Below are 72,089 nucleotides of genomic sequence, written 5' to 3'. Positions count from 1 at the left end.
ATATACACACATACACAAATATCCCACACATACCACACTGAAAGTTCTGTGTACATCGCTGGGTGATGTATTCAACTATGGGTGAATTCAGGAACAAGACATTAGCATGGATGTGTTAACCATTATAATCAGGTAACTGTTTTTGGAGAACTTGTTACGATGCTGCCTCTAGCATTCCGTTAGACAGTCCACTGATATAGGGACCCAGCCTTTATCATTCCGTTAGGCAGTCCACAGGGATATGGGCCAAAATCTGTTTCCTCATTCCGTGCTGTTGTGGTGTAGTGGAACATTCATGTGTTCCAATATTCTTAATTGTGTCATTTTGAGCCACTTACGTTCGTTTTCCATTGTATTTGTACGATTTCCGGCGCTTCTTTTAAGTTTATCAGCCTCGTACATTGTATCAGCGAAAGACGTCAAATGGTTTGACAGAAAACTACGGAACAACCTGTTAGGTATCGCTGACAGAAGATGAATCCCCAAGCAACTTACAGAAACGCTGAAAACCATATAGACCAAGATACACGCATGTATTGAGAAGAGGCGAGGAGAATACGTTTCCAAGAAACGAGTACATCTCACAAAAAAACTCACGAAGAAGATATGGTCGGATGCCATTAGCTTAGTACACGTACATACCATCGGCAGGTATATAAATGATTAGAGTTTCAGTTCTCTGTGACAGAATTGTCATCAAGGTATGTTAGTAATGTTTAACGTTAGTGTAGTTACAGTCAATAATGATTTAAAGACTAAAATACGTTCGTTGTATGAGGTCATTCGTTTTGATGCAGCACTATCAGCAGGGTAAACATGATTAAAGTTAGTAGCAAAAGTGTTTGAAATTTTTCCATTTGCAGCTTTATGTTTATTTTCGTGTTTCTGTCGTGAGAATTTAAATAGTCTTTCGCCGCTCTTAGTCTTATAATGACCTTTTTCTGACAGTAATAGCAAACAGTATTCCCCTGTTCGCAGAACATTTGAATAAATTACTTTGTGAATACTGACTTTTTACCATTTCCGGCAGCGAATTCTCTTGCCGTTTCTTCAGTCTACGACAAGCGATGCCCTTCCTCCAGTCACCATGCCGTTAAACTCTCCACGTTGATCTGCTTTCGACATACTAGTCGCAAGCCGTAACAATCGAAATACATTCCGCCGGAATTCCACTGAAAAATTCTGCATTATATGTACCTCCACTAGCTCATCATCGTCTGCAAAACACTGTGCTAATCCTTCAGGTTTGCTGGTATACTCGGCAAGAGTGTCATAGCGCAACATTTTATAAATAAACAACTATTGTTTCAATGTAATTGTACTTACTGCATATCGCCTTTCGTGAAATACCTTATGCTGATTCCATATACCAGTTGCACTAACATGCGACACAACAGTTGTCACCTGGTCAGATTTCATATCGGAAGAAATAAAAAGCATTGCTTATGCCTTAAGGTCATCCCATAAGCTGTGGATTTATGCAGTTAGCTGGCCTTAGTTTACTTTCGTCAATAATGTCCAGAAATTTCTTAGAACGGAAGATATTTGCACTTGATATATCATATCTGAAAGTTACTTCAGTCTAATTTCCCGGATGCAGAAAAAACTTTGTTCGCGCCAGCTTCTCAAATTCCACTCAATTTCACAAGTACGTATGTTTACGAACTAGTGGTACACGGACAGTTAGCTAATGAGACCGGTGTGTACCGCGTTATGGAAGCAGCGCTTTGGAGGACGTGGGGCAACATGCGAAAGAGGATTAAGACAATCTAGTGGAACCTTATTTTTATTAATGTTAAGAAATATATCGGCTCAACCACTTGTTTATAGTGTAAAACAGTAAAATTAATGCGTTTTGAAAGTCAAGCTTCCATCATCAGAATAATAAAAAGTAAAAGAACCTGTTAAAACTCGCTAAAATGGAACATGCACCAGGCACAATAAAATTGATAATAAAATTAAAACATTGTGGCTACTTCCCTTGTTGCAGCCGTTTCTTCCAAGGTGGATCTCCACATAGTCGTCAAAATATAAAAAACTGTAAAATGGTGTCGCCTATGGTCTTCACTTCCGAAACGCGTCAATCTTAGTGTTTTACACTATAAACAAGTTGTTGAACACCATAGGCGACACCATTTTAGAGTTTTTTATATTTTGACGACTATGTGGAGATGCACCTTGGAAGACACGGCTGCAACAAGGGAAATAGCCACGATGTTTTAATTTTATTATCAATTTTATTGTGCCTGGTGCATGTTCCATCTTAGCGAGCTTTAACAGGTTCTTTTACTTTTTATTGTTCTGATGATAGAAGCTTGACTTCCGAAACGCGTCAATCTTAGTGTTTTATACTATAAACAAGTGGCTGAACCGATAAATTTTTTAACATTGACATCGACAACCACGTCCTCTCATCCAGTATGGACAAAATCTAATTTTTAATGTTTTTATATTTTGATCATGAGGGCTTTGTGAAGTGCATTTTAAGTAGGATTAACTTAGAAAGCCGTATGATGGAAACCCGACTCCGAAAACATGTTGCTGATGTCACTGACGAAATCAGAAGAATGCAACAAGAACGACAATCTGGCAACTACGCACGCTGTTGCCAGAGCATCCTCAGCTATACAACTGTTCGAGACTATTTATATACATATTCAACATTTGTCCAGATTTTTGTTTATTTATTTACTTTATTTATCGTGTGACTAGTGCCTCCCGTCGGGTAGACCGTTTGCCGCAAGCAAGTCTTTCGAGCTGAGGCCACGTCGGCGACTAGCGCGTCAATGGGGATGAAATGATGATGATCAGGACAACACAACACCCAGTCCCCGAGCGGAGAAAATCTCCGACCCAGCCGGGAATCGAACCCGGGCCCGTAGAATTGACATTCTGTCGCGTTGACCATTCAGCTACCGGGGGCGGATTTGTCAAGGTAATAAACTTCTATTAACATTGTAGACCAGAGTTATAGGATGATGGATCCACAGTCTTACTGTTCCCGGAAGTAGGTGTTCATCTGGAGTTGGTACCATCTTCGTAATCCGTTTCTGTAACAACCCTATGAGAGAAGCCTACATTCCGTCCACTGTTACTGCCCCATGTTCACGTTTGGTATTCGACTTCACTGCAGTGCCACACTGTCCCCGTGTTTCTTCTAGCAGTATCACTTCGTTGTAATTGTGGGTTGTCTGGTGCAATGAATGATCTTAGGCCCCGTTAAGTTTGTTTCTTGCTGTGTGTTCTTCATGTTTTACATTCTCCTTTCCAGTATTTTCTGTCGCCTGTCAGCCAAACACCTCACACTTTCGCTTTGAAAGTTGATCTGCAAAATTGTTCACATATATCCATATCTTCTCCCCTTGAACCATGGACCTTGCCGTGGGTGGGAGGGCTTGCGTGCCTCAGCGATACAGATAGCAGTATCGTAGGTGCAACCACAACGGAGGGGTATCTGTTGAGAGCCCAGACAAACGTATGGTTCCTGAAGAGGAGCAGCAGCCTTTCAGTAGTTGCAGGGGCAACAGCCAGGATGATTGACTGATCCCGCCTTGTACCATAAACTAAAACGGCCTTGCTGTGCTGGTACTGCGAATGGCTGAAAGCAAGGGGAAACTACAACCATAATATTTCCCGAGACCGTGCAATTTCACTGAATGGTTAAATGATGATGGCGTTCTCTTGGGAACATTGTTCCAGAGGTAAAATAATCCCCCACTTGGATCTCCAGGCGGGGACCACTCAGTAGGGCTTCGTGATCAGGAGAAAGAAAACTAGCCTTCTACGGATCGGATCGTGGAATTTCAGATCCCTTAATTGGGCAGGTAGGTTAGAGAATTTAAAAAGGGAAATGGATAGGTTAAAGTTAGATATAGTGGGAATTAGGTGGCAGGAGGAACAAGACTTCCGGTCAGGTGAATACAGAGTTATAAATACGAAATCAAATAGGGGTAATGGAGGAGTAGGTTTAATAATGAACAAAAAATAGGAGCCCAGGTAACCTACTAAGAAAAGCACAGTGAACGCTTCAGTGTAGCCCAGACAGACACGAAGCCCACACCTACCACAGTAGTAAAAGTTTATATGCCAAATAGCTCGGCAGATGATGAAGATATTGAAGAAATGTATGATGCGATGAAACAAATTATTCAGATAATGAAAGGAGACAAAAATTTAAAAGTCGTCGGGACAGTAATTCGATAGTAGGAAAAGGAAGAGAAGGACAAGTAGTAGGTGAATAAGGAATTGAGGTAAGGAATGAAAGAAGAAGCCGCCTGGTAGAATTTACCCAAAGCATAACTTATTCGTAGCTGACGCTTGGTTTCAGAATCATGAAAGAAGGTTGTATACGTGGAAGAGGCCTGGATACACTGGAAGGTTTCAGATAGATTATATAATGGTAAGAGAGAGATTTAGGAACCAGTTTTTAAGTTGTAAGACATTTCCGGGGGCAGATGTGGACTGTCACCACAATTTATTGGTAATGAACTGTAGATTAAAAGTGAATAAACTGCAAAAAGGTGGGAATTTAAGGATATTGGACCTGAATAAACTGAAAGAACTATAGATTGTAGAGAGTTCAGATGGAGCATTAGGGAACGATTGACAAGAACGGGGGAAGAATGGGTAGCTTTGAGAGATGAAATAGTGAAGGCAGCAGAGGATCAATAGGTAAAAATACGAAGGCTAGGAGAAATGCTTGGGTAACAGAAGAGATACTGAATTTAATTGATGAAAGGAGAAAATATAAAAATGCAGTAAATGAAGCAGTCAAAAAGAAATAGAATCGTTTCAAAAATGAGATCGACAGGAAGTGCAAAATGGCTAAGCAGGGATGGCTTGAGGACAAATGTCGGGATGTAGAAGCATATATCACTAGGGATGAGATAGATACTGCCCACAGAAAAATTAGAGAGACCTTTGGACACAAGAGAACCACCTGTACGAATATCAAGATCTCACATGGAAAACCAATTCTAAGCAAAGAAGGGAAAGCAGAATGGTGGAAGGAGTACGTAGAGGGCGATACAAGGGCGATGTACTTGAGGGCAATATTATGGAAATGAATGAGGTCGTAGATGAAGATGAAATGCGAGATATGATACTGCGTGAAGTATTTGATAGAGCTCTGAAAGACCTAAGTCGAAACAAGGCCCTGGGAGCAGACAACGTTCCATTAGAACTTCTGTTAGCCTGGGGAGAGCCAGCCAGGACAAAACTCTACCATCTGGTGAGCAAGATGTGTGAGACCGAAATACTCTCAGACTTCAAGAAGAATGTAGTAATTCCGATATCCAATTAAGCTGGTGTTAAAAGGTGTCAGAATTACCGAATTATCAGTTTAATAAGTCACGGCTGCAAAATACTAACACGAATTCTTTACAGACGAATGGAAAAATTGGTAGAAGCCGACCTTGGGGAATATCAGTTTATAATTCGTAGAAATGTAACACTTGAGGCAATACTACGTTACGACTCACCCAAGAAGAAAGACTTTTTATTTTTTTTGGTCATCAGTCTACTGACTGGTTTGATGCGGCCCGCCACGAATTCCTTTCCTGTGCTAACCTCTTCATCTCAGAGTAGCACTTGCAACCTACGTCCTCAATTATTTGCTTGACGTATTCCAATCTCTGTCTTCCTCTACAGTTTTTGCCCTCTACAGCTCCCTCTAGTACCATGGAAGTCACTCCCTCATGTCTTAGCAGATGTCTTATCATGCTGTCCCTTCTCATTATCAGTGTTTTCCACATATTCCTTTCCTCTCCGATTCTGCGCAGAACCTCCTCATTCCTTACCTTATCAGTCCACCTAATTTTCAACATTCGTCTATAGCACCACATCTCAAATGCTTCAATTCTCTTCTGTTCCGGTTTTCCCACAGTCCAGGTTTCACTACCATACAATGCTGTACTCCAGACGTACATCCTCAGAAATTTCTTCCTCAAATTAAGGCCGGTATTTGATATTAGTAGACTTCTCTTGGCCAGAAATGCCTGTTTTGCCATAGCGAGTCTGCTTTTGATGTCCTCCTTGCTCTGTCCGTCATTGGTTATTTTACTGCCTAGGTAGCAGAATTCCTTAATTTCATTGACTTCGTGACCATCAATTCCGATGTTAAGTTTCTCGCTGTTCTCATTTCTACTACATCTCGTTACCTTCGTCTTTCTCCGATTTACTCTCAAACCATACTGTGTACTCATTAGACGGTTCATTCCGTTCAGCAGATCATTTAATTCTTCTTCACTTTCACTCAGGATAGCAATGTCATCAGCGAATCGTATCATTGATATCCTTTCACCTTGTATTTTAATTCCACTCCCGAACCTTTCTTTTATTTCCGTCATTGCTTCCTCGATGTACAGATTGAAGAGTAGGGGCGAAAGGCTACAGCCTTGTCTTACACCCTTCTTAATACGAGCACTTCGTTCTTGATCGTCCACTCTTATTATTCCCTCTTGGTTGTTGTACAAATTGTATATGACCCGGCTCTCTCTATAGCTTACCCCTACTTTATTCAGAATCTCGAACAGCTTGCACCATTTTATATTGTCTAACGCTTTTTCCAGGTCGACAAATCCTATGAAAGTGTCTTGATTTTTCTTAAGCCTTGCTTCCATTATTAGCCGTAACGTCAGAATTGCCTCTCTCGTCCCTTTACTTTTCCTAAAGCCAAACTGATCGTCACCTAGCGCATTCTCAATTTTCTTTTCCATTCTTCTGTATATTATTCTTGTAAGCAGCTTCGATGCATGAGCTGTTAAGCTGATTGTGCGATAATTCTCGCACTTGTCAGCTCTTCCCATCTTCGGAATTGTGTGGATGATGCTTTTCCGAAAGTCAGATGGTATTTCGCCAGACTCATATATTCTACACACCAACGTGAATATTCGTTTTGTTGCCACTTCCCTCAATGATTTTAGAAATTCTGATGGAATGTTATCTATCCCTTCTGCCTTATTTGACCGTAAGTCCTCCAAAGATCTTTTAAATTCCGATTCTAATACTGGATCCCCTATCTCTTCTAAATCGACTCCTGTTTCTTCTTCTATCACATCAATCTTCGCCCTCATAGAGGCTTTCAATGTATTCTTTCCACCTATCTGCTCTCTCCTCTGCATTTAACAGTGGAATTCCCGTTGCACTCTTAATCTTACCACCGTTGCTTTTAATGTCACCAAAGGTTGTTTTGACTTTCCTGTATGCTGAGTCTGTCCTTCCGACAATCATATCTTTTTCGATGTCTTCACATTTTTCCTGCAGCTATTTCGTCTTAGCTTCCCTGCACTTCCTATTTATTTCATTCCTCAGCGACTTGTATTTCTGTATTCCTGATTTTCCCGGAACATGTTTGTACTTCCTCCTTTCATCAATCAACTGAAGTAGTTCTTCTGTTACCTATCGTTTCTTCGCAGCTACCTTCTTTGTACCTATGTTTTCCTTCCCAACTTTTGTGATGGCCCTTTTTAGAGATGTCCATTCCTCTTCAACTGTACTGCCTACTGCGCTATTCCTTATTGCTATATCTATAGCGTTAGAGAACTTCAAACGTATCTCGTCATTCCTTAGTACTTCCGCATCCCACTTCTTTGCGTATTGATTCTTCCTGACTAATGTCTTGAACTTCAGCCTACTCTTCATCACTACTATATTGTGATCTGAGTCTATATCTGCTCCTGGGTACACCTTACAATCCAGTATCTGATTTCGGAATCTCTGTCTGACCATGATGTAATCTAATTGAAATCTCCCGGCCTTTTCCAAGTATACCTCCTCCTCTTGTGATTCTTGAACAGGATATTCGCTATTACTAGCTGAAACTTGTTACAGAACTCAATTAGTCTTTCTCCTCTTTCATTCTTTGTCCCAAGCCCATATTCTCTTGTAACCTTTTCTTCTATTCCTTCCCCTACAACTGCAATCCAGTCGCCCATGACTATTAGGTTTTCGTCCCCCTTTACATACTGCATTACCCTTTCAATATCCTCATACACTTTCTCTATCTGTTCATCTTCAGCTTGCGACGTCGGCATGTATACCTGAACTATCGTTGTCGGTGTTGGTCTGCTGTCGATTCTGATTAGAACAACCCGGTCACTGAACTATTCGCAGTAACACACCCTCTGCCCTACCTTCCTATTCATAACGAATCCTACATCTCTTATATCATTTTCTGCTGCTGTTGATATTACCCGATACTCATCTGACCAGAAATCCTTGTCTTCCTTCTACTTCACTTCACTGACCCATACTATATCTAGATTGAGCCTTTGCATTTCCGTTTTCAGATTTTCTAGTTTCCCTATCATGTTCAAGCTTCTGACATTCCACGCCCCGACTCGTAGAACGTTATCCTTTCGTTGATTATTCAATGTTTTTCTCATGGTAACCTTCCCCTTGGCAGTCCCCTCCCGGAGATCCGAATCAGGGACTATTCCGGAATCTTCTGCCAATGGAGAGATCATCATGACACTTCAGTTACAGGCCACATGTCCTGTGGATGCACGTTACGTGTCTTTAATGCAGTGGTTTCCATTGCCTTCTGCATCCTCATGTCGTTGATCATTGCTGATTCTTCCGCCTTTAGGGGCAATTTCCCACCGCTAGGACAAGAGAGTGCCCTGAACCTCTATCCGCTCCTCCGCCCTCTTTGACAAGGCCGTTGGCAGAATGAAGCTGACTTCTGATGCCGCAAGTCTTCGGCCGCCAGTGCTGATTATTTATCAAAATTTAGGCAGTAGCGGAGATCGAACCCGGGACCGAAGACGTTTTGATTATGAAACGAAGACGCTACCCCTAGACCACGGGTACCTGCAATAAAGACTAGCGAAAGGCAAATCTGCGTTTCTAGCATTTGTAAACTTAGAGAAAGCTTTTGACAATGTTGGCTGGAATACTGTCTTTCAAATTCTGAAGGTGACAGGTATCCAATACAGGGAGCGAAAGGCATTTGGCTATTTGTACAGATAACAGACGACAGTTATAAGAACCGAGGGGTATGAAAGGAAAAAAGTGATTCGGAAGAGAGCGAGAAAGGGTTGTAGCCTATCCCCAGCGTTATGCAATCTGTATATTGAGCAAGCAGTAAAGGAAACAAAAGAAAAATTTGGATTACGAATTCTAATCCAGGGAGAAGAAATAAAAACTTTGAGATTTCCCGATATCATTGTAATTCTGGTAGAGACACTAAAGGACTTGGAAGAACAGTTTAATGGGAAGGACAGTGCCTTAAAAGGAGGATATAAGATGAACATCAACAAAAGCAAAAAGAGGATAATGAAATGTATTCGAATTAAATCTGGTGAAGCTGAGGGACTTAGGTTAGAAAATGAGACACTTAAAGTGTTAGATGAGTTTTGTTATTTGAGAAGCAAAATAACTGATGGTGGTCGAAGTAGATAGGATATGAAATGTACACTGACAATGTCAAGGAAAGCGTTTCTGAAGAAGGGAAATCAGTTAACACTGAGTATAGATTTAAGTGTCAGGAAGTTTCTGAAAGTATTTATATGGAGTGTAGCCATGTATGGAAGTGAAACAATGACGATAAATACGAGGGTTGGAACTGTAACAGCGGCAACTACTTGTTTAAAGCTCCTGCAAAACAGATAAGTGTTTCAAAGTTTTATTGACCTTCAAAGTAGTCACCAGCATTGTGTATAACCTGTTGCCAGCTATGTGGAAGTCGTAGAATACTCTTGTGTTTACAGTTCGAACGGCGCGGTCTATTGCCCGGCGAATTTGTAGCAGTTCTGAAGCGAATGCCGTTAAGTGGTTCCTTCAGTTTAGAAATTTAGTTGAACTCACGAGGGCTTAAGTCTCGGGAGTGCGGTAGGTGATATAGCAATTAGCAGCCCAATCAGTCACACAAATCAGTAATAGCTTGCACTGTACGTGCTTGAGAATCGTCCTGCAGAATGATGGTCAGGTAGTGCAGAAAGTTTTATCACTTCTGTCTCTATGATGGTCATTTTTTGTACCCCAAACTACGCCCAGCTTAGAGACAGAAGTGATGATACTTTGTGCAGCACCTCACCATCATTTTGCAGGACAATCCTCAAACACGTACAGTGCAAGCTGTTACTGATTTCTTTGACTGATGGGGCTGCTAAGTGTTATACCACCTACTGCACTCCCCTGACTTAAGCCCTCGTGAGTTCAAGTTGATTTGTAAACTGAAGGAAACACTTCACTGAATTCGCTTCAGAACTGCCCCAAATTCATCGGGCAGTAGACATCGCCGATCGAACTGTCAGCACAATTGACACTGCTAAGAGTATCCTACGACTTCCACATTGCTGGCAACATGTTATACACAATGCTGGTGACTACTTTGGAGGTCACTAGAACTTTGAAACAAGTATCTGTTTTGTACGAGCTGTAAAGAAATTCTTGCCACTACTAAAGTTCCAACCCTCGTAGTTTAGAGAAGAAGAGAGTGGAAGCTTTCGAAATGTGATGCTACAGTATCATACTGAAGATTAGATGGGTAGATCACGTAACTAATGAAGAGGTACTGAATAGAATTGGGAAGAAAAGGAATTTGTCGGACAATTTGACTAGAAGAAGTGACCAGTAGGTAGGACATGTTCTGAGGCATCAAGGGATCACCAATTTAGTATTGGAGGGAGGCGTGGAGGGTAAAAATCGTAGAGGGAGACCAAGAAATGAATACACTAAACAGATTGAGAAGTGTGTACGTTGTAGTAGTTACTCGGAGATGAAGAAGTTTGCACGGGATAGAGTAGCATGGAAAGCTGCATCAAACCAGTCTCTAGACTGAAGACCACAACAACAACAACATCCATTAGCTCCCATCTCTTTGATTCAGTGCTCATTTTTTCTCACTGCTATACTTAAATTTGGATCTAAAATACTTTAGAATCATGTGGTCATATATTCCCTGTTCTCAGAAGCCACATACATTTACGAGAACTGCAAGATAGGAGAGCTAATCCTGGTAAGCTTCTTGACTTCCAGAAAGTTTTCGCTGCAATTACACAAAGCACATACGTAAAAAAAAATCTGTATCTCGTTTGACTAGGCGATCATTGATCAGTTATTGGACTCAGTCATAATCTTCATAGGATAAAAAAAATCTGTATGTCGTTTGACTGTGCGATCGTTGATTAGTTATTGGACTCATTCATAATCTTCAAGTATCTAGTAACAGTTTAAGGTGGAACGTCCACTTAAATGTTTGTCGGTACTGCATCCATTTTTATTGGAAGAATCATAATATAGAATAATTCAAACACGAAATAGATCGCTTTCATGACCATCGTTCAGTCAATTCTTAAATGTTGTTCGACTTTCTGTAACACTTTCCAAATTGTATGCACGGAAGAGACAGAAAATATTCGAAAAGGAGCTGTGAGTTTCTCTCATACTAGTTAGCATATTGTAAGCGGGAAGTGCTACAAGAATGGTCTTATGTATCGCAGAGAAGTTTACAAAATTCAGACAAACCATGTTCGAAAACAGGAAATACGTTACTTCTTCTTGATCATTACCGTTTAAATCAATACCATCCGGATTTATACGTAACTTTTTTCTTTTTTGCCACGCATCATCCACGAATACAACAGGAAAGAGGAGGGGGCTGCGTGGGTCACTCTCACCGTACAGTAGCTTGCTGAAGGCGGATATGGAGTCCATCGCCTAATCTTCCATAACCGAAAAGCAAATTGGCCGTAACGCGTTTAGCAATTCTTTTGTGTGTTAATACTCTTGTTTATTCAAGGCAGTAATTTTGAGAACCGTGTAGTTACCACTGTTTGTAACCGTATATCTGTATACTTTCAACTAAATAATTATGAAACAGAATAGGTAGTGAGGTATAAAATTTGAAGGACCGGGATATAAATAAAATTATTAGAAAGTAGTAATTAATTTTTATTTTACTTATATTGCTGCAAAGTAAGTCGTAAGTTATGTTTGAATTATCATAATGCCATAGCACTGATACAATCAAAAAATGAGTACTAGGCAAGCGACTGTAAACTCCGCGGCAAGTGGTCATTGTGTCCCAGTCAAGTTGTTACACGTGCAGTTTTCATTTTGTTATTCCTTGCCTGGCTACTCTTACCAGTCTCACCACCGTCATGAGGTCATCGTCATTGTGAGCACCACCTTGCTTTCTGTGTCACACGCCAGATGACGGGCCAGTCCCACGTATCCACATTCAGCCTGCTGTTTGGAGACAAGCTGCTGTCCCTGGGCCTGAACACGACCAGTGCTGCCGTCATCTTGAACTCTATGATGGCTGTCATGGAGTTCTCTGGTGAGTGTCTTACAAGCTTCAAGCTCTGCTGCAAGTCTTACCAATTGAAATTATTTTGGAAAGCTCTTTCACTTTGGAAACTGAGTCTGCAGAGTATACATACAACAAGCGATATTTGGTTACAAAATACAAGAAGCTGCAATGAGATATACACTCCTGGAAATTGAAATAAGAACACCGTGAATTCATTGTCCCAGGAAGGGGAAACTTTATTGACACATTCCTGGGGTCAGATACATCACATGATCACACTGACAGAACCACAGGCACATAGACACAGGCAACAAAGCATGCACAATGTCGGCACTAGTACAGTGTATATCCACCTTTCGCAGCAATGCAGGCTGCTATTCTCCCATGGAGACGATCGTAGAGATGCTGGATGTACTCCTGTGGAATGGCTTGCCATGCCATTTCCACCTGGCGCCTCAGTTGGACCAGCGTTCGTGCTGGACGTGAAGACCGCGTCAGACGACGCTTCATCCAGTCCCAAACATGCTCAATGGGGGACAGATCCGGAGATCTTGCTGGCCAGGGTAGTTGACTTACACCTTCTAGAGCACGTTGGGTGGCACGGGATACATGCGGACGTGCATTGTCCTGTTGGAACAGCAAGTTCCCTTGCCGGTCTAGGAATGGTAGAACGATGGGTTCGATGACGGTTTGGATGTACCGTGCACTATTCAGTGTCCCCTCGACGATCACCCAGTGGTGTACGGCCAGTGTAGGAGATCGCTCCCCACACCATGATGCCGGGTGTTGGCCCTGTGTGCCTCGGTCGTATGCAGTCCTGATTGTGGCGCTCACCTGCACGGCGCCAAACACGCATACGACCATCATTGGCACCAAGGCAGAAGCGACTCTCATCGCTGAAGACGACACGTCTCCATTCGTCCCTCCATTCACGCCTGTCGCGACACCACTGGAGGCGCGCTGCACGATGTTGGGGCGTGAGCAGAAGACGGCCTAACGGTGTGCGGGACCATAGCCCAGCTTCAGGGAGACGGTTGCGAATGGTCCTCGCCGATACCCCAGGAGCAACAGTGTCCCTAATTTGCTGGGAAGTGGCGGTGCGGTCCCCTACGACACTGCGTAGGATCCTACGGTCTTGGCGTGCATCCGTGCGTCGCTGCGGTCCGGTCCCAGGTCGACGGGCACGTGCACCTTCCGCCGACCACTGGCGACAACATCGATGTACTGTGGAGACCTCACGCCCCACGTGTTGAGCAATTCGGCGGTACGTCCACCCGGCCTCCCGCATGCCCACTATACGCCCTTGCTCAAAGTCCGTCAACTGCACATACGGTTCACGTCCACGCTGTCGCGGCATGCTACCAGTGTTAAAGACTGCGATGGAGCTCCGTATGCCACGGCAAACTGGCTGACACTGACGGCGGCGGTGCACAAATGCTGCGCAGCTAGCGCCATTCGACGGCCAACACCGCGGTTCCTGGTGTGTCCGCTGTGCCGTGCGTGTGATCATTGCTTGTACAGCCCCCTCGCAGTGTCCGTAGCAAGTATGGTGGGTCTGACACACCGGTGTCAATGTGTTCTTTTTTCCATTTCCAGGAGTGTATATTAACAAATCTATGCTGTTCAGAATTCAGCTTTAATTAAAACGAATTTCTTCATACAAGTCTTTCAGAACGATTTTTAACCCTTGCTGGTGAATTTTTGGATTACATAAAATCAATGCGCTATCACGGAGATGTTGGTGAAGAATGTCTGGAGGCTGTCGAACATCATAAAATTTGTAATGATGCAATTTAAAGGAAATGTTCACAGAAGATGGTTTCTAATAGGGTATTCTAGAACTAAAGGTGTGTAGTGCAGTGGAAGACTGTCAGCTGCGACCCACTAACAAGGAACAGTCAGCAAGGGTGTAAGTTTATTTGCGGTGGCAGGGATGTATAGCGATATAATTACGTAATGTGTATACATAAACATACAGTTATAAATGTCCCCGTTCGTAGTCGCTAATTATAACAATATGTTTACTTTTGTGCTGTAACATATAGCTATAATCAGCGGTGGAAATATTTTTGCCAACGCCAACCGTGTGCGGCTGTTTCTTGTTGGATCGTCTGATCAGTCGGAAGTTGCATTGCAGAGGAGAGTAAATGCCTACTCAAAATATAATTATTTATGATAGCTCAGCATGAATTTCCTAAGGGACCGCAGTTTATCATGCATTTACCAGTAGAATATGGCGCGGAGAAAATATTTCGCCGCATGCAACTTCCGATCTCTATTTGGCAGAAACATAAAGAAAATTAAATAACTTCATAAAGGAGTGAGACATAGATTCTATAATAAATAAATAGTCCATACACCAGTTCCATTTAACTCTGAATTTATGGCAGTTAATAGATGAACTTACACTGCAATGAAGGATTTAACATGGATGCCGTTTAGACTGGCATTTCTCGTAATGAAAATAGTTCCTTTGACGTTTTCACATACACGTCGCACAATAAACCTACTGCTATGCAGTATTGCACTTTCAGCATTGCACTTTTACTTTACACTAAAACAATATTATTTTTAACAATAATAATACGGCGGCAAGACATGCGCGTCCGACACAAGTTACAAGAGACAAGAGAAAAAATGAGTAACTGTTCATCCAGAATATCTCGTACATAAAAAAAAGTGTAAAAGTGTTCTTCTTCTGTCCGTTTTTCGCGCCGCGGTTTTCAAAGTCAATAACTCACTGCATCTCTGACGGCGCTTCGACAATAAGCAAGTTAAGTCACAGGTCGTTCACCTTTTACTTTCTCACAACATTATCAGCTATCAATAGCTGTTGCCGCGCGACTGCTCGATTAGTGAATGATTTAAAATGATAAGGCAATCACATAATGTTACAGATGTCACAGTCCATTAGCTCGATGCACAAGATTTTTCGCTTTGTCATGTAGGAGGTGATGGCAAATTTGGATTAGGATTGTATGGGGCGATCGAGTGAACATAGAGATAGGTGGATACCAGCCGAAGGCATTCTGTGCACATAAAGACTTGTTTTATCCGATTTGTGGACATGGGATAACATGCAGGAGTATCTTTGTTGTCTAGAAGCAAAGACTTTTCCATGGGTTCTCGTGATATGTTTCCTATAAGGTGAAAGAAGTTTGAAACTCAAGCATCACCAAAGAAAATCAGAGTGACTACTTTATGAGTAGACGAGAGCGTTTCCTGCGTACAGCACAAGTTGAAAAACCGAAACGTACATGCCACAAAGATATTTCACACATAGTCAAACATAAATTATGCTACAGATTGTCCACAAGTTTGTATACCATTCTGAAGTACAGAGGGTGTATTTGGTAAGTAATCTGTAACGAATACAAATGAAAATAATAATTCAGATACCAAAAATAAAGTCTGACCTAAAGAATAATATACATACTCTGTGATTTATCTGTGGCATCATCTGATGACTACAAATAAAATATTCTTGTGATCGCAAGTAATTAGTTTATATACTCTCTTTTTTTACTGTAATAGAAGTCTTATTCAGACCACAGGTATTTCGTTTTATTTCGAAGAATCTTCAGCGGTCTCTACAACTATTTAGTTTTCTGTGATTTTACATCACTATTACTAAATATGAGAGTTGTTTACGATCTTAAGAAACAGGTTTGTAAGAAAACCAGATTGTTACAATGACCCCTGAAGATGCTTTGAAATAAAACGAAATGATAAGTATTTTACTACAACCGAAAAATCAGTTTATAACCTATATTACTTGTAAAATTGCGTCTGTACAAAAATGGAGGCCTAAAAATGAACAAGACAACGTCTTTGTGCCTATTTTTTATTCTGCTTTTATGTTTCGTAGTGCACACTCTGCTCTGTAAATTGAGTGAGTTATTTCTAACATGTGTGAGTTTCTGCATGAGAAGATTAGAAGAAAAATGAAAGTCGCAACTTTGCCACTAACTATTGCACCATTAATTACAAAACTGAGCATGTTTATACGTTACAGTAAAGGTAACGGAATAACAATGCAAATCAACAATTCCTTCATAAATACTATAATACATGAAAACATTCATTTGAGAATGGGAAACCTCCCGAAACGCGAAGTAGTAGAATTAAGTAAAAGAAAATCGGTAACAGCAGAATTAAAAATTATTTTATACGAAAAAAAATTATTTTTAAAGGCGCCGACTTTCACCAACGATTTATAATGGATGAAATAAAAAATAGAATAGTTTTAGACTTGTATAGCTCTTGACTAAAAGTGACTGAGGACTGAGGTCATAAGCTGATCAGGCAAAGTAAAACAATTATTAAAGAAAACAAATGGCGATTGCAGTTATACGGCAAGCGCGCACGAGTATTCCGCTTTTGTCGATGACCAGTAAACAAAAGGAATAATTTGAGAGACGTAACGAAACCAAAACCATAAATCACGAATGTCGACTGCAAAAGTCGGGATACAAGCCCACACGAACTCCAAGTAACAGCAAGGTTGTATTCGGTTGACGGTAAAGGTGCTTGACGTCATAGCTTCCTGTAGTGCAAACAGACGGCCCGACCCTGTGTCCGCGCTCCGGCCGCTGATCCCGTCTAATGCCATGATGATAAAGACGCTCCTGTGCATCTCTGTGTTTGAGCCCAGAAAATAAATGAAACAAACATTGTCAGCAAAACTACTTTGAAAATTAATTACAATTCTTGACGGTTCCATCATAATTGATGCCTGTGAGCGCTTAACGACAAATAATGTATGCTTCTTACGTATAAATTCCTAAATGCAACTATGTACATCTTTTCCAGGCATTGTCACAGGGCCACTGCTGAAGACATTCAGTATACGCCAAGTGGCTTTCAGCGGAGGCTGCCTTGTAGTGGCGGGGCTCGTTCTCACCAGCATCGCCAATTCTTTCATCCAGTTCATTATCACCTACAGCATCCTCTTGGGTTAGTGAGCCAATTTACTTACTTTGTCAAAACTTCTGCGATTATTTTCATTCCTTGCAGTTACCTCTGTCCATTAATGTTTCCTTGCTCATCGTACCTTTCCTTATTCTTTTCCTCTTTTCTTAATTGTATTTTTGCCCTGTCACTCTTTTGTTAATCTCGTCTAATTTCCTAATGTGTCCGTCGTCCATCCTGAAGTGACTATTAGCGCTCCATTTGGAATGGAATGAGCTGAAATCGTTTTCATTTTGCTTAAGGCAGTTTCATGAGTATCTGACTAAAACCAGTACGAACAAAGTACTTAGCGTGTTGGACGTATTTTGGTCTTTCATTTTAGTCCACCGACTACATTTCGAATTCATTCGCCCGACACATTATTAAGAGAAATTTTGTGTAATTCGTGAGTCAGTGGAGTATTCTGTTTCTACATGAGGTGTCTGTTCTTTCAGACTCACAGGATCCCATCAATTCCCATAAGAGTTAGAGCTTGGTGTGCATCTGCACTGAAGGTATCATAGGCCATCTTCGCATTAATTGTACATGTGGCGTCTACTCTTTCTGTCATTTCCAAAATGACGGTCATCATTTTGATCCTTCAGCATCTACGAATCAAGACACAAAAGAATTAACAACATTAGCTGCCGGTGGGCAATGATTTGATCAAAATGGTGTCTGTTACTTAAGAGATGGCCATAAGAAAAGAAGCCACATACATAATTCAGGCGAATATGGCTAATGATACATTCAGTGTAGATGCAAACAAGCTCGAACACTTGTGGGAATTGCCGAGATGCTTTGAGTAATGTAGCTGATGGACTGTGGCACTACATCGTTAGTATGTAGATAAGCTGAGAATTTAGGTGTGACGGGAGGCATGTTGGGGTATTCCGTGTGACTGTGGCGACTGAGAGCGGGCTGGAATCCCAGTCTGCTACAAATTTTCAACTTGTCCCGTTGACATAAACCAATGCCCCTTGGTAGCTAATGTCGTCAATTCCTTTGTATCTTGTATTCTGTTTGCTTAAAGACGGTTGTAAATAAGTGCAGTGGGCACTATGCTCTAAAAAGAAACTGTTGGTCATCGGTGATGATACATTCTGTGACGGACAGGCCATGGATGGTGTTTAACTATGACCGCATGTTAGTAGTGTGAGGCCTGTTGTAAGACCACACTGATCCAGAGAAGCACCTTACGCAGCGTATGATACAATTAGACACGTAGACTTTAACAGAAGTAATATTATTTTGGTTAGATTTTGTTTGCTCCTTGGGCGTCTGACTACATGGGATGTAGTAATGGGCTACCGACTGAAGTTAAATACCGACGTATTGTGTCTGTGGATGCCATTACGTGAGTGCCATAACTGAAGATCCATGGGCAACTATGTCTCCACACAATTCTTGCTGTATTTCGACCTCATCATTACATTGCCATCCCATATTTTGGTCGTCCGCATACACACACCCGACCTGCTTTTGATACACAAGGTGAATGATAACTCTCAAAGCCAAGTTGCAGTTTTCCTATCGTTGCTGGTCTAAGCTACATGTCTTCGGCACTATTTAATTTTTGCTGACGCCTTACTGATAGTGGTTTGAGGTTCTGTGACTGACATCAGTGTTCCGATTTTCAATTTTCGAAGCTCAATGTGCATTATGATAACAATAACAAGCAGTAAGTGTTACATTCACTTTTTTATTTTTATCGATTACCTCCATCACAGATGAAACCTGGTTGGCTAATAGCGTAGCGTTCTTTGAACGCGTCAAAAATAGCTGACTTTCTTACTCTTTTTCAAGTAAAATAAAAGGTAATGCCAAATCTGAGGATATATTTTTATTCCTTGTACTTTTGTGCCTAATTAAAAAGACCATTTTTGTGTCCACATCCGATGCTCGCAGTGACGACACCACAAGGTGGAAGATCCCCTTGCAGCCGGGATATTGGTCTTTGGCTGGAATTCCCGATGCCCCCCCCTCTTTCGACTCGTAACAAAATAATTTTTGTGGGCCATTTTCAATATATTTTGCTTGAGCACACATAGGATTATTGAAAAATATGAAATTCTAACAAAACTGTGGCGTGTTGAAACAAATCTCAGTTTATTCATCCACAAAATCGAGACAAAAGTTTGCACCGAAAACAGACTTACGAAGACATCACAAAACGGCTACGTACGCTGATAGAGAATTCAATTTAAAATGCCAGCATCAAATACCGATCAAAATTGTATACACCGTTCCGAAGCTACGCTTCCCCCTAATTTGAAAAATCTGTTCTCAAGAAAAACGCATTTAAACTTTTGGCCTAGATTTTTGGTAGCTGAGTTGACAGTCAGCGATCCCTGGACTATAGAGTTATCCTTCCAGATCCCAAAGGAGGTCCTCGCCCATCTTCTTCACGACCATGGTGGTCCTACGCGCCGCTTTGGCAGCTTCTGTCATATGCTGCTCCGGTCACTCGATACATTTTCGTCCTCTTTCTCGTACAAATTGTAACAGGCTGGTCGGATCTCAGATTTGAGTACGTCCATTATTCCGCAATGTCTGTTAGTCTACCGTTGAAATTACATGCTGCTAAATTGATAGCGATGTTGACAATTTTTTTCCCGCACTGAATGACTTTCAGAGACAGTGTCTGAGAAATAGCGTTCAGTCAAAGTGAGTTTGGAAGGTAAGAGATACTGGTAAAAGTAAATCCGTGAGAGTTGGTCGTGAGTTGTACTGAGATTGCTCAGTCGGTGAACACTTGCCCGCGAAAGGCAAAGATCCCAACTTCGAATCCACGTCCGGAGTACAGTTTTAATCTGTGTGGAAGTTTCAGAAGTCCATTTGAACAGTCGTAGAAACTGAGTTAATGCCAAAGGAGGTCGTCAATGTAGTCGTACAATAAAATGACGGATCGCGAGACAATAGCACTTCATTTGTATTTAATGGAACTTTGCAGCATTCACATTGTTTCGAAATATTTAGCTATTTTGTTTCTTACCTATCGCCAGTGTTATGTGATGTGTCGACGTCTTAAAATCAACCTTATCTGCACGATAAAGTTATTTCTAGTCACATGTTGGCTTTTGGTTTTCACGTAGGTTGTTGTAACTTTAGGTCTGCAAGTCAGTTTTAGGTCTCCATGTCAAACGTGCGTGCTCGTCTTCTTGCTTTCTATTCATGTTACTTTGATGACCTACGGGTCTCTTGAACACGATAGAGTAACATAAAACCAAGAAACCAATTATTAGTGCAAGACAATGCATTCATTTCACATGCCTAAAACTGTTCGTGGCATGCTGTTCTTTTGTACGTTTCAGTGATACTCATCCATCTTCTCTTGACATATCGCACCCTGGGAAAAAAGTGACACAAGTAGAAAAACAGCATCTTTAGTTTATGTCACTGAAAAAATTGTGGTAATTCCCCCAATATGTACGAACCCCATAAAGCCATTTACTGCCACCAATACTTACTTGAAATTTAAGGGAAGCTTACATTATTTCAATATAAGTTTTATGGAATTAATTCTTTAATTCGAGTTTTCTCAAGTACTGTATTTTTGCCTTATGTCTCTGTTATTGCCTGGTTGCGATATAGAGTTTGTACCAGCATGTTTGTCTTATATCAGGGAATTTTTTCCTAGGTCCTCTTTTACATACAAGGTGTTGGGCGTATAGGTATGGATATTTTGATCACTGATGTCTTAATATGTACCCACTTCTGTGTTTAGTTGGTTTTCCTTGGTGATCAACAGTCTTCCTACAAACACGTAACATAATTTACTACTTGATGTTTTCTGAATGTTCATAACTGTGCCACAAAGAGCACTATGCCTGTCACTAGAATACCTGACCTGCTGCCACGCAGAAAATAGACATTAATGGCTTGCTTGTGCAACGCGTACTTAGAAGTACTAAGCAACCTAAAAGCATACCGCTCATAATATATTTATTAGTCTAAAAATGAACTAAATAATGATGCAACGTCCTTCACTAGATTGTCATCAGTCCCCAAGAGAAATACCTGCTCTTATACCTCTAACATCCTATACATACATAGGAGGTGATCAAAAAGTTTCCATTTACTGGATTGCTGGAGCGTATATGCAACATAGCGCAACTCTGATGCACATACATAAGCGCTGAGATGTAGGCTAATATGGCATTCAAGTCTTTCTCATGTCTGTGTGGTAGATGTGGAAACATTAACGATGGCAACATTATCACCAAATGTGTCCAAACAGGACTAACTTGCTGCTATTCTTTTCTTGGCTGCCGAAGGACATACTCTGGCAGACATCCATCATAAAATGAAAAACGTGCATGGGACAGCATGTGTGTACGAAACAACCATCGTGGAATGGCACGCCAAATTCTGTGCTGGTCTTAATTCGAGACAAGATACCAGTCGATCTGAGAGCCCAGCCTCATCAGTGTGACCCAAACGTGACACACTCGAGCACCTGCCCTGCAGGTCTGATCTCTCCACATGCGAATATCACGCCTTCAGTCCTTTAAAAGAGACCTTGAAAGGTCAAAGATTCTTATCAAGCGATTATGTGCAGCAAACAGATGAAGACTTCTTCGCACAGCTCTACACAGTATTTTACCAAATGGGTATCTTCAAGCTGGTGTGTCGGTGGGATGATTGTCTCAGTTCTCGTCGTGGTTGTGCCTGTTTGGGGTACCGATTCTGGACTGCACAGCCTCTAAAAGGAAACTTTTTATCGCCACTTATATATCTGTCAGTGACTATGCAGCAATTACTCGCCAGCCTGTGGTAATCAACAAAAAAAATTGAATTGCTCTGCCATCCAAAACCACATCGTTACAATACAGAGCTAAGGAGCTAAGTCAACTGGAAATGTATTCAGAGCAGGTAATTATACTGTGTAACAAAAATAGTAAAACAACCACAATGCCTGACTGCATGTCAATGTTACTTCCCACATGTACACTCTACTGATGGTACGTTAATGATTAAGAGTTGCAATCCTCTGTGATATGTAGAATGGATACCACAAGATATTAGTGTTGTTCCCGTATACTATTGTCACCAGACATGGTAACATGTTCAAGGGACGTGAACAGCCTCATCTGTGGAGTAATCATTGTGCAAAACATGGGGATACTGTGCAGTCGTGTGATTCAGTGCTATTAGCACCTGACAGAATCTGAACTGGTCCCTATTGTGAGTATGCATTTGTCCAGCTGGTCCAATGGTGCAATATTCAGACACACAAGAGCAAGTGGATGTGACAGTTGTCCGATGTGGAACTGCATCCAATGTCTGGAGGGGCACAGAGGTGATACTAGCTCTAAATAACAAAGGTGTCAAAAATGAAAAAGCTTAAGGGCACTCAAAAGGTAGTTTAAAAGGAGCCATCTATCAATAACTGAGAAAGACCTACAAAAGAATAGTGCCAAGAGCCGCTATAAACTCTATAATCCTTTGAAATAAAGTCTTCTAACTTACCAGGCACCCATATTGTGCTTCTAAATTGAAAATGGGTCATTAAGTCTAAAAAAATCAAGGAAACTGTGAAATATTAGCAAGGTATTTCAAGGCTTTGTTAACTCGTGAAGAACCTAAAGAAAAATTTCTGGGACATAGTCACTTGCAGAAATTCAGAATCTCCTAACATGACTGGAAACCAAAAATATCATTAATGATCTGAAGAATAAAAAATGCCCATGGGGAGAATTCAGTAACTGGTGCAATGTAGAACACTTCAAATGCTAGCACAGTCAAGAAAGGACATGGAGTCTTTCAAAATGCTTGGAAACAGAAGCTAAACCAGAAATTTGGAGAGCGGCATTAATTCATCCAATTCACAAAAATGGATATAAATCGGACCCCCAACTACTAAAGAGGAATCTCCCTTCTACCAGTGACTAACAAAATTGTTTCCAAAGATTTACAAAACAGGCTTGAAAGCCAACTAGATCAGCGATTAGATCAGAGCCAACGAGAGTTTAGAACAGGTCGATCTTCTGTAGAACCTATTTCTCTCTGTGGCTCTCTGCAACGACCTGGGGCAAGTCTCTTCATCTGTCTTCCTGAAGCAAGTGTCTTCTGAATATACTGTCCCAAACTTAGCTATTTTTTTCGAAAGAGATTTTCACTCTGCAGAGCTAGTTTTGCAACGTTCGCAGAAGAGCTTCTGTGTAGTTTGCAAGGTAGGAGATGAGGTACTGGCAGAGGAACCGGTCGTGAGTCGTGCTTGGGTAGCTCGGTTGGTAGAGCACTTGCCCGCAAAAGGCAAAAGTCTCGAGTTCGAGTCTCAGTCCAGCACACAGTTTTAATCTGCCAGGAAGTTTCATATCAGCGCACATTCCGCTGCAGAGTGAAAATCTCATTCTGGAAATAAGTCAGTTGCAATAACAAAAGACAGAATAACAAATGCGAAATGCAAAATTAAATTTTTAGGTGAAACTTACCAAGTTTTTTAGATCAAAACTCTTGTAATACAAGAATATGGATTAAAATCATTGTAGTTCAACAGAGTACTAAAATGGTATTCAGGAAATTGAAGAAGAGAGTAGAAGAAGAAGGAATTAAAAAAATCATTATTAACAGAGAAAGGGATAATCTGAGAAATGACTGTTTGACTTTTGCAGAAGATCTTGCCTTCTTAGCTGAACGTATAGAAATTCAACAACACATTTATATCTCCTAAACAAGAGAGGCACCGAAATACATGGAAGTTGATAGTGGAAGAATGGAAAAGGCTACAACATTTAAATTTCTAGTTTAAATAATGGTAGAATATTTTTGAACAAAGAAGCTGACGTAGTAAGGGCAAAGAAAATGGAAGTGGCTTTTACATTAACAAAATTCTTGTGTAACATGAAATCTTTGTCGTTGATTGCAAACCTCTGCTACTACAACGCCGTCATTCGACCAGAATACTGTTATCCTGCAGAATGCCTATCGATAAATACAGAGTAAAAATTAGATAAAATAGAAAAGATGGAAAGGAAAACATGAAAGCCTTGGGACCAAACTCCGACAGTGGGAAATGGAAATTAAGAGGTAATAAACAATTTATGAAAGACTAGAAAGAATATGAGGCACAATGTGAAAGAGAAGTGTTGTATCTTATGGGCACCTGAAAAAGCTAGAAGAGAAAAGAATAACAAACAGAATTTGCAACCTTTTTGGCAGAGACCTAAAAACATCAATAACTTGGATCACAGAAGTTAAAGTAGACCTGGGGAAAACGTAACTAATGGAGGAAAAAACAGGAAATAGAAAAAAATTTCAGAGTTTCAAGGGGAAAAAAGTAAAAATTTGGCAAACCAAGCGTTATAAGCACACGAAAACAGCATTTCGTTATATTTTATAGTTATGAACATAATCTGGATGGCCTTTGGTTCCTCACCCTGTAATTTTTTGTTGTCCTTGCACAACACATTCACCTCTGTCCGCTGTACGTCAAATAGCAGTGATACGGTCATTGGTTCAGTAACACGGTCATGAGACGCTCGCTCAATGGGAAAGCTCCCTTGGACTGATACGTCGAGGCACACATTGGTACATGGTCAACAGCTGCAGTTACGCTGAGAACCACATAGTACAGTGCAACCGACTTGCGAACAGTGCACAGATAGATCTCGTCTGACGGTTGTTAACATGGGACCGACTGGAGATACTCTTACGCCTGGTGTCAACAGCGAACGACAGAGGAACCTACTGTCCAATGACGTGTAACGGCTGGTTCACCTGCAGCTTCAACAAGACATTGCATTGTGTTGTTGCACCCAAAGTCTTCTAGCACCCGCTATTGTACCTGAGACGTTTTAGAATGGATTGCAGGACACTCTATCGACATGACGGTGACTGTGGTACTTGACATATCACGTGATCTCAGTGTGTCACGCATTTTTTCGACATAAGGGAGAGGTGCTTGTCTTGGACCCAGATTTAGCACGGTCCGTGTGACTTGTTGAAGGTGGTTGAGTAGTCGTGGATTAGGTAGGTTTTTCCAACGCTTTCTTTGAGTTGATAGAGCGATGTAGAGCTGCTATTATCAGGACGAAATGAGATGTTACATGTCCTCTAGACAGGTGTATGTAATTTGGGTGTTCTCTTTTTATTCTTAGGGTATTTTATCAGTCTTCCCGCTAGTTTCATCTTATCCACCACGACTTCTTCTCATGTGTCCACTTCTTCATCTCAGAGCAGCATTCAACGTCCTGAGCTAGTTGCTGGCTGTATTCCAGTCGCTGCCTTTCCGTACACTTTTTCTCTTCTACAGCTCCCACTATTACTATGAAAGATTTTCCCTGATATACTGATATCCATATTCTGTCGACATCTTCTCAGTGTTCCCCACACGCTTTTAATTTCTCAGATTGTTGTCAGGACCTCGAAATTTAATATTTAATCAGTCGACTTAGTTATCAACGCCCTTCTTTAGCACCAAATGTCAAATACCTTGTTTCTCTTCCTTCCAGGACTGCCAACAGTCAACGATACATTTCTATACACTGCTGCGCGCTAAGCGTTAATTTTCAGAAATTAAAATAAGGCCTATATTTGATAGTGGAATTATTTTATCTAGGAACAAAATCTTTGTCTATGCTAATCTGTTTCTAATACCCTCCTTGCTTCTTGGCATCAACTGAAAATGTATGATGATTAATTTTTCTCATTATTTGTTTTCAATTTTACAAACAGCTTTACTGTCTTTCCAGATACAGGCTTTCTAAAAGGTTTTGTAATAAATAAAATAAAACAGTTTATTGGTTGTTTCAATCCGCTGGTAGATAGAGATTTTATGTTGGGAACACATCAGGTTCAGAGTTACCTACGTTCGCTTCACATTGCACAGGTCTTGGCAGTGGTCTGTTCGCGCCCTCTGCCTTCTTAGCAGTCAAAATGTACTTCCTGAAGGCACGAGGGCGCGCCGTCGGCATATCTACAGCGGGTATCAACCTGGGCCAGATGGCGATGCCACACCTGGTGCGTTTCCTGCTGGAGAACTACGGCTTCAGCGGCGCCATGCTGGTCCTGGGAGGCGTAGCCATGCACCTTCCTGCCGGCAGCCTCCTCTTCCACCCGCTGGAGTGGCACGCCGAGCGCCGACCAGTTGCCAGCGAGCTGAAGCCTCTCAAGGGCGAGCCAGGCGGGGCCACGAATGGCGCTGCTGCAGATGTAGAGTCGGCCAAGGTTCAGCGACCGTGGCGTGACACGTCCGTGGCGTCGTTAGCTGCCTCGGAGCTGGGCGACATGAGCACAGCCATGTCTGTCGATCACAGCAAGCGTCTGCCTCCAACTAGCAAAGAGGACTCAAGCCTAGTCCAGCACAGTGAGTATCGACGTACACACTCCTACCTACGAAATACTAAAACCTTATTGACTAGGAAGCTGCACTCAGCTGTTGCAGTTCCATGAGCTTTTGCAGAGAACAGTTGGTCAACTGCTGCCTTAGGTGACCTCGCCGTTATATAGCTATTCTACCAGCTGTTCATCGTAGTGCTCAGACCTTCATCAAATTAAGCAATGCCTCCACTGCCTCTGCTGTGCTTATTTGAAACTTGCCGTCATTATTGAGAAAGGATTCCAGTATCTGCTTTTGTTGTGCCAATGTGATGACGCAAATGCGACTTAATGCAGTTCTTTGACCGTTTTCGAAGGGAAGATCTGACGCAACTGACTTCTTCGGATAACCTCTGTGGAAAAACCTCTTAAGTTCCATCCAGTATTGGTCTATACTATGTACTGTCTGCCTAAGATCCTAGTGACCACTCTACACTTGCAAACTTGGGCACTGGGTGAATACAAGCATTTATATTCTTAATTGCTTCATATTTACACAACTGTCATGCTAACTGTTCACAAAGTCTTGGTACACACTTCTGACATGTTGATACCAATGCTCAATCTGCCTGTAGCGATTGTTAACAAACAGCATTAATCATTCAAATTCACATTACTCAATTCGTCATCATCTTCGTTTCCCCTCTATCCTACATCTGGTTGGGTTGGGGTATCAGTGGTACTTGGCCACTTTACTCGGTCTTTCTACCATTTATGTAAATGCACACGTCGTATGAAGTTCATTCAAGTACAAAATGGCTCTGAGCACTATGTGACTTAACATCTTAGGTCATCAGTCCCCTAGAACTTAGAACTACTTAAACCTAACTAACCTAAGGACATCACACACATCCATGCCCTAGGCAGGATTCGAACCTGCGACCGTAGCAGTCCCGCGGTTCCGGACTGAAGCGCCTAGAACCGCACGGCCACCGCGGCCGGCTCATTCAAGTACAGCTTCCCAATACATATCAACTACTGAATCCTTCCTGCCAAAACATGAGTTTTTATGTGTGTGTAGTATGGTCATACCGGGTGATCAAAAAGTCAGTATAAATTTGAAAACTCAATAAACCACGGAATAATGTAGATAGAGAGGTAGAAATTGACACACATGCTTGGAATGACATGGGGTTTTGTTAGAACCAAAAAAAAGTTCACTAAATGTCTGACAGACGGCGCTAACTGCTACCGTGACGGGTGAGAGGTACGCCGATATGTTACAGAATCGCATCATCCCCAGCCTGGCTGATAAACACCTGCTGGAACGTACTATGTTTATGCAGGATAGCGCTCCACCCCATATTGCTAGATGCGTGAAATACCTCTTGCGCGCGTCGTTTGGTGATGATCGTGTGCTCAGCCGCCTCTTTCGTCATGCTTGGCCTCCCAGGTCCACAGACCTCAGTCAGTGCGATTATTGGCTTTGGGGTTACCTGAAGTCGCAAGTGTATCGTGATCGACCGACATCTCTAGGAATGCTGAAAGACAACATCCGACGCCAGTGCCTCACCATAACTCCGGACATGCTTTACACTGCTGTTCACAACATTATTCCTCGACTACAGCTGTTGTTGAGGAATGATGGTGGACATATTGAGCATTTCCTGTAAAGAACATCATCTTTGCTTTCTCTTACTTTGTTATGCTAATTATTGCTATTCTGATCATATGAAGCGCCATGTGTTGGACATTTTTTGAACTTTTGTATTTTTTTGGTTCTAATAAAACCCCATGTCATTCCAAGCATCTGTGTCAATTTGTGCCTCTCTACCTACATTATTCCGTGATTTATTCAATTTTCAAATTTATGCTGACTTTTTGATCACCCTGTATTTCGACGTCATCTTATTGTCTGTGTACCCCATCATGTTACCCAGATAGTCCGACACTGCACTCTAGCCCCAACACACTGAACGTTTTCTACTTCAGTTACTAATCGAGTCACTCTCAGTTGCTAAGCCAACAGTCACATGCTTAGACTCACTAGACACCAGATTATATATACTTGTGAATAGCAGTATTCTGGGAGTTGATGAAGTTCTGGCAGCGATTGCTGTGAAGGTAGTACCAGGAATGGTGAACCAGGAAGACTGCCTGTGGACTGCTGCTGCTGTGGTGGTGCAGGCAACTGTATGTTGAACACCTTTGTGCCCTGGGCGGGTCAGAGATCTTTAGTACTGTTCTAAAAATAGATAACAAAATGAAAGTGTAGCCAAATATATTAATAAATGAATAATAACAACATTATTATAAATAACTGATAATCAAGAACTTACTTTCAAATTTAACAGTCCTTTTCTGCTTTCTGCTCTGGCTGGAGGTAAAGGGTAGTCGCTGCTGATGGTGATTCACGGAGATCCTCTTGCTGTGATGCACAGACTCACATGGAATTGGTTAGTTCGTTTAAATAGCTGGGTGTAACAATTTCTTGGAAAATGAAATGGGACGATCACACAGGCTCAGTCACAAGTAAAGCAGGTGGTGGACTTTCGTTCACTTGTAGGATATTAGGAAGAAGAAAAAAGAAAGGAAGGAACTCTAGAGTTTAATACTCTCTGATAATGAGGTCATTAAGGACAGAACATAAGCTTGGATTAGGGAAGGACGGGAAAGGAGACTGGTCAGGCCTTTTCAAAGGAACCATCGTGGCATTTGCATTAACTAGTTGGGGGAAATAATCGAAAACCCAAATCTGGATGTCTGAGGTCGGCTTCGAACCCTCATCCTGCTGAATAAGAGTACTGTGTGCTAACACCAACACCACGTCTTTCAGTAAAATTACTAGGTAAATCCTATCAGTCTACAAAGGAGATTGCTTACAAATGACTCTGGCCAACCAATGAATGACATTGCTAACGAGAAAGCTTCGTGGCGCAGGTTGACCGTGGGAGTGGAAAGTAGCTGGAGATTATATAGGCTCTTAACAAAGTGCGAATCAGTTTTAAACAATACAATAAATCAGAGCGCATACATGAGAAAGCACAAATGAGAAATCAAATCACCTTGATACCTAGTAAAATAATACTCTATAAACCTCTTGCCTCTACGGAACGCTCAGCTTTCTTAAAAGAGAAAAACGAAAATACAAAATGTGACAGCGTTAACCTAATAAACAGAATCAACGATCAACGCATTACCTAACTGAGATCAAAACCTTGCAATCAAGGCAGGACCAGTTAACACATAAAGACAACAGCCACTTGCATATCAACAGAAGAACCTAAAGGAATCTAATCAAAGATGTTGTTCCAGAATCTAACCATAAAATGCACCCAACTATGACAGACTCCTTAAGCACATACCAGACAGACAATAGACCGATACAGGTACAATCCACAGCATGACATTAACGAAACGTAAATCCCATAGCAATGACACAAAGGAAAGGAACAACGGTAATAGGCAAGCATATCCATAAGGATAAAACTCAATCAGATACAGCACTTCTTTACAAATTCCAGGCCTAGCAGCAGTCTCGCTGCATTTCATTAACGTAAACCTCTGGTTACTTAAGTATGTCAGCATAGGCTAAACGGTTTGGACGAGAAAAAGCAGCAGAAGCCTTCGCTACACAGTGCTGTCCACATGCCGTAATGCAAGCTATACTTCAGCTAGCGCATCCCTACTCCCAGCGACACTGTGTCCTTTGGACATACGAAGGCAAGCACTATACCCTGCTTCTGCCAGAATGATGCCACAGGTCGGCTGGAAAGCACACTCTATCTAGACTGTCCGTCAGCCGAACCGTCTTGCTGCTGTTCCGCGTTTCCAGCTCCGTCTCCAAGTGGAGGCTCTCCAGCTCCAACTGTTTCTACTTTTGATGGCCAATTCCAACTCACAAATCATCTGTCTGTCCTGTTGGTGACAGCAACTTCCAATTCACCTTCTATATAGAACCATACTGATATTAGCCATTTCCAGTTCCTGGACCAGCCACACCAGCGTCCAAACAATCCCGGCAATCAAACCATTAATGATCCTGATTTGGTGACGCTTCGAAGTGTTTGCAGTCGCTGCCTATACCAGCTCCTTGTCTATTTTTTTTTCTTTTTTTAGTCGCCAGACTTATGACTGGTTTGATATGGCCCCCCAATCTTTCCATTTCACAACAGCAGTGACAACCTGCCTGTGGGGTCCTGCACACTCATCGTTTATAGAGTGCCTAAATGACTGAAACACCCCCGTTTTGTCCTTTATTGGGTTTTGGGTAATTTACCGAAGCCGCCAAACAGTTAATTATTATAGTTATATAACCGTGTGCTTAATGGATGAAAGACTATCGGTTTTTCTGCTGTGGTTTCGGGGGTATTTCAACCGAGTGTGGCTGTTCTGAGACGGAATAGTTAATGATTGAAAGTTTGTCTATTATTAAAGATCATCAAGGTTGCGATCTACAAACTGATATATATTTTCTACTAACACACAAATTCTGAGGCAGTTGCTACCTTCGCCTTACACGTTTAGTTACGGTTATATCTTTTTATTGGTTGCTGATTTCAAGTACTTCGTCATCCGTAATGATGATGGTTAACATTCACAACAATCACAACAATCCTCACTGCAATCCATAGTTGTTGCTGGCCGACGCGGTTGACGCGAAACACGTAATTCGGCGCTTGTCACTTTTGGTTTCATATCACTCGCGAATCGGTATCGGCGAGGGTCCACCCCACAACGATCAGGGGGACGCGCTCATTTGTCATACTCCGGTGAATTCGCCGTTTACTACTCACTCGACCACCATTCTTGCCCGTCTCTCCGGTACTACAGCTCACTCTACACTCACCTCACTGCCTCTGGCAGCGCTCGACAATCGACTCCTGTGCACTATCGACCTGGGTGACGGATACTAATATCTATGTTCGTGGGATCACGGATCCCTTAAAGGACGCTGAGTTCCCGGAAAACTATGCAAAAAATTCAAACAAATCACATAAATAGTTTATTACCATAAAGTGAGATTGACCAATCTGAACTTTTGCATTTACAATGGTGTCGTAAGCAATAGGCGACATGCAAACAGTCAGTGTCTTTCGCTATAGACAGTGTCCATACAAGCAATGGGTATGGATCACTAACAGCTGCTATCGCAGCGCTCTCTGCTAGGCCGGTTCTAGTACTGTGCCTTCTAGTACTGTGCAGCCGAGGCTGGCAGGAGCGGCTCTTATATCCTCTCCTTGTAGAGGCCGCTTCTATAGTGGTGACGTTCTAGTCAGCGTGCTATTGGCTGACGTAGTCTCACCGCCTTCTGTGCTCTTGCCGTCTTCGTCTTCGTGCCGGTGCTTGTGGTTACAGCAGAACCTCCCCCCCCCCCTCCTCCCCAGCGGCGGAGCGTCGTCGTGTAGGGAGTGCGACCATGCGACCACGGCGGGGAGGCAGAAGTGTGGGCGCATCGCATCAAACTTTCGCTATCCGGCCTTCACTCTGGTGGAAACGTCCCTTGGAAAACGACGACACGGGTACATGTCCACCTACTGATGCCATGAACCAGATGAAGAAGGCGGCGAATGCTGCGGTGAGGGCGGGTCCAGATCCATTCGTAGGACGAGAGCAGGCGGAGGAGGGGAAGCCTACGTCTCCATGGGGTCGTCCCGAGGTGTCGTGGTGACACCCTCTGGCGGCTGCTGTGGCCGCGCTGTCCTCTGGATCCGTGAATCTGGGGGAAGAGACACTGAAAGATCATCGTGCACGTGACAGAGGCAAAGTTGATTTTGATGTCAGCGCTGCAAGCCATCTGGACCTGTAATAAGAGCCATGCAAGCGCCAGGTCGACGGACGATCTCGCCTCGCGTCCACCGTCTGCTGTCACTAAACACCTGTAAAAGACAATATCGTGCGGCGCGAAGCGATACTTGCGGCCTTCCTTCGACGCCGGATGCTCAGGAGGGTGGAGCAGGTGGAGCAGTGTCCGATGGCGGTGGCCGTGAAGCAATTCGGCCGTCGATGGTCCATTTCGTGGGTGCGAACGATACGAGACGAGAAACAGTTGCAATGCTTGATCCGTGGTGTGTGCGGTGCGAAGTTTGGCCATCTGCTGCTTGAAGGTTCTGACAAAACGTTCTGCTACGCTGTTTGTGGATGGAACGGTGTCCGAGTTAGATACTGTGTGCCATTGCGTTCACAGAATGTTTCAAATTCATTTGATGTGAACTGAGGGCAGTTGTGTGATACTATTAATTCAAGTAAGCCTTCTAGGCAAGAAATAAATGACAAAACTTGAACTGTGCTAAATGACGTTGTCGATTTAATTGGCACAGCAAAAGGAAACTTGCTATACGAATCAGCCACAATCAGCCAACGATTGTTCCAAAAAAAGTAGCACAAAGTCTGTGTGTGCACATTGCCATGGTGATTGCGACTTAGTCCAAGCAGAGAATTGTTGTGGCTGAGCAGACTGATTTTCCGCACATGTGTAACACCGGGATGTCATCTGTTGTATTTGCGCGTCCATACCCTGCCAAGTACAGTGTCGACGCGCTAACTGCTTCGTACGAACAATCCCCCATTGTCCTTGGTGAAGTAACTACAACACTTCTTTTGCAAAGCCATAGGAATCACCACACGTGACTGTCCACTGTCATTTTGAACAAGAATTACTCCTTTCTGTATAGCTAGGCTATGTCGACGTTCAAGGTATTGACGCACTACGGAGTTCTGTATTCTGTGCAAGGAACGAGGCCAACATGTGCCAATATATTTTAGCAAAATGTTCAAATCTGAATCAGCTTCGTGGCCTGTGCAATTTTCCTATAGGTCAGCGTAAAAGACTGAAGCAATTCGGAGTCTTGAGCATCGATGTGACAACAAGATCCAGCAGAAGCGTCAAAGCCTGTATCAGGACCAATGGGAGGACGGAAAAGTGCGTCCGCATTACCATGTTGAGCTGTCGGACGATACACAGTCTCGTAATAGTATTGAGACAACAGCAAAACCCAACTACGCAATTTTTGGCCAGTTCGTACAGGAACGGGTTTCGTCGGATGTGAACCGTGGATTTAATTTCAAACAATATTCTTAAAAATTTATTTTATTTACTAGCGATTCATCAAGAAAATTAACACATTTAATCACACTATGTGAGCCTGGAAGCAGTCCCCAGGGAGTAACTGATGAAATCGAAAAGAAATTTCTTTTAAGAAATGGGAATTTTATTCCTAAAAACATTTTTTAAAACAGATTTAAAATTATAAGCAGAAAGCACCCTCTAAATATCAAGTTACAATTTATTCAGAGGCAGAACGAAACAAATTTATGAGTGTATGAGCTTTCGGGCTGAGAAGCTTGCCGCTACCTTTTGACACAACCGTAGTTACGACCGCTCACAACAACCTCTGAAAGACTAAACTGGTGCAAATCTGCAACACACCAGATTAACTTAAGTAAAAGTTTTAACAATTCACACAAGCACACAAATTATGCACCCTGTAGGAGCGGCCGGCCCGAGTGGCCGAGCGATTCTGGGCGCTACAGTCTGGAACCGCGTGACCGCTACGGTCGCAGGTTCGAATCCTGCCTCGGGCATGGATGTGTGTGATGTCCTTAGTTCTAAGTCTAGGGGACTGATGACCTCACATGTTAAGTCCCATAGCGCTCTTCAAAACACAAATTTTTACCACGGCTCAGGATGAAACAAGGACTTCAAAGTCTTGTGATCTGCCATACAAATACCGGTGAAATTTGGTGTCACCGTACACAATAACCAAAACATCTTTCTGAATTTGTGAATAGTTACACTGACTTTTGGACAACACTTTTGATGCGAAAGCAATAGGCCTGCCTTTATCACCAATTTTGTGTTAAAGCACTCTACCGATTTCGTAAGAGGAAGCATCAACTTGCAGTACAACTGGTTTGTCAGGATCAAAGTGAACTAATAAGCATCGATCACTGAGAAAAACATCTTTAAGTTTTTGAAAAGCTACTTGGCACTCATCTGTCCAAACGAAGCGGACATTCTTGCGACCCAAGGGATGCAATGGAGCTGCCACTTGTGCAGCATTCGGTATGAACCGAATATAATAGTTCATTTTTCTAAAACTGACTGCAGTTCTGTGATATTGGAGGAACTGGCAAATGTCTTGCAGACTTCGAATATACTGCATTAATAACAGCGGCCTAGTGACAAGATTTTTGTCAGTGGGCCGAATTCTTATGTTTGTTCCGTTGCAAATATGCTGATTGTGCATGTCCTTTCATACCACAAGCGTAACGCTGAGCTTGTCTGGATAGGCAGTGTTAGCGTTTGTGCCTTGAATAATACTGAGGGCAAGACTTAATTCTGTTCGCCTGTGTAGCCGCCTGTTTAGCGAACTGCTTATGCGGAGTGGAGAGGTGTTTATTCCGCATGGCGAGCTGCTGCCGCCACCGAATGGGCCCATCGGAAACAATGGACTCAACACGACAAATAGCTGGCTCGTCATTGTATGGAAAATGGTTCAAATGGCTCTGAGCACTATGGGACTTAACATCTAAGGTCATCAGTCCCCTAGAACTTAGAACTACTTAAACGTAACTAACCTAAGGACATGACACACATCCATGCCCGAGGCAGGATTCGAACCTGCGACCGTAGCGGTCGCGCGGTTCCAGACTGAAGCGCCTAGAACCGCTCGGCCACTTCGGCCGGCCTCATTGTATGAGCTGACAAGGCACCGGAATCGTACTGATCTAGTATTAGCACTACCTGCTGAAATAATGCATCAGACTGTTTCAGAATCTGTTCTCTGAGTCTGACACCAGGTACATTATACACAACCACATCATGCAACATAACATCTAAATATAAATGAATTTGCATTTCCTTGTCATACCCTGTAAATCTGTCACCCACACGCGATAAGTTTGTTCTTACCGTTTTTTGCAATTGAAGAATCGATACACAACTGATGCCACATTTACTTGTTGGTGACCGAGCGAGGTGGCGCAGTGGTTAGCACACTGGACTCCCACTCGGGAGGACGACGGTTCAATCCCTTCTCCGGCCATCCTGATTTAGGTTTTCCGTGATTTCCCTAAATCGTTTCAGGCAAATGCAGGGATGGTTCCTTTTAAAGGGCACGGCCGATTTCCTTCCCAATCCTTCCCTAACCCGAGCTTGCGCTCCGTCTCTAATGACCTCGTTGTCGACGGGACGTTAATCACTAACCACCACCAACAGTTGTTGGTGACAATAGTTTGTTAGTGATTTTACCAGTGTGTCGTAAGGAAGTTCATTCGGAGTGGCGTTAGGAAAGAGTTTTTGTAGAAGCGTAAACACTGCACGTCCTACTGTAGATAATAGATGTGGAAGTTTCACAGTAGCTGGTACATTGTGAGCAAGTAAGTGTGCTTCAAACTGGAAAAACATACGAACCATTCCTGATCTTGTTCAGAAAATTGTCGAAAAGGTGTCGTTGTAGGTGGTGCGTGTTCCGTCGGGTGCGCAGCGTTGGCTAGTAGCTGCTGCACCGTGTTGAGTAATGCAGATATCTGCTACGTCTGGAACTGAAACATCTGCATTAGATGAGTGGCATTTAACGCTTGTGGCGCCTGAGCATGGCGCGGGATAGGTGGGGTGAACATGTTGGGAGTGACAAATGGAACAATCACACAAGACAAGCAAGCAAACAAAGTAAGTATAAAAGCAAAGAAATATTCTGCAAATACCCACCTGAAAACACTGATTAACAAAAACGACAAAAAACTATTAAAACAAGTGAATGCCCCTGCAAAGTAAAGACAAGAGAAATTAATGCACCAGCAAAAAGAAAACACAAAAAATTCCGTGGCTGTCAGGTGCAGGATCCGTCGCCAATGGGGGATCCTGCCCACTTGTCGCTTATAGGGTGCTCTGGCTCTGAGCACTATGGGACTTAACATCTATGGTCATCAGTCCCCTAGAACTACTTAAACCTAACTAACCTAAGGACATCACACACATCCATGCCCGAGGCAGGATTCGAACCTGCGACCGTAGCAGTCGCGCGGTTCCGGACTGAGCGCCTAGAACCGCTAGACCACCGCGGCCGGCGCTTATAGGGTGCCTAAAGGACGTTGCGTTCTCGGAAAGCCATACAGTAGTTCAAGCAAATCACATTAATAGTTTTTATTGCAATCAAGTAATATTGACAATACTTAACGTTGAATTTACAATGGCGTCGCAAGCGGTGGGCAACATGTAAACAGTCAGTGTCTTTCGCTATAGACAGTGTCCACACAAGCAATAGACATGGATCCCTATTAACTCCTATCGTAGCGCTCTCTTCTAGATCGGTTCTAGTACTGTGCCTTCTAGTACTGTGCAGCCGAGGCTGGCAGGAGCGGCTCTTATATCCTCTCCTTGTAGAGGCTGCTTCTATAGTGGTGACGTCCTAGTCAGCGGGCTATTGGTTGATGTAGTCTCACCGCCCTCTCTGGTCTTGCAATCTTCGTCTTCGTGCCGGTGCTCGTGGTTACGCCGGAGCACTGCCTCCTCAGTTATTTGGGGGATGTAGTCCAATCTCTGTCTTTCACTGCAATTTTTTTCTCTCTACAGCTCCCTGTAGTACCATAGAGGCTATTCCCTAATGCCTTAAAAAATGTCCTATCATCCTGTCTCTTCTTCTTCTCTTTTTTTCCGTACATTCCTTTCCTTGTCGATACAGTGTAGATCCTTCTCATTTCTCACCTTATCAGTTTTTAGCATTCTTCTATAGTACCAGACACCAGATGCTTCAATTCTGATCTGGTTTTACCACAGTCCATGTTTGGCTATCATACAATGCGTTGCACCAGATGTAAATTCTTAGAAATTTCATCCTTAAATTAAGGCTATCTTTGATACTAGCAGAACTCTCTTCGCTAGGGGTGTCCTCTTTGTTAGTGCTGGTCTGCATTTTACATCTTCCTTGCTCTGTTCATCATAGGTTATTTAGCTGTCTAGGGAGCAGAATTCCGTACCTTTGTCTATTCGGTGGTCCCCAATTTTTACGTTACGTTACGCAGAGTGAACTGCATGTGCATAGATGCAGCTGATCATGTGGGCCAATAGAATATGCTGCCCCTTTGGAGAATTCACAGAAGGGCTCATCGGCAGTGATGATGATGTTTGGTTTTCGGGGCGCTCAACTGCGCGGGCATCACTGGCCGTACGAAGTCGCAATTTTTACACAGTCCAATTTGTTACAGAATCCAATCTAGCCAACGTCAAGAATAGTGATGATGATGATGAAATGATGAGGACAATACAAACACCCGGTCCCTGGGCAGAGAAAATCACCAACCCGGCCAGGAGTCGACCCCGGGACCCTGTGATCCATAGACAGCAACGTTAACCACTAGACCATGAGCTGCGATCTCTCTCATCGGAAGTTACTCAGTGTCATTTGGTCATCTGGCTTTGCTTTCAAGAACCACCGATGGGGTGCCACTCATCGGAAGTCAATATATAGATACGATCCCCTCAAAGCGTATGGCTACTACAGGGTCTTATTTTTAACTACCTGAATGTAGTAAGAGGACAAATACCGTTTTCATCGAGTCCTAGAAGAACGCTGTTATTAAAAGTACATAGAAAGGAGAGATTCTTTGACACACACCATCCCCAACAAAGAAGATCAGCAGGCGGAAGGAGAACCTGGGAGCTAGGCTACCTTTGATGGCGTGGGATACCACCGAACTCTGGCACTTCAAAAACGAAATGTTTAATACATACAAGAACAGTCAGGAGTGGTTAAGATAGATAGTTTAAAAGTTAGAGAGATAAACTCGACTCTGCTGTCGAGCTATCACGTCACTGGCAATAGAGGTGGAAAGAGAGTATGATGCAGTTTTTCAGTCCAAGTGTTATGGAGCATATTATTGGTTACCCTCATGAAACCAGTGTCAGAGAAGGAGGCCAGCTCATTTTAACGTACCCTTTTATGGCCGGCGCTCGGAATATCTATAATTTAGTCAAACAGATTGATGGCGGTGAATGAAAGCGTGGAAATACGAGTCTTTCTTTCAGGAAGCAGTAGGTACAAATTCACTTCACCGCCAGGGCTCTTCCTAGACGGTCCACCACCAGACTTTTTCTCCACATCACAACAGCTGAGAATCCAGGCACCTCTGAGCGGATGGGCTGCTGAGTTGAATTTACACTCAGATACGACCAATGACTGATTTCGTTGCCTTTTCAGCTTCCACCTGAATATTAACACAATGAGATCTAGCCATACGGACAGTCAAATCATTTTACTGAGTTTCAGTAACTTCGAGCCTCATTTTGAAGACTTGCTTGCAGAGTTAGTGATGAATATGCATTCAAATTCAGCCACTGATGCAAACGTATACTCTACTTTGGTGTACTGCTTCGACATTATAAATGTTTTGTACTGTTCAGACTCCTGATCCTTTGAGAAGCCCTGCCAACGTATTGGTTCCGATTTGTCAAACTCTCCCAGATGTTTCAACGTCCACCTTCAGTGTAACAGACTGAATTAATTGTATTCTTACTTAATCACGTAGTTAACGACTTACTTTTTTTTTGAGTCATCAGCCTTTTGACTAGTTTGATGCAACCCTCCACGATTTATTCCCCTTTGCCAACCTTTCCATCTGAGATTAGCACTTGCAACCAACACTCTCAATTATTTGCTGGATGTGTTACAATATCTGTCTTCACCTACACATTTCACCCGCTACAGCACCCTTTACTGACAAGGAAGTTATTCCCTGATGTCTCAGCAGGTGTCCTATCATACGGTCTCTTCATCTTGACAGTGTTTTCCAAATATTCCTTTCTTCAGCGATTCTAACGATAACCTCCACATTCCTTACATTATCAGTCCAACTAATTTTCAACATTCTGCTGCAGCACCACATCACAAATGCGTCCACTCTATTGAGTTCCGGTTTTTCCGCAGTCAGTGTTTCAGTACCAAACAATGCTGCGCTCCACACATACATTTTCAGAAATTTCTTCCCCAAATTCAGGCCACTGTCTGATACTAGTTGACTCCACTTGACCAAGAGTGCTCTTTCTTCCAGTGCTAGTCAGCATTTTGTGACCTTCTTGTTCCATCCGTCATGGGTTATTTTGCTGCCTAGAGAGCGAAGTTCCAAGACGTCACCTACTTTTTGATTTGATGTTAAGTTTTTCGCTTTCCTCATTTCTGTTGTCTCTTATTTTCGTCTTTGGATGCATGCGATGTTAAGCTGACTGTGCGATAATTCTCGCTTTTGTTGGCTACTGTTATCTTCGGCATTGCGTCAATGATGTGTTATCATCGGAATTGCGTCAATGATGTTTTTCCGAAAGTCTAATGGCATATCACCAGGCACATACATTCTGCACACCAAGGTGAATAGTCGTCTTGTTGACACTTACCCGGTGATTCCGATGAAATGTTATCTATCCGTCCTGCCTCACCTGATATTAAGTCCTTTAAAGCCTTTCTAAAATCTGACTCTAATGCTGGATCTCCTACCTCTCCCCTATCAATTCCTTCTTCTTCTATCACGTCATCAGACAAGTTCTCTCCTCATAGAGGCATTCCACGTATCTGCTCTCTCCTCTGAAATTAATAGGGGATTTGCTACGGCACTCTTAATGTTACCTCCCTTGCTTTTAGTTTCACCGAAGGCTGTTTTGACTTTCCTATATTCTGCGTCAGGCATTCCGACAATCAGTTCTTTTTCGATTTCTTCACTTTTCCTTCAGCCATTTCAGCTTAGCTTCCCTGAACTTCCTGTTTATTTCGTTCCTAAGCCACTTGCATCTTCATATTCCTGAAGTTCCCTGAAACTTCCTTGTTTCGTCTGTCTGCTGAAGTATTTCTACTGTTATCCATGGTTTCCTCGCATTTCTCATCCTTGTATAGGTATACTTTTGGCCAACGGCCTTGCTGCATTGGTAACACCGGTTGCCGTTAGATCACGGAAGTTAAGCACTGTCGTGCTGGGCTAACACTTGGATGGATGACCATCCGGTCTGCCGAGCCCTGTTGGCAAGCGGGGTGCACTCAGGCCCGGTGAGGCAAACTGAGGAGCTATTTGATTGAGAAGCAGCGGCTCCGGTCTCGGAAACTGACATACGGTCGGGGAGTGTTGTGCTGACCACATGAACCTCCATATCCGCATCCAGTGACGCCTGTGGGCTGAGGATGACACGGCGGCCGGTCAGTACCGTTGGGCTTCATGACCTGTGCGGGAGAAGTTTAGTTTTAGTACCTATACTTTTCATTCAAGCTTCTTTGACTGCCATTGTTAGAGACCTCCATTTCTTTTTAACTGGACTTCCTACTCAGCTATTCGTTGTCCCAGTATTTAGAGCCTCACGGAGCTTCTAGCGTTTCTTATCATTTCTTATTATGTCCGTATACAATTTCATTTCTTCCTGACTAGTCTCTTAAACATCAGCCTGCTCTTCATCATTACTAAATTGTGGTATGAGTCTATATCTGATTTCAGAATCTCAGCCTGACCATGAAGTTGCGTAAATGAAATCTTCCCGTATCTCCTTACCTTTTCCAACTATATCACATCCTCTTGTGATTCTTGGACATAGTATTTCCTATCACTGAAGTTTATTGCAGATCGCAATTAATCATTCTCCTTTTTCGTGTATAGTACCAACGCTTTCTTCTACTTCTTCTCCTATAACCACATTCCAGTGCCCCATGACCATCAGATTTTCATACTCCATTACGTATTGAATTACTAGTTGAAGCAGTTCAATATCTTCATATACTTTTTCTATCTTTTCATGTTCCGCTTGCGACTCGGCACGCATACCCGAAATAGCGTTGTCGGTGCTGGTTTGCTGTCGATCCAGATGAGAACAACCCTATCACTGAACTGTTCACAGTAACTATTCTCTCATCTACCTTACTTTTTATAATTAATCCTTCTCCGTTTATACCATTTTCTACTGCTGTAAATATTACAGATCTGACCAGAAGTGCTTGTCTACTTTCCATTTCACTTCACTGATCCCCATTATATCTACATTGAGCCTTTGAATTTCCATTTTTAGATTTTCTAGCTTTCCTACAACGCTCAAACTTCTGACATTATATGCGCCGACTGGTACAACCTCATTCTTTTGTTGGTTATTCAGTCTTTTTCTCATGGTCACCTCCATTTTGGTAGTCTCCTCCCGGAGATCCGAATGGGGGACTATTCCAGAATGTTTTGCCAATGGGGATATCATCTTGACACTTTTTCATTTACAAGCCACGTGTCCTGTGGATACGTGTTATGTGTCTTTAAAGTAGTCGTATTCATTGCCTTCTGCATCCTCATGCCGTTGATCATTGCCGATTCTTCCGCCTTTAGGGTCAGTCCCCCCCCCCACTCGCAAGTGAGTGCCGAGAACCTCTGTCCAATTCTACGGCCTCTTCAACAAGGCCACTGGCAGAATGAGGGTGGCTTCATGTACCGGAAGTCTTCGGCCACCATTGATGACTATTTTTATTCCAAATTTAAGGAGTGGTGGGGTTCGAACGCGGGACCCAAACCGTTTTCATTACTCGTCAAAGACGCTACCGTTAGATCACAAGTGTTTAACATACATGTAATAAAACACATCCCCTGTAGCCTTGCATTGTCAGTGACTCTGAGTCGAAGTTGCCGCTTCAGTTCCATACGTCAGACTCCTATTCACTAACCTTGCACACCATTTCTCGACTCTGGTGTCGCTATGCTCAACTAAACTCCCAGAAATGCATGCCGTCTGATGTGGCAGGAGCACATAAGCCGCACTAGCGCAATCTGTGGGACCCAAAAGTACTTACTCGTGCACAGCCTTCTTAGAAAGTTCGAAAAACCAGCTTTAAATAATAACTCCTAAGGGAGCCATTGGTCTGATGATGGTTATGTAAAAATAACCGAAACCGGTTACCTATGTCATTGAAACATAAATGGTGTGATCAAGACTGAACTTTAGTCAAAATACCACATTTATCTGTTGTGAAGGCTGAAAACAGTTTTTATCCACTCCACAAAGTATAATATTTTTGCCATAAAAATTTGCAGTTGTGTTTAAATTATTTCTTTGACTTCACAGAGCCGCAGCCTGTGTGGCGTCGGGTGATCACCTTCATGGACCTGGACCTGCTCCGGAGTTGGGTGTTCCTGAACGTGATGTTCGGCACGGGGTGCATGTTCACGGTGGGCGTCAACTTCTCGCTGCTGATGCCCATGTACTTGCAACGCCGCTTACACCTCTCCCTGTCCGATACGGCGCTCTGCCTCACCATGATGGCCGCCGGCGACGTCGTGGCCAGGCTCACGGTGCCTTCCATCACAGACTGCCTCAAGGTCAGCGCACGCCTATCTTTCTTCGTCGCTGCCGTCCTCTGTGGAATCACTTGCTCAGGTCAGCAAGCCAGAGTCTGTTTAAAACAACATTAACGAAAAGTGCTAATTTCGTCTGTATTTCTATGAGGAAAGTTTCTTCAGCTCAATGATTTTAAATCCAACATTGTATCTACTGAGATCTGACTCCTGTCATAGAACCAATTGTCACTGGTGATGCTGATAGCAGTTACTTAGTTAGTTAGTTTGATGTTCGATGGATCATATTGAGTGATAAAGTCACTTAACGTTCACATTGCAAATTAATTCGTAAGTATGGATACATTCTCAACCACTCTAATTTGTATGAAGATGGTATCTTTTCTTTCGGACATGTCCGAAAGAACAGATACCATCTTCACATAGTTAAGGCTAACCCGTCATTGACCTTCTTCTTCTGTGCGGATGCACACACATTGCCCGAACTCTTACGGGACTCGGCATGATTGTCTGCCGCGAGTAATGAGTGTAGTGCGCACGGGCATACGAATGTAGTGTGTGGACATTAAGTTGGAAATGTGGGTCTCACGGGGAGCGTGCAAGGGATAAATCCCTGCAGTCGCACTATCCTCTATGCCCTCGGTGGCTCCGCAGGGTACTGCACTACAGGGTGCTTGTTACAGCAGTGTGTGGACAAAAATATGGACTGACGAGAAACATATTACCGTGCCTAATACAGTGAATGGCAACAGTTAGAACTCAAAACAGCTTTCAGTCGTCTCTGAATGGGTTAATAAAGGTCCCGTAAGGTTTTCAAGGAAATCATAAACAATTATACCTGCATAATAGAGACAAATTCAGGTAATGATGATGATGGAGGTGGATTGCGATCATGCGCCTTTAACTCCAAAGTAGATTACTAAGGCGCAAAAGTCTTGAGATCTGGTTGCCGAGGCGGTCTGGGGAGACTGGAATAGAAGGGAGAACCGATAGAGGTACTCAAATACCCTCCGCCACACACCGTCAGGTGACTTGCGGAGTATGGATGTAGATGTAGATGAAGATATAGATGATAAAATTCACTTTTGTGCTCACAACACTAGTCATGGACAATGAGAGCTGTGTGAACAGGAGCCCTAGCGTCATGGAACACAGCATCAACATCGGGAACAAATACTCCATCACAGGATACATCTGATTAGCCAAAATGGTCACATAATGCTCGGGTGTAAAGTGACCATGAAGGGTAACCAGGAACCCATGAAATACCACTGTAGGACTGTCCAAATCATCACTGAACACCCTTCAAACTTAGCCAGAAGTCACAAATGGTTTGAAACAATACTCATCAGACCAAATGACTTTCTTCAGTCGCTCCACAGTCCACGTTTTGGGGCTCCGTTACCTTATTTTCGTGTTATGGGTCTTTGCATCACTGATGAGTGCTTTGGAATTTCAGCTCACCCTGCAATACCCTTTTTATGGAATTCCCTTCGCGTTGTTACAGTGCTGACAGGATCTCCGAGTCAAGCTTCAATTTTGCAATAACTTTTGCAGCTGCCGTCATCTTATCTTTCGTCACAATCCTTTTCAACGACCGTTTGTCACAATCACTCAACACACACTTTCGTCTGCGTTGTGACTTAGCGGACAGTGTTTTCCTGCTATCCTTGTATGCGATATAAATCGTCAATACAATTCCTCTTTAAACACCACGCCTTCAGCTACCATGGTTATGGAAGCAGCTACCGAATGAGCACCAACAGTTTATCAATGTTCAAATACAAATAGCACCAAAATAGTGCAGTCACAACTACGCAGAACACTATTCTGACCACGACTGATACTTATACCGTATTGAGAACAGTGTACAAGTGGCGTTCGTGGTCACACACAACAGTAAAACCTGCAATCTTGGCTATCAACAGCATTTACTATCAACCATACATTTCTCGTGATGTTTCCCTACTTTTGGGCACCCACTGTGTCTACTGATGAGAGTATCCTAAGAATAAAACAAGTGAAACTTCCTGGTGAATCAAAACTGTGTACCAGACCGAGAATCGAGCTCAGACTATTTCCTTCTGTGAGCAAGTGCTCTACCACTTCTGCTTCCAAGCATGATTCACAACTTGGCCTCACAACTTTACTACCGCCAATATCTTATTTCCTACTTTGTGGTCCGCAGCTCGTGGTCGTGCGGTAGCGCTCTCGCTTCCCACGCCCGGGTTCCCGGGTTCGATTCCCGGCGGGGTCAGGGGTTTTCTCTGCCTCGTGATGACTGGGTGTTGTGTGCTGTCCTTAGGTTAGTTAGGTTTAAGTAGTTCTAAGTTCTAGGGGACTAATGACCATAGATGTTAAGTCCCATAGTGCTCAGAGCCATTTGAACCATTCATTTTTGAACCTACTTTGTGAGGAGGTGATGAGCTTTGTTTGGGTAGCACCATTGGTAGAGCACCAGCCCATTCGAGTCTCAGCCTGGCACATTGTTCTAATCTGCCAGGAAGTTTCGTATCAGCACACACTTCCCCGCACAGTGAAAATCTCGTTCTAGAAATAAAAGTGATTGAAACTGTCTTTCCTTATAGTCCCCAGGTTCACTTCCCTTTAGCTGATATTGGACTCAGTGACAATAATACTTTTAACATTACACAACTTATAGCATTGTATTTTATGGTTCATTCGCTAACCTCGTTTTCTGTCCTTGGACAAAATTTGTTTTCTTTTCCTCTTGAGGTGTAACATTTTTTGTCCCAACAGTAATGGAGTAAATCCAGCTCTGGTTCTCTTTGGTTTGTGAGGGGTTGCATACATTAAGGGAAAGCATACATTCTGTAGTAAATTATGCCCCTCCTCGTCCTCTTAACGCACTGCTGTGCTAATTGATTTATGACGCTATGGCAGTTGTTTTATGACCCTGAGAATAATCCTTCCTTCTGAGAAACCCCCCACCTCTCTATTCCTCCTCCCTACGTCTGGGAAAAGGGACACTTCTTTGTCACCCCCTCCCTAGTTCAGTTCTGAGCCACTTTTCCCCCTATTGGGACATCCCTCAGCTATCCCCTCACCTTGCCCACTTCCCCCTCACCTCCCCCATCCAGCAATTGATTGTAAAATACTCTGTGCAGAGCTGTTTGTGTAAAAGATCTCACAACATGAAATTCAAATCGATGTCAATTACATTCCAGCACACATTCTGTTAAATTCAATTTGCATATTCTTTATTTACTCGGTTTGTAGGAGACAGGGCTCCTCCCCTCCCCTCTCCCACTTAGGTGGAGCTCGTGTCTGTTCTTCCTGCCCCCAGTTTCTATGATAACTGTAAGTATCGAGGATTGGAATGAAGTGTGATACATTAGCTGCTGTTTTGATTGTCTGCACATATGTCAGCCAGAGAGCCCTGGACACACTGTCAACCATGTCTGCAGGCCACGCCAGGCCCTGCCAGCTCCAGGTGGAGCACTGAGCACGGACAGCTCTGTTTGCTATGGAACCCTGTAGGCTAACAATGCACTCCAAGACACATTCATTTGGTGGTATCTTAAGGGAAGCAAGCCATACCCTAAGAACTGACAATTTGTCGAGTTAAAGAAGATGAATACGTAAGGCTCGAATTCACCTGCATGCATTTCTAAGGGGAGTGTGATCTGCCCACTGGTGATGGTGTAGGAGGCGAGTGATCACAAATCCTGTCAGAAAGCCACCTAGAGACTGTTGCACTACAATCTGTTGCACTAGAATTCAGATTAAAATGTGAGAGGTACTAAGATGACTGCTTTTGCTAGAGGAAACATTGACATTGATTTGGTTTGGTCTGTACCTGTTGGTTAATTGGCTCTCGACATACAATTCTTGCATAAGCGTGAAACCACTGGGTTTGCTTCAAAATAAAAAACTGAATCTACACATATGTATACTACCCATGAGGATATACCCCAGCATCATAAATACCATGGTTACTCCACTATCGAACAGCACAGGGGGGTAAAAAAAATGAGCAATGCTGTGATTAAGTCCCAAATCTCTCCCTACTCTTCCAGTAGCTCTGGCTTATGTGTAGAGGTGTGAGGCTGTAGCAGCAATTTAAGTGTATCACTGGATGGTGTATTGGAAGCACTGTGATACTATGCAGTTCGTATTACAGATGTATGTTCCGTTTGAAAAAAAAAAAAAGGTGAGGTATTTCTCACGGTTCTAGGCGCTACAGTCTCGAGCCGCGCGACCGCTACAATCGCAGGTTCGAATCCTGTCTCGGGCATGGATGTGTGTGATGCCCTTAGGTTAGTTAGCTTTAAGTAGTTCTAGGGGACTGATAACCTAAGAAGTTAAGTCCCATAGTGCTCAGAGCCATTATCTTTTATTTCTCACGAAATGCTAAGCTATCATCGAAGGTTCTGACACCATTACATTGTTGTATTTCTCACACAGCAATCACAGGAATGCAATAAAGGAGATTACAACACATACAGGGTGATATTTTTAGACAGTCATTCGAGGTTGATGAATTGTCGGTTTTATGCTTCTGAATTTCTTTGTACCGTTCTCGTATACTCTGCATGATAGTGCCTTTCTTCCTGTCTGTTAGGGCGCTATATTTCTTCTTGTAATACCTTTTTACCTAGTCAGTGACAGGTGGAGGAGCAGATAGCCTTATAATTAATGTAACAGTGCTGTAGGAACATGATGGGATTCCGAGATACGTAACTGGGGTGTGACACTTGGTGGGGACACCTCCTACTCATCGAAATGAGTATAATGACTTTTCTGGAGACTAGAAATCTACTCTGTAGGAATCAGCATGGGTTTCGAAAAAGACGGTCGTGTGAAACCCAGCTCGCGCTATTCGTCCACGAGACTCAGAGGGCCATAGACACGGGTTCCCAGGTAGATGCCGTGTTTCTTGACTTCCGCAAGGCGTTCGATACAGTTCCCTACAGTCGTTTATTGAACAAAGTAAGAGCAAATGGACTATCAGACCAATTGTGTGATTGGATTGAGGAGTTCCTAGGTAACAGAATGCAGCATGTCATTCTCAATGGAGAGAAGTCTTCCGAAGTAAGTGTGATTTCAGGTGTGCCACAGGGGAGTGTCATGGGGCCGTTGCTGTTCACAATATACATAAATGACATGGCGGATGACATCGGAAGCTCACTGAGGCTTTTTGCAGATGATGCTGTGGTGTATCGAGAGGTTGTAACAATGGAAAATTGTACTGAAATGCAGGAGGATCTGCAGCGAATTGACGCATGGTGCAGGGAATGGCAATTGAATCTCAATGTAGACAAGTGTAATGTGCTGCGAATACATAGAAAGATAGATCCCTTATCATTTAGCTACAAAATAGCAGGTCAGCAACTGGAAGCAGTTAATTCCATAAATTATCTGGGAGTACGCATTAGGAGTGATTTAAAATGGAATGATCATATAAAGTTGATCGTCGGTAAAGCAGATGCCAGACTGAGATTCATTGGAACAATCCTAAGGAAATGCAATCCGAAAACAAAGGAAGTAGGTTACAGTACACTCGTTCGCCCACTGCTTGAATACTGCTCAGCGGTGTGGGATCCGTACCAGATAGGGTTGATAGAAGAGATAGACAAGATCCAACGGAGAGCGGCGCGCTTCGTTACAGGATAATTTAGTAATCGCGAAAGCGTTACGGAGATGATAGATGAACTCCAGTGGAAGACTCTACAGGAGAGACGCTCAGTAGCTCGGTACGGGCTTTTGTTAAAGTTTCGAGAACATACCTTCACCGAAGAGTCCAGCAGTATATTGCTCCCTTCTACGTATATTTCGCGAAGAGACCATGAGGATAAAATCAGAGAGATTAGAGTCCACACAGAAGCATACAGACAGTCCTTCTTTTCACGAACAGTACGGGACTGGAATAGAAGGGAGAACCGATAGAGCCCGCATCTCGTGGTCGTGCGGTACCGTTCTCGCTTCCCACGCCCGGGTTCCCGGGTTCGATTCCCGGCGGGGTCAGGGATTTTCTCTGCCTCGTGATGGCTGGGTGTTGTGTGCTGTCCTTAGGTTAGTTAGGTTTAAGTAGTTCTAAGTTCTAGAGGACTGATGACCATAGATGTTAAGTCCCATAGTGCTCAGAGCCATTTGAACCATTTGAACCAGAACCGATAGAGGTACTCAGGGTACCCTCCGCCACACACCGTCAGGTGGCTTGCGGAGTATGGATGTAGATGTAGATGTAGAAATCAGGTAGATTAAAATATTGTGTCGAAGATTGGAAGTTCGTGAGAATATGGCGAGTAAGCGATACACTGACGAAAGGAGAGTTGAGAGGTGAGCTCTATACCACTTCTTCTGAGTGTTGGGGGCAAACATGTTACCTTTCACAAAAAAAAAAAAAAAAAATGGTTCAAATGGCTCTGAGCACTATGGGACTTAACTTCTAAGGTCATCAGTCCCCTAGAACTTAGAACTACTTAAACCTAACTAACCTAAGGACATCACACATCCATGCCCGAGGCAGGATTCGAACCTGCGACCGTAGCGGTCGCGCGGTTCCAAACTGTAGCGCCTAGAACCGCTCGGCCACCCCGGCCGGCTACCTTTCACATATGTCTCACATAGTGATTGCAAGATTTTGCCGAGAGACTATCAGCAGCAGAAGTATCGTCTTTAGTTTTCTTGATAAATACGAGACAACATTCTTCTGTGAGTTTTGTGGGTCTATTAGTGGACTGACAGGCATCTTAATAGGTAGACTAAGTTTTCGGGTACATCTGTGTACATACTTCACAAGTCATTATACAGCGTGTGGCGTAGGGTACCCTGTACCACTATTAATCATCTCCTTTCCTGTTCCACTTGCAAATAGAGTGAAAGAAAAACACTGTCTTTATGCCTGCATATAGGTGCTAATTTCTTGTATCTTATCTTCATGGACCGTATGCATAATGTATGTTGGCAGCGGTAGAATCCTTCTGCAGTCCGCTTCAAATGTCTCTTCTCGATAGAGTTCCTCTAAAAGAACATTGCCTTCCTTCCAGGATTTGAGTTCTTGAAGCATTCACCCACTACTTTTTGGAAGCCAATAAGATCGCTTTTACAAGGCTATGTTCTGAGGGAAACCCAGTCTGCACCCTCATACACATTTGGGATAGGGTGGCCAGCACACAGGTATTTTGCTATTATTCACTGGGTCAGCCTTTCTGGCGTACTTCGAAAACACATCTCAGAACGTTTCATTTTGCAGGTGAGAGGAGGTGAAGCATGTTTTTCAACATTCAGGTATTTACCCTGTCAGCATTTAAGTGCCCTGTTCTGAGAAGGGAAGGTCAACTTTGTGAGTCGGGAATCATTAACAACAGTCTGGCACAGCGAGCAACACCTTGTTGGCTGGGACCGGTAGAGCCCTGACATGCGTCAGGGGCTCTTGTCCCTGTCGTGGCTGCTGTTCGTATGCGGCCGGGTGGCGGTGGTGGGTGTAGGGGCGGGGGCATCGTCTGGGTGGAGGCGGGAGTGAGGCATTTTATTGCCTCCATAGACCGACGGGTCCGAGCAGGATTAGTTCGGGAGCAGAATACCAGAATTCTAAGTGACTGTTGTTGTGGTCTTCAGTCCTGAGACTGGTTTGATGTAGCTCTCCATGCTACTCTATCCTATGCAAGCTTCTTCATCTCCCAGTACCTACTGCAGCCTACATCCTTCTGAATATGCTTTGTGTATTCATCTCTTGTTCTCCCTCTTCGGTTTTTACCCTCCACGCTGCCCTCCAATACTAAATTGGTGATCCCTCGATGCCTCAGAACATGTCCTACCAAACGATCCCTTCTTCTAGTCCAGTTGTATCACAAGCTCCTCTTCTCCCCAATTCCATTCAATACCTCCTCATTAGTTATGTGATCTACCCATCTAATCTTCAGCATTCTTCTGTAGCACCACATTTCGAAAGCTTCTATTCTCTTCTGGTCTAAGCTATTTATCGTCCACGTTTCACTTCCATACATGGCTACACTCCATACAAATACTTTCAGAAACGACTTCCTGACATTTAACTCTATATTCGATGTTAGCAAATTTTTCTTCTTCAGTAACGCTTTCCTTGCCATTGCCAATTTACATTTTATATCCTCTCTACTTCGACCATCGTCAGTTAGTTTGCTCCCCAAATAGCAAAACTCCTTTACTACTTTAAGTGTCTCATTTCCTAATCTAATTCCCTCAGCATCACCCGACTTAATTCGACTACATTCCATTATCCTCGTTTTGCTTTTGTTGATATTCATCTTATACCCTACTTTCAAGACACTGTCCATTCCGTTCAACTGCTCTTCCAAGTCCTTTGCTGTCTCTGACAGAATTACAATGTCATCGGCGAACCTCAAAGTTTTTATTTCTTCTCAATGGATTTTAATACCTACTCCGTCCGCCCACGGTAGCTGAGTGGTCGGCGCGACAGGCTGTCAATCCAATGGGCGCGGGTTCGATTCCCGCCTGGGTCGAAGATTTTTCTCCGCTCAGGGACTGGGTGTTGTGTTGTCCTAATCATCATCATTTCATCCCCATTGACGTGCAAGTCGCCGAAGTGGCGTCAAATCGAAAGACTTACACCAGGCGAACGGTCTACCCGACGGGAGGCCCTCGTCACACGACATTTCAATACCTACTCCGAATTTTTCTTTTGTTTCCTTTACTGCTTGCTCAATATACAGATTGAATAACATTGGGGATAGGCTACAACCCTGTCTCACTCCCTTCCCAACCACTGTTTTCCTTTCATGTCCCTCGACTCATATAACTGCCATCTGGTTTCTGTACAAATTGTAAATAGCCTTTTGCTCCCTGTATTTTACCTCTGCCACCTTCAGAACTGGAAAGAGAGTATTCCAATCAACATTCTCAAAAGCTTTCTCTACTGCTAGAAACGTAGGTTTGCCTTTCCTTAATCCTTCTTCTGAGATAAGTCGTAGGGTCAGTATTGCCTCACGTGTTCCAACATTTCTGCGGAATCCAAACTGATCTTCTGCCAGTTTTTCCATTCGTCTGTAAAGAATTCGCGTTAGTATTTTGCATCTATGACTTATTAAACTGATAGTTCGGTAATTTTCACATCTGTCAACACCTGCTTTCTTTGTGATTGGAATTATTATATTCTTCTTGAAGTCTGAGGGTATTTCTCCTGTCTCATACATCTTGCTCACTAGACGGTAGAGTTTTGTCAGGACTGACGTGACTAACTTCCAGCATAATTAGTGATGGGTATCTTCAGATATGTGGCGACGGTTACCAACCTGTTTGTTAATGAACAAAGTGACTACTTAGTATGTGGGAAGCCCTCCAGAGAAATCGCAGAAGCGTGTGTAAAGGTTACCTGGCGAATGTATTACGACTGCAGGAAAGAAATTACTCACCAAGCAAAGGAACTCTCATGATCAATTTAATTAGTCAATCAATTTGTTATCAACGACGTACCACTGGGCAGGTGGAGGTGAGGGTGAGAGTACCATAGGTATAATTCACAAGTCTTAAGTGGTAATCAAGCATTTGTTCATTGCGACGATATATTTTAACGAAATTTCCATATCCTACCTAAACAGGGAGAGATGGCCGTCATAATAGAACCGATTTTTAAAGTGATATGTAGTATTAACCTGATATCTACGACTCCTCTATGCTACTAACTTAAGAACGTTCGAATGTAAGGTCACATCAAGTGACGGAGGCAGAGCATGCTCCAGGTATTCCCTCATGAGCCTGAAATAAGTTCAATATTCTAGTCTTGTGGTGCATGACATAGCAGACAGTAAGCAGATGTGAACAGATTTTTTTTTTTTTTTTAAGTGAAGAGAGAATATTTAGAGGAAATACAGCATATGAGATACTCTTGCACACGAGTTCCACAACAAGTAACGATACTTTATGATGTGAAAACGTGTTTATGCTTCGATTTCTTCTGTCTTCAAAAATTACTTATATAAAAGGGAGAAATCCACATTTTGCGTGAGAAATTCGAGGTGTGTGGACAACAGCATCCCCTTCTAAGATTGGTTATCGAATTTTTTCAACCGCAGAGAGTAGAGCATCTTGGTCTATGGGTTTGAGCCAAATGTTGCAACAGGAAGTAACCACCTCAGGGAGAGAGAAAGAGAGAGAGAGTACATTTGTTTCGACAGGAATGTCCCAGATATTGATCTAAGGAGATGCCGCCATCCTCTGCTTTGGCCAACAGGAAGTAACCACTTGAGATAGTGCATGTGTTCCGAGACCACACACAAACATGAATTTCACAGGTATCATATTTCAAAGGGATGGCGCCACCTGATGCACTGTTTGGGGCTGCGAGATCAAGGGAAGCCAATATCCGCTATTACTCATTCCTTGGAATAGATTTAGTTGTGGGCTTGCCAGGCAAGTGTTCACAAAAAATATAGCTTGTGCCTGCAGTCATGGTGTCCTTTGGGCGGCTGTGATGTGAACTATTACTCAGTATGCATTGAACTACATTAGCAGCCATGTTTGTTGCGTGTTTTATGATCAGTACATGGAAGGGATGCTTGTGTTAATTCACTGGTGCAAACAACACCTTGGCTATTCTTAGCGCAATGATGAGTGTTTGTTTTTCGAAATTTCATTCCTTGATTTGGAAAATGTATGTTTGATTCGCGTGTCTGTGTTGGATTATGATTTTCTTCATGGCAGTTTTGATGTGTATTTCCTGGTAAACATGACAGCAGAAAGAAACCACTGGTTAGTAGTTTTCTGTGTATGTTGCGTTCAGTTTTGTTTTCTTATGAAAGCTGAACTCGGCCCCACTTAGGTGTTCTGGGCAGATCAATCATCAGACTGACTCGGTTATTTTGTTTTATACGGGAACTTTGCAAGACTGTAGATAGTTTTGTCAAGGATTTATGTGGTATGACTAAGGAAGCTGACAGCAGAAAAAAGATCAATAAAAGTGGTAGAAGAACAATTGAATTTTCAGCAGCATAAGTAGCTAAATTTTGATCGCAGGAGAGCCCCGAAGGTGGAAAAGTACAATGTCCCTATTTTATAATATGCTTCCGTAATATGGATAATGGAGGAAAGTTACATAGCAGAATGCAGCAAAATGACATGTTTTGAGATGGACAGACGAAAGAATGTTATACACACATGAACATGGATAGCGATACCAAGGAAATAAGAGACGTAAGATTTCTGAAAACAGTAGGAGGATGACAGTCAGACTGCTGAAGAGAACACAGGAAAAGGTCCAAGGAAAGGGAAAAACTGCAGTGTGCTGGAGGACAGGCAAACATGAGAAGTTAGAAGATGGTAGAGAGGCTTCTGTTTCAAACAGACATGTTTGATGTGTGTGAAGTGTTTTGTGTGATGTTGATGATGCTGTTAATGATTATGATTAAGATGATGATATTCCGTCAGCACAGAGTGACGCTTCATGCATGCTTGTGCACTTTGAGTTTGCTGACTACAATATTTTCCTTGTTACTACATTCTCTGTTACGCACTAAGATATAATTATATTTGATGTATTACATTTTCCTTTGGTTACGTTAATTATTGCGTATTTGAGGTTTGTTTTCAGTACTGAAAAAGTAGTTTTCTAATATTAGTGAACTGAATTACTTAAATTTCCATCTAAAGTTTGTTTTTACTTACATTTTCAAAACTACGCTGAAACACATTCCTGTCGTTCTTTGTTTCCTATTCCTATTACACATAGTATATTCATTTAGTCATAGAAACTTAGTTTGAAATGCTCTAGTGACACTGACTTGGCTTTCGCATTGACCACTGTTCCTCTGCGCAGTGATCGCCACGTCCTCTAGTATGGTGGCTCTGTGCGTGTGGAACGCTCTGTGTGGAGTCTGTCGAGGTATCGGTTTCGCCAATATAAACCTGTGCGTGGCCGAGGTGTGCCCAGAGCACAAGCTGCCGGCCGCCGTCGGCTTTAACATGGTCTCCTGCGGTATCCTGCTCTTCACTGTCGGACCTGCTATAGGTAAGGAAGCCGTCATCACGGACACACGCACTCACGGACACACACACACACACACACACACACACACACGCAGACGTACACACAAACATATACAGGCCTTTTTTTTTGAGCCAACAGTCTTATGACTGGTTTGATGCGATACACTACGAGTTCCTCTCCTGCGCTAACTTTTTATCTCGGAGTAGCACTTGTAAACAACATCCTCAATTATTTGCGGGATGCATTCCAATCTATGTCTTCCTGTACAGTTTTTACCCTCTACAGCTCCCTCTAGTGTCGTGGAAGTTATTCCCAGATATCTTAATAGATGTCCTATCATCCTGTCCGTTCTTTTTGTGAGTGTTTTCCATATATTCCTTTCCTCTCCAATACTACGGAAAACCTCCCCATTCCTTATCTTATCACTCCACCAAATTTTCCTCTGCAGCATCCCAGTTCAGATGTTTCGATTCTCTTCTTTTTTGGTTTTCTCACAGCCCATGTTTCACTACCATACAATGCTGTGCTCCAAACTTACTTTCACAGAAATAGGTCTCTCCAATAAATATTTCTTGAGAATGTTTTAGAACCAGGGTTGTTTATGGATCTCTGACCAATGGCCATTTTACATAATGCTGATGTAACAGTGTCTGAGGAATACTGAAATCGGTATGGGTTTTGTCGAGAAAGCGTTGATTGAAGTGTTTCACTGATGTTTTCTCCGGTCATTCAAAGCAACATACAAGCTCTTCTTTCTTTGCAGTGTAGACCACATATGTGACCATTAAGACGGCCATCATTTCTCAACTTTCTGAAAGCTCAGTCAAACCATTACAAAGAGATCCACAACGTTCCTAAGAAGATACCAAAAAGATAATCGACAGATGAGGAATCATGGAATACGTGGGGTATCATCGACAAAATTCTGGCTTTTCCTTGTGATATGACAGCAAGCAGCACAGCCGACTAAATGGTACCTGTACATATCAGTGTTCATGTGAATATTTTCACAACTGTACACGAGGTCCTAGATGTCCATGCAGCACAGACACCAGCCGAGATCGTCTTATTGTAAGGGGGCCATTGGTAGAGCTAACAGCAACCATAGCAAAGATAACAGGGCTCTTGAGCCCAGAAGTGTAAACACCAGCTGTTGTGAACTGATAATTGAAAGTGGGACTAAGAGCACACACACCTCTATCCCATCTCCCAGTCACGCCACAGCGTAGACGTATCATGGCTAGGCTGATGCCGTCGGAGGATCTCTTGGAAAATGGAACGGTGTGCTGTGGTCTTTAGCGATGAAAGCAGATTCTGCTGTCACGCTAGTGATGGTCGTCTGCGCGTACAGTGTAGATCTGATGAACGCTGTCTCATAGAGAGCATTCGATCCAAGACACACTCACACAGCTCCAGATCTAATGATCTGGGGTGCGAAAAGCTACAACTCTAGTTTATCTTTGGCATTTCTGGAGGGGACGTTAACCAGCGCTAGGTATGTTCATAATATTGTTAGATCCGTTCTTCTGTTGTTCTTGCCACAAAAACTTGCCGTTTTTTTCCGACAAGATAATGCTTGCCCACACTCAATGTGCTCTCCGAGACGTGCAGCAGTTTCTCTGGTCATCACGATCTCTGGACTTATCTCCAAACGAACACGTGTGTATATGATGGGATGAGAAATGAATAGTACGACTCGTCAACCAAAAGCTCTTGCGAAACTATGTGAACAGGTCGAGATGGCGTGGCATAACATGTTCCAGGACATTATTCGCAATCTGTACTATCGAGTGGATGCCAGAGCCTGCGTCTATATTGCTGCCTCTGGAGGTTATACCATGTACTTATATGGGTGTTTTAGCATTGGTCGATACCTGGTACCTCAGATCAGCTTGTGCTATTTATCTATAAATGCAAACATTTCTTGTTCTCGATTCGTATTGTTGCAACAATAAATCTTGAGTAGATCTGAAACCTCTAAAAGGTATACCAACTTCTCATTCTTCAATTTATACGAGGGTTGGAACTTAAATTATGGCAACTATATATTCACAACCTTTACAAGAGAGTTACATGTTTGCGCCTGTTACTTTCCTTCAGAGTAGTCACAAGCGTTGTATAGAATCCGCTGCCAGCCATGTGGAAGGGGTAGTACACTGTTAGCAGAGCCTGTTCTGTTGATGGTGCCAATGGAGCGGTCTAAAGTTATGGTGATTCTCGTGTACGAAGGTGATAGTGTTATCCTGAAACGTCCCCTTAGAAATATTATAAATGACTGTGCGTAAACTCACACACAATATCTTTAGCGCAACGCAATCTGACTTTCAATAATCCCTACAAAAGAATGGTCCTGACTAACAATGACCTATACCTTTCATGAATCACTTACCTCACAAAAATCTTCGTTACTCGAACTACTGCAACACAGCGAGCGCCAATACTGCCAGCTAAGTAAAGGATTCTGACTGCTGAAGGCACTACCTACTGGTAGGCATAGTTAGCAAATGAAAGATTCTGGTAGAAAACAAACAATGTATTTACCTTAATAGTGTTCAAAAGTCATAATATATATATATAACAGTTCATGACATCCAGTCCTACAAACTTACTCTTTCTGGTGGACACATGTCCAGATCGTCCGCTCTTAAAATTCTTCTATCTATCTCCCCACATCCACCACTGCTGGCGGCTCACCTCCAACTGCCCAACGCTACGCGTTGTTAACAGCCAACTGCTCAACACTACAATAGCAAATTCCAACAATGTAAACCAGCCACAGACTGCACACAGTGCAGTCAGTGATTTTCATATAGAGCGCTACATGGCGTTACCAACGTAAAAACCTAAACAGCCTACTTACAATCCTAACGCATTACGTTCCCCCACGGCAGACCGTCACTGCCCAGTAATATTGTTCGTTTTTGGAGCATCACCTGCGACCAGCTTTGCGAAAGAAGCGGCGACACTTTCTGCGCAACCCACCCATCATTTTGAACGACAGTGCGCGGGCGCATACAGCGCAAGCTGTGGATGTTCAGTTCTGTCGATGGGACTAGGAAGTACTGTACCATCCACCATACTTCCCAGACTTAAGTGCTTGTGACTTTGATTTGATTCCGAAGATTAAGGAACGACTTCGTGGCATTCGCTTCAGAACTGTTCCAGAGATTCTACAGGCAGTAGACCGCTCCATTCGCACCATCAACAGAACAGGCTCGGCTAACGGTATACTATGCGTTCCACATCGCTGGCAACGTGTTCTACGCAACGCTGGTGACTTCTTTGAAGCACAGTAACAGATGCAAACACGTTACTCTTTTTTATCGGTTGTGAATAGATAGCTGCCACTATTATGTTCCAACCCTCGTATATAGCATTTCGCTCTCTGTATTTTATCCCTGCTATCTTCAGAATTTCTAAGAGAGTGATCTAGTCGTCATTATCAAACGCTTTCTCTAAAACTACAAAAGCCATAAACGAAAGTCTGCCTTTCAGTAACAGCGTTCTAAGTTGTAGATTCAATATTTCCTCGAGTGTTACGACGTATCCCTAGCATACCGCTTCTAAAATTTTTTCCATTCTTCTCTAAACAGTTAGTGCTAACATTTCGCAGTCAAGTCTTATTAATGTGATATTTCGGTAATACGCGAACATGCCACCATCTGCTTTCTTTGGAATAGGAATTGTTATATTCTTACTGATGTCTGACGGTATTTTATCTCATACACCTTGCACACCAGGTGGAATAGTTCTGTAACAGCTGGTTCGCCCAAGGATATCAGTGGTTCAGACGGAATATCGTCTACTCCAGAGGGCTTGTTTCAAGTTAGGTCTTCGAGTGCTCTATCAAATTCTTCTTGCAGTATCATATATCCCTTCTCATCTTCATCTACATCCGCTTCCCTGTCCATAATATTGCCTTCATTTTCCCTTGCATAGCTCCTCTAAATATTCCTTCCACCTTTCAGCTTTCCCTTCTTTGCTTAATGCTGCTTCTCCATCTGAGCGTTTGATATTCATACAGATGACTTACTCCAAACGTCTCTTTAATTCTCCCATAGGTGAGTATCCTTCCACTGGGCATCTAGTCATTCCTACTCAGCCATTTTGAACTTCCTCTTCATCTCATTTTTAGACATTTGTATTCTCTCTACCCTGCTTCCCTTGCTGTATTTTTATATTTTCTCGTTTAACCAGTTAAATTCAATATCTCATTTGATGTTCATGGATTCCTACTAGGTCGTTTCTTTTTGCCTACTTCATCCTCTACTGTCTTCACTATTTTATCTCTCAAAGCTACCCCTTCGTCTTCTAGGTTATAACGTTGATCCGTTGTAGTCAATATTTCCTAACGCTCACTCTGAAACTCTCAAAGGCCTCTGGTTCCTTCAACTTATCCTGGACCCATTTCCTTAATTTCATATCAGTTTACAATTTCTTCGGTTTTAATCTACAATTCATAACCAAAAAATTGTTGTCAGTTTCCACCTCTGCCTCTGGAAATGTCTTGCGGTTTAAAATCTGTTTCTAGAATCTCCCTCGTACCTCTACATAAGCAATCTGAAGCCTTGCGACGTCTGTAGGTCTGTTTCACGTGAACAACCTTCTTTCATGACTCTTAAACCAAATGTTAACAATTATTAAATTATGCTCTACGCAAAATTCTTCCAGGCTGTTTTCTCTCTTTCTCCTTTTCTCTTAGTCGATACTCACATAGTATTTTTCCTTTCCTTCCTTTCCTGGTGTCGATTTCTTGTCCAGTCTCTTCCACTTTCTATTACCAAATTCCGGTCCCCAGTCACAAGGAGATACTCGTCTCCCTCAACTATCTGAACAATATCTTGTATCTCATCATACATTCTATAATCTCTTCATAATCTGCATAGCTTTTGGCATATAAACTTACACTACCGTGATGGGTGTTGGCTTCGTGTATGTCTTGGCAGTGGTAATGCATTTTCTATGCAGATCATAACACATTAACCCACATTCCTGTTATCTTATTCGTGATTAGACCTACTCCTGCATTATCCCTATTTGATTCCGTACTTATAACTTTGTTCTTACCTGACCAAAATTGCTGTCCGTCCTGTCACCGAACTTCACTAATCCCCACTACATTTAATTTCTACCTATCGATTTCTCTTTTTAAATGTTCCACAGTAGTCCCCGCACGGAGATCCGAATGGGGGACTATTTTACCTCTGGAATATTTTACCCAAAGGAATGCATCAACATTTAACCATATGGTAGAGCTGTATGCCCTTGGGAAAAATAACGGTTGTAATTTCCCTTGGCTTTCACTTCCACAGTGATGCTACATATGAAACTAATCGCTTCGTTGAGCTCTTTATTCTGGTGTATTGTACTCGGCTGTTTTCTTAGTGATTAAATTTTCCAAATCGAAAATATGTATCACCATAACTGTCATCATGCTAACTGCTAACGAAGCTCGTGACGTCATGTCTAGCCACTGGCCGAGGGGTTCACTATTAACGTCTTTCAAACCTACAACACCCCTGCTAGGCTCTCATCAGACGTCATTTCACACCAAAACAAGCCACCTCTAACCTGTTTTCATTCTGTTATGTAACAAGTTACTTCATTTCTCGAAGACAGTACGGTTTCCGGCATTACTTTATAGGACTTGTGGGAAACGTTTGGTGACAGTATCTGCTTTACTTTTAATTTTTAGTAAATGTTATTTAGAATTGTAAAACTCTTAATTGTAAATATTAATTATTTAAAATTGTAAGCCTGTTAATATGGGACAGGAGCTGAGGCTAAAGAGCACTACATCTTTGGAAAAACAAATCAGTCGATACCTGCGACACGAATGTTGGTTTTTTGTGACAGCTGTTTTTGCCGCTGTTGAGCATGGGTAACGGTACCTTAATTCTTTCCGTGTTAGACCGGCGTACGTGTTTCTTCTTTCGTTAGCTGTAAATCTGGTGCTGCAACATAATTTTTCATACTACGAAGCAATCATTATGGATGAATGTGTTATACACTGAGGTGAGAGAAGTCATGGGATACCTCTTAATATTACGTCGGACCTCCTGCCCGCCGTAGTGCAGCAATACGACGTAGCATGTGCTCAACAAGTCATTGAAAGTCCTCTGCAGAAATATAGAGCCATACTGCCCGCATGTGCCGGAAACCGTACTGTCTTCGAGAAATGAAGTAACTTGTTACGTAACAGAATGAAAACAGGTTAGAGGTGGCTTGTTTTGGTGTGAAATGTGGTGCTATAGACGCATACTCAAAATAAAATGGATCGACAAGGTCACAAACGAAGTGGTTCTGGAAAGAGCTGGTGAGAAGAGAAGCTTCTGGAGTTTCATTGTTAAAAGAAGAGTGCAATTTACAGGCCATCTATTAAGACATAAAGGACTCCTGAACACAATCATAGAGGGATATGTCGAGGGAAAAAGACCAAGAGGAAGACCACGACTGAGGTACATGGATCAAATTGTGAAAGATGTGGGATGTAACACCTATAAAGAAATGAAGAGAAAAGCTGAAAGACGCACAGAATGGAGACAAGCTGCCATTGTAGCTGTTGCCAACCAATCCTTGGATTGACCACTACAGAAGAAGAAGACTGCCCGCATAGCCGTCCGTGAAAGCGTTGCCGGTGCAGGATTTTGTGTACGAACTGACCTGTCGTCTATGTTCCACAAACTTTCGAAGGGGTTAATGTCGGGTTATCCGAGTGACCAAAACATTCGCTCGAACTGACCAGAATGTTATTCAAACCAGTCGCGAATACTTTCGACCCGGTGTCATGGTGCATTATCATCAACAAAAGTTCAGTCGTTATTTCGGAACATGATGTTCATGAATGGCTGCAAATGGTCTCCAAGCAGCTGAACACAACTATTTCCAATCAATGATTGGTTTCGTTTGATTAGAAAACCTAGACCATTCCATACAACCACAGCTTACATCATTATGGAGCCACAGACAGCTTGCAGTGTCCTGTTGGCAACTTCAGTCGATGGTTTCGTGGGATCTGCGCCACACACCAACCCTAAAATCAGCTCTTACCAACTGAAACCGGAACTCATCTGACCAGGACACCGTTTCCCAGTCGTCTGGGGTCCAACCGATGTAGTCACGAGTCCTGGAGAGTCGTTATATGTGATGTCGTGTTGTTAGCAATGGCATTCGTGTCAGCAGTCTGCTGCCGTAGCCTATTTACGCCAAATTTCGTCGCACTGTCCTAACGGATACATTTGTCGTACGCCCCACACTAATTTCTGCGCTTATTTCGAGCATTGTTCCTTGTCTGCTAGCACCGACAACTCTATGTGAACGCCGCTGCTCTCGGTCGTTTAGTGAAGGCCGTCGGTCACTACGTTGTCCGTGATGAGTGGTAATGCCTGACATTTGGTATTCTCGGCGTTGTCCTAACACTGTGGATTGCGAAATATTGAATTCCCTATCAATTTCCGGAACGGGATGCATTGCCCTTGTATACCTTGTGTACGAGGTGCAACTGCCATTTGTGTCTGTTTATATTCCCATCCCATGCCTTTCGTCATCTCAAAGTGGTGTACCTATATTTATTAATTATGAGTTCGAGAGAGTTATTAAAATAACTTGTGACATTTAACCTTGAATCAGAACCGTATGCAGAAACCTACACTATTCTACAACCAAGCCCGATTTCTAAATAGTTGAAGCAAACTATGAAAAGCAGTACATGTATTGTGAGATGAAACCGTAAAACTTCCAGCAGTTCTAGAAACGCGTTCCTGTAAGGCTCGAAATTGCTAGGTTCTGTGAAGTGAAGCTGAGTGTAAAACAAACAAGCGTGATGTTCCAAGGAAGCAGACCAGCTTTAGCAGTAAGCTGTTTGTGAAATAAGATCCTTGCAGCCAGCAGAAGATCTAATCCAAAGTAACTTCTGAATGCTAACTCACTGTGCACTTGATGAATGATACACATATGGCACTAAAATTACCGTGTAGAACCACATATTGACTAATGAAGTAAGGCGTGCACAATTTGGCCTCGTTTTCGCGGTAAGAAATTAGCAGCAACTGTGCAAGTCTAAGCAGCTAATCTGTACTCGTATCCAGTCTTTGGACATTAGTGTGAGGGAAAGGCGTAAGTCGAGAAAATTTTTGAGGAAATATAAATGCGTAAATGAGTAATGGAAATCTAATTCCAGTTATGTATACCCAAGAAATTTGCTTTTATATAGGGAGAGTTCAAAGATAAATACGTCAGTCATGGGTAAGTCGTCTGGGACACTGTCTGTCGAAAGGTGGAACTGAAAACTGCATAAACAGAGCCACCCAAAGGAAATTTTATCCACGTATGCGTCGGGATCTAACCGGTCCTCGCAAATAAACTTCACGACGACATCGAATTGGCAGTAAACAATATCTGGATTACCCTTTAGTGATACCTGTTACGTCCGACTCGCCTTTGCACCTATTGGACGTACTTAATGATACGTAACTAATTAAGTTTTTTTAATTTTCTGGTGGTTTTCTGTGAAGAGCGCGTGGATTCTCATTCAAATGAAGGTAGAAGCAGCACTCTATTACTACAGGGACTCACGATGCGCTCTGTGAGTATTACAGAACGTATTTACCTGGGCTGTGTGGCTAGCTTTTTATCTCGTTGATGTGAGTAGTTTAAGCACCTTAGAATAGTGATCATAACCATCACCTGTCTTTCTTTTTCAGGTTACGTCCGTGACGAGACGGGGGACTACCCACTCTGTATTCACCTCCTGACGTTGTTGTTGCTCGTTGCCATGGCGTTCTGGCTCGTAGAGGGCATCGTGCAATGGTGCCGCCGAAAGAGATGATCCCAGACTTCAGTTAGCGATGAAGAAAAACCAGACGGAGAACGATAGTGTCTCTCTTTACATCTGAAGAGGAATGTTATATATGAACTATTATCGCACATTTGTCAGCATCTCTGTGATATCTTGGAGTGAAGCAAATTTACAAATTGTGTGTTAATTTGGCGTATGTTAATTTGACTTGTGCTAAATTTAATCGTATTATCCAACGCCATGTCTGTATAGCTACTGACCGAGACTGAAAATACCGGTTTCGCAGTATGTACGATGGAACATAAAGTATGAGACTATCTGGTAAAGTGAACACGTACATAACGAATCCTTGTTTAGTTTTCGAAGTCTTGTGACCCCGTAAAACGTGTAAGTGGAGCTCATATCCAGATCAGTCTTTTTCATCAGTGAGCTCATAGGATCTTAAATTGAAATTCAAGGAGTAAAAAAAAAAAAATTCCTTATCAACAAATACTTCTACGACTTTCTAAGTCATGTATCTGGATTTTTGGGCTGCATAAGTGGAAGTACCTATTGACTAATAGAATTACATTGCTGTCCTGTGTGTACAATAAGAATACGAAAGTGCAACAGGAATTTCTCTTTGAAGGGGACGAAATAGACGACGACATATTATGGGATGTCTATAATAGAGTTCCTACCATTAGAAACAGTGAATTACCTCCATTTTTGGCACAGATTCATTGTTAAAAGCTGCTCATTCATTTCAATATCTTTTTATAATTTTATGTTCGCAGTTTTTTTCAACATTTATTTACCTACTTACTCATGACTGACGTATTTATCTTTCTATTTAGCAGCACCCATCCATCCTTTTCTACATATTATCTTTCTCACGTTTTCCCTTCAATTTTACGCTCGAAACGTACGTATGTCAGTGTTTTACAACAGTTCTAATAAAATGATTGGAATACGCACATTCGTGTTGTCAGTGAAGAGCCTTTCAATAAAGGCAGTTCATTTTTTATGATATCTTAACTGGAACTAGGTGACTTACTAGTTACATGCGTGATTTCACTTCTTCAGTTATGTTTTATGCATGCGTCCAAATTTTATTTTTAGCAGATTCTTTCCTTTTTTACTTCTTTTCCCTTGAAGAACATTTATGTTGCTTTCCTCTCTCTTCACTAATGTTACAAATTTTTTTCTGCCTTCTAATCCCCATTACTGATACCTTAAAGCAGCGTGATGTTAGACAATTGATTTATAACTTCCACACATTTATCACTGTTCGAAACCTTTATGTTAGTTCCTTTATTCCATTCGCAACTTCTGAATATAATCACGGACATTATTTTAGCATGAGTGAGACTCTTTATTTCCACTTTCATTCCATCACCTGATATTTAAATAGATTCTGCTCCTAATCCCTGTACTTGATCATTATTCCCATTTTGACGCCAGCCGTAGTGGCCGAGCGGTTCTAGGCGCTACAGTCTGAAACCGCACGACCGCTAAGGTCGTAGGTTCGAATACTGCCTCGGGCATGGATGTGTGTGATGTCCTCAGGTTAGTTAGGTTTAAGTAGTTCTAAGTTCTAGGAGACTGATGACCTCAGCAGTTAAGTCCCATAGTGCTCAGAGCCATTTGAACCCATTTTGACGCCGAGCACATAATCCAAAACGACTTGAGTAAAAAAAAAATTCTCTGCGTTCCACAATATTCTGATGGCATATTGCTTCGGTCCTTCTCTTCCTTCGATTATTGATCCTATGTTCAAGCTTGCGTGTATTTTATTTCTTTCAGGATGTGATAGAAATACCCAATCTTGGTAATTATTTCTCGCAGTACTTCTCCATGCTATTTTTGACAGCAGTTTGAAAACGAAAGATGCCAGTTGGATTTGCATTTGGTTTGGTGTATTTTTATTGTAGTGTTGGAACGCTTTTCTAAGAATCAGGAATTACACCCTCTGCTTTGAATATTAAATTTGATGAATGTCTAGTTCCATACTGTCACAATGTTTCGTTGTTTAATTATGTGCACATGTATCTGAAGAGGTAAGATTAGTTCCCTAAAGTCCCCCTTTATCACTAACCTGGTATCATTCTGCTAACACGAAATATGATGCTAAGTTAAAATACATTGTAAATAATGAGAAAACTTATTGAATATAATCACAAGACTAATTTGTGTAGTATATATATTATTTGTCCTTTGGAAGTCAGATCTGGAAGCTGGAAAAATCTGGAGAGATTGATTAAGAGTCTCTAACCGTTCCATGTATAAAATGGTTCAAATGACTCTAAGCACTATGGGACTTAACATCTGATGTCATCAGTACCCTAGACTTAGAGCTACGTAAGGACACCACACATATCCTTGCCCGAGGCAGGATTCGTACCTGCGACCGTAGCAGCCGCGTGGTTCCGGACTGAAGCGCCTAGAACCGCTCAGCCACAGCTGCCTGCGTTTCATGTATAAATTAAGCGTCCTTTGGAAGTCATATCTGGAAGCTGTTTCATGAACACGTAATGGTGTCGCAAAATTTACGTTGTGAAAGCAGTATGCGACGAAATCGAGTGACAAAAGAACAATAGTCCACCATGAAAAAAGATGGAGAAACATGATGAACGGCTAGTGAGCACTGATGACCGTTGGCTTGATCAAATCCCGGGCAGGTGCGAAAGTGTATTTTAATTAGTAGTGACTACGTCTGCTGGGTTTCTGTTCAGATCCAGAATATAAAATTTCGTCATATCATTTATAGTTGAAACATGTGGGCAAATAATTCTTCATGAATAATTAGTACAGTGACGTTACTGATTATACTCCATTAATGCTGCGATTTCTATAGAGCGTTTACCACTGTTTATCGCGTTTTCTTTAACCAGTTCCTTTAACGACCGGTTTAAGTAAAAACCAGTCGTCACTGGGACATTTAGCAGGTGCGGGAAATCCTTATACAGAGGAAAAATACTTCGAACTGTCATAGACGTTTATTAGTCCAGACATTGTCTCGGAATATCTTGTTCATGCAAACGTTCACTTTGTTTAAGGGTTGCTACATAGTTTATGTGCCATAGTTAGTTGTTTCAGATTGTAATGTGATGGTAACGCTTTTGAAAATCATTGTAATCCGTACAAGCGTTAGGGACTAACTCACCTCTAATTACGTGTTTTCTAGTGTGATGTTACATCGCACTGATTGCCTTAAAGAACAGTGTTGTCTAGTGGTCTCTAGTGCATTTTGTATAGTCGAACGACTGTACTGCAAAGAGATTAGAGGACCCGCTAGACAGCTACGTTATGTTGGTTGCAGACAAATCAGGCGGAACACAATTCAGGTCGTTCGGATACTCTGGCGCGTGGTAGTGGATTCGCAGAAATTCCTTCATCAGATTAAGGCCTATGTTTGATACTAGTAGACTTCACTTGGTCAGGACTGCTCTTTTGGCCAGTGCTAGTTTGCTTTTTATGTCCTCATTACTCTTTCCATGACGGGTTAATTTGCTCCCTAGACAGCAGAATTACTTAACATCGTCTACATCGTGAACATCAATTCTAATGTTAAGTGTCACGCTGTTCTCATTTCAGCCACTTATCATTACTTTCCATCTTTCTTTGATTTCCCTCAATCCACAGTCTGTACTCATTAGACTGCTCATTCAACTCAGCAGAACCTGTAATTCTCTTTCACTATGTCATCAGGGAATCTTATCACGGATATTCTTCCAACTTTTAATTTTAATCCGCTTCTTCAAATTTTCTTTCATTTCCTTCATTGAAACTTCGATGTACAGTGCGAAAGACTACACCCGTCTTACACCCATTTAATGACAGAACATCGTTCTTGGCCTTTCAGTCTTAGTGTTTCCTTTTTGCTGTTGTACACATTGTATATTATCCGTTACCTATATTTTTCTCCGAATTTCGAAGATCTTGCACCATTTAACATTATCCAACCCTTTTTACAGGTCCATTAGTCCTATGAATGTGCTTAAGTTTTCTTCAGTCTTGCTCCCATTACCAACCCCAACATGATAACTGCCTCTCTGGTCCCTTAACTTTCCTACAGCGGAACTAATCATCGTATGGCACCCCCTCAATTTTGTTTTCCATTCTTCTGTATATCATTTTGCGCAGCAGCTATATTGCATGAGCTGTTAAATTGATTATGTTGTGGGTTGGCAGGAGAGCCAACACCTTAATAATAGAGGAAGCCGAAAGGCACGCGTTTTAGCTCACGCAGGCTGGCGTGAGGTCTGGAACAGGACAAGGAAATTAGAATTTAGAAAAAACGGACGTAGCTGGTGGAATACTTAACTTTAATCCATAAATGGTGAACGTCGGTCTGACGGTACACGTATCACAAGATCAATAGCAACTGATAATGGCTCCTTGCTAGGTCGTACCAAATGACGCAGCTGAAGGCTATTCTAACTATCGTCTCGGCAAATGAGAGCGTATTTTGTCAGTGAACCATCGCTAGCAAAGTCGGTTGTACAACTGGGGCGAATGCTAGGAAGTCTCTCTAGACCTGCCGTATGGCGGCGCTCGGTCAGCAATCACTGATAGTGTCGACACGGGGTCCGACGTATACTAACGGACCGCGGCCGATTTAAAGGCTACCACCTAGCAAGTGTGGTGTCTGGCGGTGACACCACAGAATGTACGATAATTTTTGCACTTGTCGGCTCTTGCTATCTTCGGAATTTTGTGGATGATATTTTTCCGAAAGTGCGATGGTAAATTTCTAGTCTCGTACATTCTATATGCCAATGTGAGGAGTCGTGTCTTTTGACCTTCCACCAACGATTTTAGAAATTCTCATGGACAATTATCTATCTCTCCTGTCTCATTTGGCGTTAAGCCGTCCGAAGGTCTTTTTAATTCCGATTCTAATAATGGATCTCATATCTCTTCCCTTCATTTCCCTATCTCTTCCTGTCCCACGTTATCAGAAACGAGCCCCCCCCCCCCCCCCCTGCCTCTCGTACTCTTTCCACCCATCCGCTCTCTCCTCTGAGTGTAACAGTCGAATTCCCATTGTACTCTTAATGATCCCGCCCTTACTTTTAATTTTACCGAAGGTTGTTTTGATTTTTCTGTACGCTGAGTCAGCCCTTTCGACAATCATTTCTTTTTCGATTTCTTCACATTTTCCAATTAGTCATTTCACCTTAGCTTCCCAGCAGTTGCTATTTAGGCTATTCGTGACTCGTATTTACAATTTCCTGAACTTGCCTAAATGTATTTCTGCCTCCTTCTCTTGACGATCATCTGAAATATTTCTTTTATTACTCGTCGTTTCTTTGCAGTTACATTTTTTTGTACCTACGTTTTTCTTTCTAGCATTCATGATTGCCCTTTCTAAAGATATCCATTCCTCTTCAACTGAAATGCTTACGGAAATATATTGTTAAAGGGCTTCAAGCTTATCTCTTCACTCGTTAATACTTCCGTATCCCACTTCCCTGCGCATTCATTCTTCCTGGCTACTCTTTTAAACTTCAGCCTACTGTTCGTCATTACTAAATTGTCATATGAGTCTACATCCGCTTCTGGATACGCCTTACAATTCAATATCTGTTTTCGGTTTCTCTGCCTTAGCGTGATGTAATCTAACTGAAATCTTCCTGTATCTCCCGGCGTTTTCCAAATATACCTCCTCTTCTTGTGATTCTTGAACAGAGTACTGCAGTACTGAATAATGTTTCTTCGCTCTCATTCCTTCTACCAAGAACTTATTCTCTCGAATCTTTTCTTATATTCCTTACTCTACTACCGCATTCCAGTATCCCATGATTATTAATCACAATCCCAGAAGAGTGTCCACCATGACTTCTCCGGCAGAGGGGGCTGTATTGAATTTCTTCTTTTGTGGTGAGTAAGGATGGTGCCACCCCATGGACTGCCTTTTTGTTTCCAGCGCAAAGTTGTGCACCCAGCTCCCCCCCCCCCCCCCTCCCTCCCCAGTCCCAGCAACCATCCGTCACAGGAACGCCTCTCCATCGGTCTCAAAACGCTGCAAAAATTGAGATGAAATGGCACTTCTTTGAATCTTGTGGTCCGCTGTGAGCATTCGTGGAACCCATCATGAGCACCTCTTTCAATATCCGAGAGTCTCAATCGTTGCAGACGCTCTTCCAATGCTGACCGACCGACGACTGTGGAGCCAATTGTCGAGTTGTGACGCGCCGGTCGGCGTCCTCACGATTCAGCATGTTTGGAGCAGTGGCTGTGACAGGACGTCCCGAGAGTGGCTGATCATAGAGCTCTGTTTCTGCATTTCCTCAAGCTGTAACTTTCTTTACCCGTCGCCCAACTGTACTCCTGTCAACTGCAGCATCGCCATACACTGCACACAAACGTTTATGGATGTTCACCACAAAAATTCAATAACCGCACGCTGCTTATAATGTGAGCCGTATGTATACGCCATTCTCACGCTGTACTACAGCTCTGCCATCTGCCAGAACGGTTCGAAACTTTGCCGGCGCACAGATCAAACATCAAATATGACGCACTAACATGGACGTTTGTCGACCTATATTAATGGCCTTTTCTTTAAAAAATGTGGGGCATTACTATTCTTATATTATGTTCTTTATATTATTTAAAAAATGCATTAACAGCTGTATACCAATAACATTGTAGTATTGAGAAGTGTTTTGCGGTTGGATTCAGAAGCATCCGGCCCGCCTTACATTTCAAGGCGGTGGGTTACTCTGTACTGTCAATGAAATAAAAATAAATAAATTACTTATCGAACGACCCTCGTATTCTATATTCGTCTGACCACAAATGGTTGCCTTCTTTCCGTTTGGCTTGACCGATGCTCACTATATCTACGAGTATAGTGAGCCACAACACTTCCCTTTTCAGATTTTCTAGCTTGCCTTCCACGTTAGAACTTCCGACATTCCACGCGACGACTCGCAGGACGATATCCTTTTGTTGGTCATTCTGTCTTTTTCTCATAATCACCTCCCCATTGGCAGTCCCATCTCAGAGTTCGGAATCTTTTGTCAACGGAGAGATCGTTACGATACTTTCTCAGTTACAGTCCATATGTCATACTGGTACACTTTATGTTTGTTCAATGCAATGGTTCCCACTGCCTCGTGCATGCTCATGCCGAGGATCATTGGTGAGTATTCCGTCTGTCAGAGTCTTTTTCCACCCAAAGGGTAGCCCGCATCTCGTGGTCGTGCGGTAGCGTTCTCGCTTCCCACGCCCGGGTTCCCGGGTTCGATTCCCGGCGGGGTCAGGGATTTTCTCTACCTCGTGATGGCTGGGTGTTGTGTGCTGTCCTTAGGTTAGTTAGGTTTAAGTAGTTCTAAGTTCTAGGGGACTTATGACCACAGCAGTTGAGTCCCATAGTGCTCAGAGCCATTTGAGCCACCCAAAGGGTAACAGAGTGCACTGAAAATCTATCCGCTCCTCCGGCCTCTTTGTTAAGGCCGTTGGCAGAACGAGGATGACTTACTATCCGTAAAGTTTTCGGCTACTCTTGCTGATGATTTTTATTCAACATTTAAGCAGTGGCAGGATTCGAACCCAAGACCCACTACTTTTTGATTACTAGTCAAAGACACTACGTCCAGAACACAGTTCACACTTCCAGAAATTAAAGGAAACTTCTTTGAAACAGAACAACGAATAACCGAGGGGGAAGGAAGAAGAGTAGGAATGAGAGAAAAATAAACATATCCCTCTCTGATCGAACAGTCCACCAGTGTACAGCCGGTTCATAGTGTCCAATGGGCACAATATTTCGGCGGTTAGACATGTCTCCATCGTCATGTGCATTGACGAAATGAGCTCCTGTGGGGGCACACCCGACTTGTATCCCTTTCCCCCCTGGCCGTTCCCTCGGCAGTCCACGCCAGCGTAATGTACGGTTGCATGGCGTTGGCAACAATTAGTAAACCAGAACGACTAGCCTACAACGTATACAGAGCGAAGTCGTCCGCTGACGCCTATACGCTCCCCCTCTTACTAGAACCACCACTTTCAATAAGGAAACTGACACGTCATTACTAAAAAAGACCTAGCCCGTCAGCTCTATACGGGATTGGTCACACTTCGCAATGCTGTCGCAGGCCTACAATCAGTTCGAACAACTCAACCAAGAGACTGGTTTCGCTATCCCGCCCCCTCACAATATTAGAGAACTCGGACAGTGACCATGGTTAAGAAAAACGAAAGTTATCTACCATCAGACCTGAACGAATACCTCTACTGGATACAGACACGTGTACCCAGACTCTCCAGATGAACAACAATAAACGAAACAGTAACAGGAAGCCAACAGCGCCTCCCATAGGACTGGAATAACACCGTCGAACGGCGGTAAGGGATTGTAAGTCCCACGAACGTACCTTGAACCAAAAGTGATAATATAAATACACAATCAAATTACCATCAAACTCACTAATTCAGTCAGACTAGCTTCACTGTTGGAACTCTACCAAACTTTGCTGGACGACTCAGGAGCTCAGTTCGTCTGGGCATTTGACGAAAGCGCCATGTCTGATCGCCTAAGTACTACGCTCATTGTATATTATGAACCGGTAGTACAACTGTGGACTGTT

At 42.7% G+C, this 72,089-nt stretch overlaps 1 protein-coding gene across 1 annotated transcript; it reads left to right on the top strand.

Moving 5' to 3' along the window:
• Positions 1-12,156: 12,156 nt before the first annotated feature.
• LOC124798804 (monocarboxylate transporter 2-like) lies at positions 12,157-63,540 on the top strand. The gene is made up of 6 exons (XM_047262334.1): positions 12,157-12,283; positions 17,069-17,212; positions 26,040-26,516; positions 42,537-42,848; positions 54,543-54,734; positions 63,416-63,540. The coding sequence occupies exons 1-6, from the start codon at positions 12,157-12,159 to the stop codon at positions 63,538-63,540; spliced, it is 1,377 nt and encodes a 458-aa protein (XP_047118290.1).
• Positions 63,541-72,089: the final 8,549 nt, after the last annotated feature.

This window comes from Schistocerca piceifrons, chromosome 5 (genome assembly GCF_021461385.2).
Source record: "Schistocerca piceifrons isolate TAMUIC-IGC-003096 chromosome 5, iqSchPice1.1, whole genome shotgun sequence".
In the NCBI taxonomy this organism is placed as follows: domain Eukaryota; kingdom Metazoa; phylum Arthropoda; class Insecta; order Orthoptera; family Acrididae; genus Schistocerca; species Schistocerca piceifrons.
Note: the sequence above shows the minus strand (reverse complement) of the source record. Positions and strands in the feature narration are given on the sequence as shown.

Excerpts from the sequence above, each read along its gene's own strand:
- LOC124798804 (XM_047262334.1), top strand. The coding sequence starts at position 12,157 with ATGACGGGCCAGTCCCACGTATCCACATTCAGCCTGCTGTTTGGAGAC. Across the intron at positions 17,213-26,039 it reads CACCTACAGCATCCTCTTGG|GTCTTGGCAGTGGTCTGTTC; the intron begins GTTAGTGAGCCA and ends CACATTGCACAG. Across the intron at positions 42,849-54,542 it reads CTGTGGAATCACTTGCTCAG|TGATCGCCACGTCCTCTAGT; the intron begins GTCAGCAAGCCA and ends TCCTCTGCGCAG.